The following is a 72089-nucleotide window of genomic DNA, read 5'->3' as shown; positions in this document are numbered from 1 at the left end:
TCTTTATCAATAGTTACCTTAATGTCAATGGATTGAATACTCCAATCAAAAGACATGGAGTGACAGATTGGATGAAAAACAAGAGCCTACAATATGCTATCTATGAGAGACTTGCCGTATGGCAAAGACACATAAAATTGAAAGTGAGGGGATGGAAAAAGCTATTTCATGTCAATGGACAAGACAGGAAATCAGGAGTTGCAATACGCATATCAGACGAAACAGACTTTAAAAGGAAGGATAGGGAGTTCCCGTCGTGGCGCAGTGGTTTACGAATCCAACTAGGAACCATGAGGTTGCAGGTTCGGTCCCTGCCCTTGCTCAGTGGGTTAACGATCCGGTGTTGCTGTGAGCTGTGGTGTAGGTTGCAGACACGGCTCGTATCCCGTATCCCGCGTTGCTGTGGCTCTGGCGTAGGCCAGTGGCTACACCTCCGATTCAACCCCTAGCCTGGGAACCTCCATATGCCAAGGGAGCGGCCCAAAGAAATAGCAAAAAGACAAAAAAAGAAAAAAAAAAAAAAAAAAGGAAGGACATAAAAACAAAGAAGTATACTGATGATAAAAGGTTCCATTAAAGAAGATAATATTATAATTATCAATATATATGACCCTAATATAGGAGGACTTAGATACATACAACAAATACTAACAGACATAAAAGGAGAAATTAATGGAAATACAATAATGGTAGGAGACTTTAACACCCACTCACATCAATGGACAGATCCTTTAGACAGCAAATCAATCAGGCAGCAGAGATCTTCAATGACACAATAGAAAAGACTAAATTGACATTTTTATGGCATTATATCCAAAAAAATCAGAATATACATTCTTTTCAGTGCACATGGAACATTCTCAAGGATTGATCATATACTGGGGCACAAAACTAACCTCAACAAATTTAAGAGAACAGAAATTATTTCAGGCATCTTCTCTGACCATAATAGCATTAAACTAGAAAGCAACCACAGGAAAAGAAATGAGAAAAAAACTGACTACATGGAGACTAAACAACATGCTACTAAAAAACCAATGGGTCAGTGAGGAAATCAAAAGGGAAATTAAAAAATGTAGAATGTTGCCTTCGGGATGGATTAGCAATGGGATTCTGCTGTGTAGCACTGGGAAGTCTGTCTAGTCACTTATGATGGAACACATAATGTGAGAGAAAAGAATGTATACATGTAGGTGTAACTGGGTCACCATGCTGTACAGTAGAAAAAATACATATATATAAATGATTTTTAAAAAATAAAAAAATACCTTGAGACAAATGATAATGAAAACACAAGATTTCAAAATCTATGGTATGCCACAAAAGCAATTCTTAGAGGGAAGTTCATAGTGATTCAGGCCTTCCTCAGAAAGAAAAACCTCAAATCAACAATTTAACTTACCACCTAAAAGAATTAGAAAAAGACGAACAGGAGTTCCCATAGTGGCTCAGTGGATGAACCCAACTAGCATCCATGAGGATGTGGGTTCAATCCCTGGCCTTGCTCAGTGCGTTAAGGATCCAGCGTTGCCATGAGCTGTACTGTAGGTCACAGACTCGGCTCGGATCCTGCATTGCTATGCCTGTGGCATAAGCCTGCAGCCCAAGCTCTGATCTGACCCCTAGCCTGGTAAATTCCATATGCCACAGGTGCAGCCCTAAAAAGACAAAAAAATATTAAAAGAAAAAAAAAGAACAAAATCTAAAGTCAGCAGAAGGAAAGAAATCATAAAGATCAGAGAGGAAATCAAAGAAATAGAGATTCAAAAAGCACTAGAAAAAAATCAATAAAGAGCTGGTTCTTTGAAGGGGTAAACAAAATTGACAAACCTCTGGCCAGACTCACTAATAATAATAAACAAAACAAGAAATGGAAAAGGAGAAATCATAACAGATACTCCAAAAATTAAAAAAAAAAAACCATAAGAGACTACTTTAAACAATTACATGTTAACAAATTTGACAACCTAGAAGAAATGGACAACTTTCTAGGGGCATACAGCCCACCAAAACCAAATCAAGAATAAATAGTTCAATTGAACAGTTAGATCAGTAGAAATGAAATTGAATATGTAATAAAAACACTCTCTACAAATAAAAGTCCAGGACTGGATGGCTTCACAGGTGAATTCTACCAAACATACAAAGAAGAACTTATACCCATCCTCCTTAAACTTTTCCAAAAGTTTGAAGAAGGAATAATCCCAAAGACATTCTATGAAGCCCCCATTACCCTAATACCAAAACCAAACAAAGATACTACCAAAAAAAAGAAAATTAAAGGCCAATATCTTTGATGAATATAGATGCAAAAATTCTCAACAAAATTCCAGCCAACAGAATCCAATAACATATAAAAAAGATCATATGCCATGACCAAGTATTCATCCCAAGTTCACAAGGATAGTTCAACATACGAAAATCAATTGTCATACATCACATTAATAAAAGAAGTCAAAAACCACATGATCGTCTCAATAGGTCCAGAAAAGGCATTTGACAAAATCCAACATCCATTCATGATAAAAACTCTTATCAAAGTAGATATAGAGGGAACATTCCTTAACATAATAAAAGCCATTTATGACAAGCCCACAGCCAATATGATACTCAACAGAGAAAAGCTGAAAGCCTTCCTGCTAAAATCTGGAACAAGACAAGGATGCCCACTCTCACCACTTTGATTCAACATAGTATTGGAAGTCCTAGTCATAGCAATCAGACAAACAAAAGAAAGACAAGGTATCCAAACTGGAAGAAAAGTGGTAAAATTGTAACTTTATGCAGATAACGTGATACCATATATAGAAAACCCTAAGGACTCCACATAAAAACAACTGGAAGTGGAGTTCCCATCGTGGCGCAGTGGTTAACGAATCTGACTAGGAACCATGAGGTTGCGGGTTCGATCCCTGCCCTTGCTCAGTGGGTTAACGATCCAGCGTTGCCGTGAGCTGTGGTGTAGGTTGCAGACGCGGCTCAGATCCCGCGTTGCTGTGGCTCTGGCGTAGGCCGGTGGCTACAGCTCCGATTCAACCCCTAGCCTGGGAACCTCCATATGCCACGGGAGCGGCCCAAGAAATAGCAACAATAACAACAACAACAACAAAAAAGACAAAAGACAAAAAAAAAAATCTACTGGAAGTGATCAATGAATTCAGCAAAATAGCAGAACACAAGATTAACACTCAGAAATTGATTACATTTCTGAATACTAACAATGAAATATTACAAAAAGAATGTAAAAATACAATACAATTTTTAGGGCCATGCCCACTACATATGGAGTTTCCCAGGCTAGGAGTCCAATCAGAGCTATAGCTACTGGCCCACACCACAGCTACAGCAAAGCAGGATCCAAACCACATCTGCAACCTACACCACAGCTCAAAGCAACACTGAATCCTTCACCCACTGAGAGAGGCCAGGGATTGAACCTGCAACCTCATGGTTCCTAGTCAGTTTCATTTCTGCTGCGCCATGACAGAAACTCCTACGACAGCTTTTAAAATCACATCCCAGCGAGTTTCCATTGTGGTGCAGCAGAAATGAATCCAACTAATATCCATGAGGATGCAGGTTCAATTCCTGACCTCGCTCAGTGGGTTAAGGATCCAGTATTGCTGTGGCTGTGACGTAGGCCTGCAGCTGCAGCTCTGATTCGACCCCTAGCCTGGGAACTTCCATATGCCATGGGTGAAGCCCTAAAAAGCAAAAAAATAAGATAAAATAAAATAGCGCCCAAGAAAATTAAATACCTAGGAATAAACCTGACCAAGGAGGTAAAAGACTTATATGCTGAGAACTATGAAATGTTAATCAGGGAAATTAAAGAGGATTCAAAAAAACAGAAAGATACCCCTGCTCCTGGATTGGAAGAATTGATATTATTAAAATGGCCATACTACCCGAAGCAATCTACAGATTGAATGAGATCGCTATCAAAATACCCATGACATTTTTCACAGAACTAAAACAAACAATCCAAAAATTTATATGGAACCTTAAAAGACCCAGAATTGCCAAAGCAATCCTGAAGAACAAAAACTGAGCATAATTTTCCCAGACCTCAAGACAGTATTTCAAAGCTACAGTAATCAAGACAGTGTGGAACTGGTACAGAAACAGACAGAGCAATGGAACAGAGTAGAGGACCCAGAAATAAACCCAGACCTATGGTCAATTAATCTTTGACAAAGAAGGCAAGAATATAAAATGGGAAAATAGCAGTCTTTTCAGCAAGTGGTGCTGGGAAAACTGGACAGCTGTATGGCAATCGATGAAACTAGAACACGCCCTCACATCATGCACAAAAATAAACTCAAAATGGCTTAATGACTTAAACGTAAGACAAGGCACCATCAAACTCCTAGAAGAGAACATAGGCAAAACATTCTCTGACATCAACCGTACAAATGTTTTCTTAGGTCACTCTCCCAAGGCAATAGAAATAAAAACAAAAATAAACCAGTGGGACCTAATCAAACTTAACAAGCTTTTGCACAGCAAGGGAACCATAAAAAAAACGAAAAGACCACCTATGGGAGAAAATAGTTGCAAATGATGTAACCGACAAGGGCTTAATCTCCAAAATATACAAACAACTCATACAGTTCAACAGCAAAAAATACAAACAACCAACTGAAAAATGGGCAGAAGATCTGAATAGACATTCCTCCAAAGACATACAGATGGGCAAAAGGCACATGAAAAAATGCTCAACATCACTAATTATTAGAGAAATGCAAATCAAAACTACAATGAGCAACCTTTCAGAATGGCCATAATTAGCAAATCTACAAACAACAAATGCTGGAGAGGGCGTGAAGAAAAGAGAACCCTCCTACACTGTTGGTGGGAATGTAAATTGGTACAGCCACTATGGAAAACAGTATGGAGGTACATCAGGAAACAAAATATAGAGCTACCATATGACTCAGAAATCCCACTCCTAGGCATATATCCAGACAAAACTTTCATTCAAAAAGACATATGCATCCTTATGTTCACTGCAGCCCTATACACAATAGTCAAGACAAGGAAACAACCTTAATGTCCATTGACAGATGAATGGAGTAGGAAGATGTGGCACATACAGAATGAAATGTTACTCAGCCATAAAAAAGAATAAAATAACGCCATTTGCAGCAACATGGATACAATTAGAGATGATCATACAAAGTGAAGTCAGAAAGAGAAAGACAAACACCATACGATATCACTTATATCTGGAATCTACTATATGACATGAATGAACCTATCTACAGAAAAGAAACAAACACATGGACATGGAAAACAGATTTGTGGTTGCCATGAAGGAGGGAGGAGTGGGATGGACTGAGAATTTGGGGTTAGTAGATACAGACTATTTTATCTGAAGTGGATAAGCAGTGAGATCTTGCTGTATAGCACCAGGAACCATATCTAATCACTTGTGATGAAACATGATGGAGCATAATGTGAGAAAAAGAATGTATATTATGTATGACTGGGTTACTTTGCTGTACAGCAGAAACTGGCAGAACATTGTAAATCAACTATAATAAAAAAATTAAAAAAGAATCTGACTGTAGTGGCTCAGATCACTGCATAGGCACAGGTTAGATCTCTGGCCCAGTGCAGTGGGTTAAAGGATTCAGCCTTGCCACAGCTGCAGCATAGGACAACAGCTGTGGCTCAGATTCAACCTCTGATCTGAAACTTGCATATGTCACAAGTGTGGCCATAAAAAAAAAAATAGTCTACAAATAACAAATGTTGACAAGTATATAGAGAAACAGGAATCCTTATGCACTGTTGGGAATTTTAATTGGTGCAGTCAATATGGAAGACTGTATGGAGGTTCCTCAAAAAACAAAAAATAGAATTATCATATGACCTGGCAGTTCCACTACTTGGTATTATCTGGAAAAAATGAAAACGCTAATTCAAAAAGATACATGCACCCCAATATTCATAGCAGCATTATTTCCAGTAGCCGAGGTATGGAAGCAAGCTACATGTCCATCAAGAGACAAATAGAAAGAAAACACACCCACACACATGCACAATGGACTATTACTCAGCTATAAGAAAAAAAAATGAAATACTGCCATTTTATAGAGAGAATATAGTGCTTACTGAAACAAATCAGACAGAAAGACAAATACTGTTATGATGTCATTTATTTGTGGAATCTAAAAAATAAAACTAATGAATGTGTATAGCAAAGCAGAAACACAGATATAGAGAACAAACTAGTTATGAGCAGGGAGAGGGAAGGGGGAGAAGGAAGTTAGGAGTATGGGATTAAGATAGATAAAATACTATGTATAAAATAGATAAGCAACAAGGACATACTGTACAGCACAGGAAATTATAATCATTATCTCACAATAATTTTTAGTGGTGTGTATATCTACAAAAATACTTATTCGCTATGCTGTACACCTGAAATTAATGTAGTATTGTAAGTCTACTATACTTCAAAAAAAAAAAAGGCAGCAAGAGAAAAACAACTTCTTGCATACAAAGGAACCCTCCATAATACTATCAGCAATATTTTCAGAGAAAATTTGCTGACCAGTAGGGAGTAACACAGTATATTCAAAGTGCTGAAAGAAAACTGACCAACCAATAATACTCTACCTGGCAAAGTTATTATTCAGAATTGAAAAGGAGATAAAGCGTTTTCCAGACAAACAAAAGCTAATGGAGTTCATCACCGCTAAACTGGACTTACAAGAAATATTAAAAGGACTATTTTAAGCTGAAAAGGAGGGAGCTAATTAGTAAGAAGCAAACATATGAAAGTATAATTCTCACTAATGAAGGTAAATATGTAGTAAAAATAGTGGATTAATCATTTACAAAGCTAGTATGAAGGTTAAAAGACAAAAGAAGTAAAAAATAATAATAATATTAAGGAATACACAAGATGTAAAATTACTTCAATGACATAAAAATGTTTGGAAGGGGTCAAGTTAAAAGGTAGAGCTTTAGAATGTGTTCGAACTTAAGTTACCAACTTCAGCCAGACTGTTATAAATATAGATTGTCAGATGTAAGCCTCATGGTAACCACAAAGCAAAAACTTACAGTAGATTATGAGAAAGGAATCTAAGAACACCATTAAAGAAAATCACCAAAGAACAAGAGAAGAAAGAAACAGGAATTACAAAACAGCCAGAAAACAGTTAACAAAATAGTAATAAATGCATACCTATCACTAATTACTTTAAATTTAAATGGATTGAACTTTCCAATCAAAAGGCAGAGTGGCTGATGGATTTAAAAAACAAGACCCATCTATATGCTGTCTATACTTCAGATGTAAAAACACACACAGTCGGAAAGTGAAGGGATGGAAAAAGGTGTTCCATACAATGGAAACCAAAAGATATATCAAAGTTGACTTTAAAATAAAGTCTGTAATAAGAGACGAAAAGGGCATTACATCATGATAAAGGGGTCTATAAGAATATATGACAATTATAAATATGCACCCAACATTGGAGCTCCTTAATATATAAAGAAAATATTAACAGACCTACTATAATTGTATGCAAATAATTTTAACATATATTTATACAAACACACACAATACACATTCAATGGAATACTATTCATCCATAAAAAAGAATAAAATCTTGCCATTTGTGACAACATGGATGGAACTTGAGGGCATTATGCCAAGTGAAGTAAGTCAAAGACAAAGACTGTCTCATTCATGTATGGGTCACTAGGTTTAAGCACTTTTTTCAACAGATAGTTCTGTTAGATGACACGCCGCTTGTATTTTTAAAGAACTAAATAAATACACATCAATATTATAAAATTAGTAAATCAGACAAAGCAAGGAGTCTCATCTCATCTCACACCAGGTGCAGCAATGGCTTCACTGCCCTTCCCCCAGGACACGTGCATAAACTAAAACCCAATGAGTGTAGTAGTATTGGTGCACCCATGTCCACGGAAGCTTTGTTCATAGCAGCTAAAGCATGGAACCCTAGTGTCCATTGAAGGATGAATGGGTAAGCAAAAAATGGAAACACATGCAATGGAATATTATTCATCTTTTAAGAGGAAGGACAGTCTGACACAGGCAAAAACATAGGATGTACCTGGAAGACATTATGCCCAGTGAGATAAGCCATTCACAAAAGGACAAACACTGTATGATCCCACGTGGTTGCTAGAGTCAGCAAAATCATAGACAGAAGTAGATGGTGGGAGTCAGAGGATGGGGGAGGGGAAATTTGTGAGTTAGTTTTGAACAGGGACAGTTTCAGTTTGGGAATATAAAAAATTCTGCAGATGGAAAGTGGTGATGGTTGCACAACTATATGAATGTATTTAATGCCACTGAACTGTCCACTTGAAAATGGTTAAGATGGTAAAATTTGTTACGTGTATTCTAACACAATTTTTTCAACTGAGGAAAAGAGGAAATGAGTACAAACTTCTGTTCATAAGCAGTTTAGAAAAACACTTGGAATTCTCAGCTGATTTGTTCATCCAGGCTCCTCTCTCCCTTCACAGGATTCCTGTGTACAGACTTCCTTTGGCACACACCCTGCCCTGTTTACCTGTGGAATATTACATAACACTTCAGGACCAAATATGTGGAGAAATGAATCATTTTGGGGTCCGTATTTGAAAAAACTTTAAAGGCCACATGACATGTTCACAGATTACATTAATTTCTCAACCATGAATCAGGATCACAATGGTCCCTAGTTTGAAGAACAAAAAGGGGTAGTGATTTAACCATGATTTGGAGTACTCCAGTGGGAAAGCTGAGGGCTTTTAGTCTGGGACAAGTAAAAACTTGACTGTGATGTTTTCTAACTGAATGCAGAACTCAGGACACAAAGGAAAAGCACAAAATGAAACCGTGGACCCTTGCAACAGACAGGACTCATGTGCCTCTTATGGCCTAAGGGTTTAAAAGAACAAAAGCTTTTATGCAGTGCTTGGCACAAGCCTAGTTGGCACAGCGCTTAGGGAAGTACCATCACCCACCTTGGAAGAGCAGCCACAGTGTCATGGAAAAGGTGCTCCATCCGCAGAGAGGGGGTCTTTACTTGCCACGAGCTGTGTGAGGCATGGAAGCTCCAGAGGCCTCAGCTGAGAGGGTGGTGCTAACATTGTAGAGTTTTAGCAGAGCCAGAGCTTGAATCTCTCTGAACCCAGAAATGAGGTAAGGCTGAGCTGTGTGGGCAGGCAGTCTCCAGCTGTGGACCCACAGAGTCGCTCACACCCTCTCAGACTTATTCTGACCTTTGCAAGCAGCAGACCCCTTCCCTCACTAAGTCCTGGACTGTCCACAGGGCAGCATTCAGCCCTGCCGAAGGATGCAGGGAGGTTTGCTGGCGTCTGGATCACCGGCAGGGCTTCTGCGGTCATATTGGCAATGCTTTTAGCAGCTTGGGATTCACATGGGTTTTAGGAGTATCTAGCTTTGAGACGCTCTCTTTCTCATTCTCCTTTACCTTCTCTGGAGGGTATTCTGCCCTTTCCAGGTTGAAAAACATCGTTGGAAAATCTGAGAGCCAAATACAAGTCATGTCTGTTTCCCTACATCTGTCGACATGGCGAGCGTTTCAAGAGCAGGTGTGATGGGTTCCTGCAGGAGCACTGTGAGCAGGTGCTGCTTCTGGCGCTTCCTGGTGTTGCTGCCTCTCCCCTCTCTGGCTGGGGGCCAGTGAGCAACCTCGGCTGCACTTGCACTTGCCCATTTCTCTCTCATTGGGGTTGTTATCACATGGTTAAAACGTTTTTAAACACTCGTCTTCATGATGAAGTAGCATATGCTAGGAAATAAGTTAGCAACTCCAATATAGATCTGGTTCTGCCAACCACTGTATCATACGGACAAACAAAAGTCATTTACCTTCTGAGCCAGTTTGCTTGTCCACAAGAAAAGCATGGTCTCTCTCTCTCTCAGGATTGACAAGAGGCTCAGGTGAGCAGACTGCAGGTACTATGCAAACATGAAATACTCTCGGGAACCAGTTTCTACTGAAACATCAAAAAAAAAAAAAATCACACCTATTTCTTATTGGCATTCTCGAAACTTCCCTTTAAAGAAAACCTCACTTATTATCAGACAACTTAAATTCACAAAGTATGAACCCTTGTTAAGGAAGCAGCACCAGAAGGCACATTTCTTAGTCAACAGGAGGCAGGTGCCAAGCTCAAGCTCAGGTTACACTACAGTCATGGTGAGTTGAGCCTGCACCTTCTGGCATCATTACTTAAGCTCTTGGGAACAATAGTGATGAATGAGGTACGTGGGTGATGCTTGTGACCGTATACGCCACACTAATTGCCATCTGCAGCTCATCTATAGCCTGGCACCATTGCATGTGATAAAAAGGTTTTTGATTATGTGTAGTTTAAAATGAATACAAGTCAGAAAGCACCTCAGCCCCTAGTGCACTATTCCTGTCAGGTTTTACTAATTGAATTAATGGTTACTTCTATTAAGCAACACTATCAACTTAAAAACATAAGCATTCCATGTGAAAACAGTTTGGCAAGTCAAATTATCAAGTTAACCAATTCTATTTTTTTGCACAAACCTTTTAAAATATTTTTATTCACAAATTAAATGCACAGATTTAGTTACTCCTAAGCTAATGTTTCCTTGTTATAGGACAAAGCTTCAGACAGGCGTCTTGAAGAACTTTTTTTTGTTTTGTCTTTTTGTCTTTTTCAGGGCCGTACCTGTGGCATGTGGAGGTTCCCAGGCTAGGGGTCTAATCAGAACTGTAGCCGCCAGCCTACACCACAGCTCATGGCAACGCCGGATCCTTAACCCACTGATCCAGGCCAGGCTCAAACCCGAAACCCCATGGTTCCTAGTTGGATTCGTTTCTGCTGTGCCACGACGGGACCTCCAAGAACTTCTTTTTTTTTTTTTTTGTCTTTTTGCTATTTCTTTGGGCTGCTCCCACGGCATATGGAGGTTCCCAGGCTAGGGGTCAAATCGAAGCTGTAGCCACTGGCCTACGCCAGAGCCACAGCAACGCAGGATCCGAGCCGTGTCTGCAACCTACACCACAGCTCACAGCAACACCGGATCGTTAACCCACTGAGCAAGGGCAGGGACCGAACCCACAACCTCATGGTTCCTTGTCGGATTCGTAAACCACTGCGCCATGACAGGAACTCCCTCCAAGAATTTCTAATGAGAGTTGAGTTTGTGGACATCCTGGATTTGGTGTGTTTGGTTTATATCTCAAACATTGCTGTGATTTTAAACAATAAGATATAGTCATATATTTAAATTACCAAGATATTTGGAATTTTAACTAATATCCAAATATTCAGATGCCAGACCCATTTGTAACAGGAAAAAAAAAAAGCTATTTGCTCTATTTACTTTTTTTTCAGCTTATGATTTTGTAACTAGCACCTAGCAAGGAATCAATGTTAGGATTTAAATCTCTTGGGTGGTTCATGCTTTCAATCTGTGGCAACAACATAACACCAACTCTCAAGTAGGTGGAAGTGAAAATGTTAGAACTGGGGGGAAGGGCCTGAAGAAATGTAAACACAGACCCAAGTCACACCTATATGCATAAACTCCAGGACCCTCCAATGACAAGGGACTCATTGAAATCAAAAAGTCCAATATTAATGGCAGATTTTGATAAATTTTAGAAACCTATAATATGTAATACAGTAATGAAGACCACATTAATCCAAAATTAAGCATCAGAGTAACTTGTTCTAGCCTGACCCTTTATTTTTAGGTTTTAGATCTGCAGTGACTCAGCACACCTTGTACATGAAAGTGCATCTCACACTTACCCTAAAGCCACCGAAACAGGGCAGATACAGGCCTCCGGACACTTGAGGTGTGTAATACACACACTCTGAAAGATTCAAAAGAGCTCAGGTTGATACAAATAAGTTCAACAGTTGAACTGTTTTATTGAGACTCAAGTTGCCTTTGCATTTTTATTAGCATCTTTCTACTACTGGATAAGTCATCTTAACCAATGAAAGCTTTGCTAGGCAGACAAATGTATTTGGCATATACCCAGCAAAACTTAGTCCAAAGATACTTTATTGTCTTAGGAAAAAAGGTCTGCAATCATATCCCTATAGTGAAATATTTATAAAATAATGTTGCTAACAATCTTAAAAGTATGAACACAAATAGTGTTTTAGTAGGAGGAACCACTATTGGAAGATTATGTTACCAAATGTAGACAGAAGCTTAATTTTTTTTAAATAAATGAGTATTAAATTTTAAATCAAAGAAAATTAATCATTATGTCACTGTCTTCCTGTACATCACTTATCCTCATGGACAGGACATGACCATGAGGTATGTGTGGAGAAATGTAAGGATAGACAATCTCTTTTTTTTTTTTTTGGCTGCATCCACAGCATGCAGAAGTTCCTGGGTCAGGGATTGAACCCACGCCACAGCAGAACCTGAGCCACAGCAGGACAAAGCCAGACCCTTAACCCACTGAGCCACAGAGGAACACCAAGGAAAGACAATCTTAAGACTTTTATGCTAGTCTAAGTAGTTTGAGTTACACAACCAAATGATCTGCTCTGAGGTAGACCTAATATTGGAAAGCAAAAAGACTGCTGTGCTTACCCTTGAGAATATACTGTGTTCTGAACTCTTTGGATCTTTTCTTTTTTTTTTTTTTGTAGTATAGTTGATTAGCAATATTGTGTTAGTTTTAAGTGTACAGTGTAATGACCAGAATTTTTGCAGACTATATTCCATTATAAGTTATTACAAGATATTGCGTATCTAGTCTTTCTTTTTCTTTTTCAGCCACAACCCACAGTACAAGGAAGTTCCTGGGCCAGTGATTGAATCAGAGCTAACAGCTGCAAACTTATGCCACAGCTGTGGCAATGCTGGACCCTTAACCCACTGCATCACAGTGGGAACTTCTAGTCTTTTTTTTTTTTTTTTTTTTTTGGTGGCCACCTTGGCAATCCTGTAATAGAGCAAACATAGATGCCAACTAATCTATTCTTACACGGGTCACTGCAAGTACACAGCTTGCTAACTAACTGTTCAGAAAGTGGCAAAGACCCATTCTCTATTTTTAGTGTGTTGAAAATTAAACATGTAATTATATTGAGGCCATTTCTAATGAAATACAGAAGGAATCACCTCTCTCCACCTGCCATTATGTAAATGAAAGACATGCATAGTGAGGGGAGAACTTAGCCTAGGTTCTCAGATGACATAAAGTAAGTTAAAAAGTTCATAGCCAGAACTTCTTAAGTGTTGAAAAATTAGATTGGGGATCTCATTTAAATTATTCTGCAGCCCTCAGAGATTATAAGTATTGTGATCCTGGATTTAAGATATATTTCATTTGGATAACAGTCTCCAGTTCTAAACATATATTCAAAGATTTCTAAGTGGGACTCATAATGTTCTTTTTATGTTTCATGTTCCTTTAGATTTCATGTTCTTTTTCTTTTTTTTTTTTTCAGCCCCACCCACTGCATATGGAAGTTCCCAGGTCAGGGATCAAATCCGAGCCACAGCTATGACCTATGCCACAGCTGTGGCAATGCCAGATCCTGCCCCACAGAAGGAACTTCTATTCTTTTTCTTTCTTTTTTGCCTTTGGGATAGGCTTTTTTTTTTAATTAAAGTATAGTTGATTTATAATGCTGTGCCAATTTCTGCTGCACATATACATGCACACATTCTTTTATAAAGTGACTCATATACATATATACATTCTTTCTTTTACATTTCCATCATGTCTCTCCCAGGAGATTGGATATCGTTCCCAGTAGAAGCTTGTTGTTTATCCATTCTAAATGCAGTAATTTGTATCTACTAACCCCAAATTTCCAGCCCATCCCACTCCCTCCACCCTTCCCCTTGGCAACCATAAGTCTGTTCTCTGTGTCTGTTATGTAGATAGGTTCACTTGTGCCATATTTTAGATTCCACATTTAAGTGACATCATATATTTGTCTTTCTCTTTCAGACTTACTTCACTTAGTATGATCATCTCTAGTTGCATTCACGTTGCTGTGAATGGCATTATTTTGTTCTTTTTAAGCCAAGTAGTATTCCATTGTGTGTAAGTACCACATCTTCTTAATCTATTCTTCTGTCGATGGACATTTAGGGTGTTTCCATGTTTTGACTATTGTGAACAGGGCTCCAATGAACATAAGGGTGCATGTATCTTTTTGAATGAAAGTTTTGTCTGGATATATGCCCAGGAGGGGGATTGTTAGAGCATGGGTAGTTCTGCTTAGTTTTATGTGGCATCTAAATAATGTTTTCTATAAATGGTTCTGCCAATTTACATTCCCAACAGTGTAGAAGGTCTCCCTTTTCGCCACATTCTCTCCAGCATTTGTTGTTTGTAGGCTTACTAATTATGGCAATTCTGACCAGTATAAGGTGGTACCTGTGTAGTTTTGACTTGCATTTCTCTAATGATTAGTGATACTGAGCATATTTTCACATGCCTACTGGCCATCCGTATGTCTTCTTTGGAGAAATATCTATTTAGTTTTCTGCCAGTTTTTTTATTGGGTTTGCTTTTTGTTGTTGAGTTGTATGTGCTGTTTGTATATTTTGGAGATTAAGCCCTTGTCAGTTGCAGCATTTGCCAACTATTTTCTGCCATTCCATAAGTTGTCTTTTTTTATGACTTTCTTTTCATTTTTTTTGTTTTGTTTTTTGCTTTCTTAGGGCTGCACCTGCAGCATATGGAAGTTCCCAGGCTACAGATTCAATTGGAGCTACAGCTGCCAGCCTACACCACAGCAATGCCATATCCAACCCACGTCTGTGACCTACACAGTGGCGCTGTCAATAGCTAGGACACTTTGGAAAATTCTGCAGTACTGGGTGTTGATATATGTGTATTCTGCTTACTTTTCATTGGTTAACTGATTGTACCAAGATGGTCACTACCACCGTCTGTGACTTAAAAAAGGTCAACACTGAGATACACATGACAAGGAAATAGGGCACCAAGAACAACTACGGTAGCAATGTGAATTCTGGTGCCAGTTTTTTTTTTTTTTTTGGTCTTTTTAGGGCTGAACCCATGGCACACGGTGGTTCCTAGGCTAGGAGTCGAATCGAAGCCGTAGCTGTTGGCCTACACCACAGCCACAGCAACAGCAGATCTGAGCCGAGTCTGCCACCTACACAGCTCACGGCAACACCAGATCCTTAACCGGCTGATCAAGGCTAGGGATCAAACCTGCATCCTCATGGATGCTAGTCAGATTCTTTTCCACTGAGCCACAACAGGAATGCCGGCAGACTAAGATTTGAAGGTCGAGTTCCATTCTAAAAGCAACTGCTGATGTGGGCAGTGCTTATCCTTATTGTTTTGTGGAAGAAAAGCTTTCCGGGGCCCTTTTGAATTAGTTTTTCATTTATTATTCACTCTTAACAAACGAAGGGATTTGGTCTCTGGTTATTAAAAATTCGCATATCCGTTATTTCTTGGTGGCACAGCAAGGATCTGGTGTTGTCACTGCAGCAGCTTGGGTTGCTGCTATGGCATGGGTTCCTGGCCCAGGAACTTCTGTATAACCTGGGTGTGGCCAAAAAACAAAGAAAGAAATGACATCCAAAAAGAAAAAATGAAAGTAATAGAATTCAGGAGTTCCCATCGTGGCTCAGTGGTTAACGAATCCGACTAGGAACTACGAGGTTGCGGGTTCGATCCGTGGCCTTGTTCAGTGGGTTAAGGATCTGGTGTTGCTGTGAGCTGTGGTGTAGGTTGCAGACGTGGCTTAGATCTGTGGCTCTGGCTTAGGCCGGCGGCTACAGCTCCAATTAGACCCCTAGTCTGGGAACCTCCATATGCCGCGGGAGCAGCCCTAGAAAAGGCAAAAAGAGAAAAAAAAAAAAAAAATAGAATTCAGATGCTAAAATAGAATGCTACATTTTGTCTTCTAATAAGTATTTATTTTTTAGCACTAGAAGGATTTATTACTTGCAGCGAAAGAATACCAGAGATCTTTCCCAAAGCAGTGTCTCCAAATACTCATAATATTTTAAAGTTCATGCTACATTAAGTATTCAACTTTTTGTAACCACCATAATAAAAGAATTATTGGGAGTTCCTGTCATGGCTCAGCAGTTACAAACCCAGTATCCACAAGGATGCAGGTTCCATCTCTGGCATTGATCAGTGGGTTAAGGATACAGCATTGCCGTAAGCTGTGGTGCAGGTTGCAAACGTGGCTCAGATTTGGCGTTGCTGTGGCTGTGGTGTAGGCCAGCAGCTGCAGTTCCAATTTGACCCCTAGCCTGGGAACTTCCATATGCCACAGGTGCAGCCCTGAGAACCAAAAAAAAAAAAAAAAAAAAAAAGTTTCCTTCTTTTCTCAATTTCTAATATTTTGAATGATACTTTAAAAAACTTCCACTGCTAAGCTATTAACTCGTGGTTTAGTTTTCCATTTTCAAATAATAAATTTACTAATTTTTTACATTTGCAAGAACTACCACATGCTTTTTGAAGCTCAGCTTATATCACATTTTGATCTATAAGCCTAAAACTATTTTTATAAGCCAAAAAATTGTTTAATGACCAGTAACTAACACAGTAAAAAAGACTTCATATCAAAAGTTGAACTAGAGGAGTTCCCTGGTGGCCTAGAGGTTAAGGATCAGGTGTGATCCCTGCTGTAGTGTGAGTCTGATAGCTGGCCTAGGAACTTCCACGTGCTGTGGGTGCAGCCAGAGGGGAAAAAAGCTGAACAACAGCTGAAATACGGTTAGAAATCAGAATCCCTTCATCAGAGTGGTTCTCCTCAGGGCTGATTCTGCCCCTCAGGGACACTTAGCAGGGACACATCTGGTTGCCAGCACCAGGGGACAGAGTGGAAGTGCTACTGACTTAGAGGGTAGAAGCCACGGTTCTGCTCCAGTCTTACAAGAGACAGGAAGGTCACCCCAGCAAAGAATGATTAGGCACCAAACACCAACAGAACCCCTAACATCCATGATTAAATAAGGAAGGATCCAAGCACGTGGACAGCTAGATGCGTGGTCAGCAGAGAGCACAGCCTGGAGAGAGGCCGGGTCCCAACCGCCAAGAGACATAACAAGGATCCCTGCCACATCCATTAAGCACTTTGGGGTTATGCTTATTTTCACAGTAACCAGTAATGTTTTTTAGAAAATAAATGTAGTATGCATTTTCACATTTAGATTGTTCCTGAGTCACTACGATGTTTTAACACTTAAAAGAATTAAACAGCTCTACTTGCAGTGGTGTAACAAGTTTTAATTCAAAATAGACACTCTGAAAACAATAAGTAAAAAAAAAAAAATAAACTCAAACAAGCTCTTTGAATTTACAACAGAGCACACCAACAATCACACACCAGTTTCACGATTGCCTCAAAAATGCACATTACAGCAATGACATGCAAATACTATATTTTAAAAACCCACATGGTAACATTCTGTTATTTCCCAGAGACTGTTGTATCTCCTGCATATGTTGCACAGGTGCCTCTGCTGTGTGTCACCAGCAACATGACATAAGGTCTAAACAGGCCAGTCTCTGTTACTGGTTCTGGTGCTTTATTTTATATCGTGTGACAAACCAAGGTTTAGCTGTCTAGAGGACAGTAATACACTTGAGTTGCTTATCAACACCCCGTCCCATTATCCTGGACAACTGAGGTATGGGAAAGCTCATGTCCCCACAATGAATATGTTTACCTCTAGGAAACTGTCAGAGATTTAATACACCAACCAGAAGACTAGCTCTGGTCTACTCATTTCGCCTTGTCCCCTGAACACCTGTGTTTAAATTTCAGTTAGTAGCCACACTCAGGGGTCAGTATCTTATTCCTGAGTAACACAGTCCTTCCCTTTCACTCGATTATGAAGAGGTTAGGAGGAGAGCTTGTGTGTGTTTTCAGTGTTTGTTCTAAAGGCACTAAAGATTTACTGTCTTATCTTTGAATGGAGAAAAGACTTATCACCCTATCAAAAAGAAGAGAAAAGTGTACACTGAGAAGTACTTCTGTACCTACTTTATTTGTAAAATAACTTTTGACTTGTGAGCTTAAATACCAGACCAGGTTCAGTGTATTTTTAACAAATGAAAACATTTGGTTTTCTGAGTTATAATCAAAAACAACTGTAGGGGAAACCTAAAAAAAATGTAAATCCAAATTATAATCTAATAAGCAAATACCCTGCAGAGAAGAAATCAGCATAAGTTAATGCAGTGCATCCTTAAGGAACCATACATGTCACAGGGGTGTTTACTCTTCTCTAAACATTACCATTTGCTGCTACGTGTGCTGCTAACTGAGGGAGATCAATGTCTAAATTCGCAGTTAATCAAGTGTTGTGAAACAAGCTGAAATTTCCTTAAATGAAGAACATACATAGATTTGTTTTTAATCATACGATACTGACACTACTGGAAAACAAGGCGTGCATGAAATATCAAAAGATTTAATTTACATGACAGAAGAAAAAATGAAAAATAATTGTTACAAAATCAAACTGCAGGAAACAATAAATCTGAAAGACCTATTCACTTCTTTATATAGAAGTCTTTCTGAGCACCTGAAATAAATCTAAAGAGCAGCATAAAGACCACTGAATTGATTATTTCAACGTACAGTGAAGAAAATAACATTTTTTTAAATCTCAATTGAAAAAACTAATTATCTAGTATTTTAAATTTCCTAATTTTTTTTACAAGTTTTGTGGTTCATATTCAAAGTTCAATCTATGTTTAACATTTTTAAGTTCAGACATATCAAAGCCTAAAAGTACAGACGGCTTGTGATTTTTTATTGCTTTCATGCAAATATATCTTCTTTTTCCAAAAAATGAAGCCACGTCAATCTTCCACACCCATAAGAGTGACGACAACAGCTCTATTTCCTTTTTACTGGGATACGGTCTCTTGTGGAAATAATCTCTAAGAAACTGCTTTTTTTCTTCGTAAGAACGATCTTCATATTTTTTAGGATTTAATGCTAAAATCTGAAGAGCATCATCATTAACAAGTGGTCCCTCCGTCCTGCTCTCATTCCTCTGTCTTTTAAAAGGCACAACACTTGTGACCTTTTCTGGTGTTGGGTCTGCGTCGGCATTTATGATGAGAGGTCGCTCCTCCCCATCCCTCTGGTCTTCGGCCCCAAAGTGGCCATCAGGCAGCTTTCTCTTTACAGAAAATCCCGAGTCATGGATCACCTCGCCATTGACTAAAAGCAGTTCACTGTTCTCAATAAAACTAGGCTGCACCTTAAGGTCTGAGCTGCTGTCCTTGGGAGCACTCCTGCAGCGCAGCAGATGGATGGCAATGGCTGCCAGGGTCATGTTGCCAGTGTAAACCCCACAGCAGTGGATGCACTTGAAGGCCGGAGATTTCAAAATCGTGTGGACTGTGGGTGTGATGTGGTGCCTCTCCTTCAGGTGCAGCTCATATGCCTCAGTCGTCACAAAGGTGCCAAAGCAAAAGGGGCAGGTCATCACCTGTTTGCCAGGCCTCCCAGATGCACCCTCAGTCTGGGGCCTCACTTTGATATACACGGGCACGAGCGACTTGGAGTGAATCCCAGCCAGGACAGCCAAGTAGACCTCCCGCTCCCCCAGCTCCTCCTTTGGCAAGATGGTGATGAAATCAAGGTGGGGAAACAGCAGGTTGCCGTTGGCATCGATATCCAACTGAAAACCTTTGTTACTATAATCCACAGGCAGCTTTTTCTTCCCCAGGTGCATAGTCCTACTATGCTCTGAAAGACCTTTAATATCGTGGAAAGTGCACGGGCAGAACAAGCACCCCAGGCCGTGCATCAATAAGTGGTGAATAAGCTCCTCCTCTGAGACAAAACACTTACAAGATAGACACCGAACTGTCTTCTCTCTCATCCACTTTAAAAACGGTGCACATGCTGCCAGCTTTTCTGGCTCCAGTTTTTCAGCAGATTTGGACTCACTGTGTTTATGTGCCACTTCCATGTGAACCTGGTAGACATTGGAAGGGAAGAGCTCATTGCAAACTGGACAGGTTTTCCATTGCTTCGCCTGCTTGAGCACCTGATTCGAATCTGCCACAGACGAAGAGGCCTGAACGAACATGTTCTGAGTAGCATTGACCACCACTGGCGTGGAAGGCATGTTGGCCATGGAACTGGCCATCTGTGCAGCTGTGGCTGACGGCAGGAGCTGTATGGGCATCTGGGGAGGGGCAACAGTTGCAACGCCTCCAGGTGGCACAGGCAAAGTGACGGACACCGGGGCAAGCGTGTATGTGGGAATCCCATTCACTTGCTTCCCCGTGGGTATCAGCTGTCTGAGAATAGAGCCTGATGTTAGGAAGGTGGTGTTTTGCGAAGCACCAGGTCTAACGGTCTGATTTGCAGGCAGAATGTTAGTATTCACAGACTGATTAAGCTGCAGGACCCCAGGCCTCACTGGCTGGCCTACAGGAAGAACTCCCGACACAACCGGCTGACTGAGCTGAAGAACACCAGAGTTAATACCCTGGTTGACGGGGAGAACACCTGATGAGACCGTCTGGTTGGGAGGAAGGAGCCCAGGTGGAACCACCTGGCCTGCAGGGAGGACCCTCAGCGGAACAGTCTGGCCAGGAGGGAGGCCCCGTGGTGGGACTGCCAGCCCAGTGGGGAGCACCCCTGATGGGGCAGTCTGGCCGATGGGGAGAACCCCTGACTGAACCATCTGGCCAGCAGGGAGAACCCCAGAAGTTGCTGTCTGCCCTGAAGGGATAACCCCAGCAGGGGTCATCTGTCCTGCAGGAAGGACGCCTGACGGGACTGTCCGACTCACAGAAATCACTCCCGGCGAGACTGCCTGAAGAACCCCGGGGGTGACCGAGGGGTTGACAGGAAGGATACCAGCCCCAACAGGCCTATTTACTGAAAGAACTCCAGGCCCAACTGGTCTGCTTATGGGTCCAACAGGCTGGTTGAGGGGCAAAACCCCTGGACGGATGCTCTGGTTTATGGGAAGGACACTGGTTCCAACAGACTTATTTATAGGTCCAACCGGCTGACTCAAAGGCAACACTGGAGGGTTTGCTGTCTGGTTAAGAGGGACTCCGTGAGAAAGAAAGACAGGCTGAGGTGTTGAGGGTGGCAGAGTGAGGTTGCTCTGGCCCACTGGCAGAGGACTGGAGACCAGAGTCACGTGGGACTGGGCGACAGCAGGTGGAGAGTGGGTGAGGCTTCCAGAAGCGCCTGAGGCCACTGTCCCCGGCGGGGCTGGGCCCTGAACTGGCTGCACTACAGTCTGGCTCTGACTGCTCTGTGGCAAGGCAAGATGGAAGCAGGGAGATGCGGCTGGCATCCCCGGTGCGCTGCTGTTCGGTGGTACGGCCACATGCGCAGCTGGCTTTGGAGCAATATGCATTTGCTTCAAGAGTCCAGTCTTCTTAATATGTTCTGAAATCACAGACCTAAGCTTATTCTCCAAATCCCTGTGTATATCTGATGTCAAAATATGATACATTAATGCATCCTGGCTGCTGGCATTGGCATTGCATTTTTTACAGTAATACCTGTCAGACGGGGGCATCTTCTCTGCAGAAAGGGTGTCATCAGCTTTTGATTGCTCACCCACTTCCTCAGTTCTCAAGCCAAAGTAGGAGTTAATTAAGTAGTGAAAATGAGCTACCAGCACATGCTTCTTCATGCTGTAGTACAGAGTGTTTGAAAAGTTGCATTTTAAACATGTAAAACTTATAACGTCACTCCTAGATGATTTGGTTTCACCCAAAATATTCACTGTGTAGTTCTGGACTTTCCGAACAGGTGCATGAAACATTCTGAAGTGCCTTCCCACAACTTTGGGCTGAGAGGAAAACACACAGTTTGGACAAGGGATCACCAGCTCTTGGTCAATTTCATCTTCATGATAACGATGTAAATGATTTTTGAATGACGTAATCACTTTTGTGGAGTATTTACAAAGGCTACAACAGTATGGTTTTGTTCGGTATCTCTGTTAAAAGAAAAGAAAGCCAAGCATAGTTTAATAAAACTATTAGATGCTATATCTTCCATAGTTCACAGTATATGATGATTCTTTTTCTTCTAACTTGCTAGGTCTAGTACTGTGTTGTAATGGAAAAGCACACACAAATAATGTCTAAATAATACTACAGACCCTAACCACACATCACAAAACAGTATTCTTTTCTCTTTCTCAAACATTTAGAAATGTAACAACTATTCTTAGTACGTAGGCAGTACAAAAACAAGCTGGCCTAAAAACCATAGTTTGGGAGTTCCCGTCATGGCCCAGTGGTTAACGAATCCGACTAGGAACCATGAGGTTGAGGGTTCGATCCCTGCCCTTGCTCAGTGGGTTAACGATCCGGCGTTGCCGTGAGCTGTGGTGTAGGTTGCAGACGCGGCTCGGATCCCTTGTTGCTATGGCTCTGGCATAGGCTGGCGGCTACAGCTATGATTAGACCCCTAGCCTGGGAAAACTCCATATGCCGTGGGAGCGGCCCAAGAAATAGCAAAAAGACAAAAAAAAAAAAAAAAAAAGAAAGAAATGGGATGAGAAAGGGAGAAAATAACTTTCTTGTGCAGAAGACTGAGTTCATTTTAATTGATAGTTAATTCCGAATATAGGACTAAGTAATGAGATTTGTAGTTTAATGGGTGGCTTGGAAACAGGATTCCAAGCAAACTATGTTTTTTTTTTCTTTTTTTTTTTTTGTTTTTTGTTTTTGGTCTTTTTGCTATTTCTTGGGCCGCTCCCGCGGCATATGGAGTTTTCCCAGGCTAGGGGTCTAATCATAGCTGTAGCCGCCAGCCTATGCCAGAGCCACAGCAACAAGGGATCCGAGCCGCGTCTGCAACCTACACCACAGCTTACGGCAACGCCGGATCGTTAACTCACTGAGCAAGGGCAGGGATCGAACCCTCAACCTCATGGTTCCTAGTCGGATTCGTTAACCACTGCGCCACGACGGGAACTCCTCATCCCATTTCTTAAGTTCCAATGTTGTTTTTACTCCATATTCCAAAACTTCAGCAATTTATCTACACAATCTGTTAAAGCCTTCATCACTGTCTTTCATTTCCCAGGTCTCTGGAGAAGGCAAGAACCAAATGGACAGTGATCACCACATGCAAGGACTCAATAAACATGTGACAAGCCTTGAAGGAAGAGGGACTGTGCCTAACTCATCGTTAACACTCCTAAGCTAAGTTTCAGGGCACAGACCATAACTCTAACAATACGGTATTTCTCTGTAAGGCAAATATGGGGAATTTGACAAGTGTGCAGCACAAGAAGAGAGATTAGGCCAACTGAGGAGCACAGGAAACCTTGCTGGTTTGTGATGACTTGAGAGCAGTAAAGTGGTGGTCTTATGATGGCCTCTGAATCCTAGAGCAGGTGCACCAGGAAACACTGGCCCTACTTTCACAAAGGAGGGAGGTATAGCATGGGCAGGTTAAACACTGGAGCAGAGGTCTTCCCACTCTGCAACACTGCCTTTAGTTATCACAGCAGCCACAGGCCACACCTATCCTACCCAGATCTGTGATCTCAAGATCACTATCTCATACACACACACACACACATATATATGTTCCCCTCCTGTGAGTCTGTCATGCAGTTTTCCTCTTAGGTCATAGGTCAGAGAAATCATCCAAACACATTCAACAACATGCTACTACTGAATCCTCAGCAACCAGAAATCCTAGGTTCTGAAACTTCAAGGAGGATCTATAATAAACTTAAGGCAACAGTCAAGCACAGATCTCAAATTTTTTTAAAAAAGTTACTATTTTTCCCCCATATTAATATCTCTGAAATCTGGGAATACCTTACAACTGACAGTTCAATGCTGCAACAGAGTTTAAGTGAAAAACTAATTTCATTAGTGGTTCATTTTTTAATGGTGCACCTTATACTCAATAAAATATTGTATTGAAAAACCAAATACTTAATGAAGATTACACTCAAAGAGTCAAGAGAACTTACTAACAAGTACATATTACTATCTGCTACTACTGAACAGATCTTTGGGTTAAGGAAAGAGTTCTTAAATATGATACCATAAATATGAACCGTAATAGGAAAAACTTGCAAACTGGACTTCATCAAAGTAAGAAATTTTCTTCTCTTTGAAAGATACTGTTTAAAAGATAAAAAAACAGCGTTCCTGTCATGGCACAGTGGAAACAAATCCGAGAGGTTTTGGGTTCCACCCCTGGCCTCGCTCAGTGGGTTAAGGATCTGGCACTGCTGTGAGCTGCGGTGTAGGTCACAGACGTGGCTCGGATCCTGTGTGGCTGTGGCTGTGGCTGGCAGCTGCAGCTCCGATTAGACCCCTAGCTTGGTAACCTCCATATGCCGAGGGTGCAGCCCTAAAAAGCAAAAAAAAAAAAAAAAAGATAAAAAGATAAGCCACAGGCAATATTTGCAAACTACATATCTAATAAAGGACATGTGTCCAGAATTCAGTGTGGACATGTTCAAGTCTCAGTAAGAAAACATATGGCCCAATTTTTAGAAAACAGGCAAAACATTTCAGTGTTGAGTACTTTAAAGTAAAGAAGGCATCCAGATGCCAAATAACACATGAAAAGATGCTCAACATGATTAATCACTGAGGAAATGCAAATTAAAACCAGAGAAGATACCACTTACACACTTATTAAAATGGAATATAAGCACAAAAATCAAATCTGGTGAGGACAGAGCAGCCAGGACTCACATCGATGGTGGGCACATACAGCCACTTTGGAAAATAGTCCAGCAGTTTGTTACAGAGATAAATATATACTTATTTACCACATATAATCCAGCAATCTCACGCCTAGGCATTTACCCAAGAGAAGTGAAGTAAATGTTCAGAAAAAACCTATATGAGAAAGTTCTAGAATAGTGATCAATGAGAAACAACCTGAGTGTGAGACTTTGGCTCACTGCAACAGAGAAAAAAAAAACAACCAAAAGAAAAGCAGAAATGAGGTGGAGTCAGGCGCTCTGGGTGCTGGTTGAAATCTCCGTCCCCATAACAGTCTGTAAGTTCCCCAATCAGCCTAAGGCTGTGCTCCTCGGATCCCACAATAGCTGGGCTCCATCACCTGATATATGTAACCTGAGCATCTCTGTCTCACACCCAAAAGTTCAACACATCTCAATTCTCTGCAGCATGAGCCACATACTCCAGCAGGATCACACAACATTTCTCCTACAGTGCCCCAAACTGTCTGTTCATAAATCCTGTTTCTCAGAGACAAATCAAGAAGGCTACCCATGGAATGAAGAGGAGTAGCAAACAACACATTCTCTACCATGCCAGTCAACAGTGGTTTCTTTTATTTCTGAATATCATATCTATTTAATAAATTCAATCTCTACTATTTCATATTGTTATTTAACATTTTATGCCAGGCTCTATTCACCGCAACAAAAACAATAGTTCTTTGTATAAAGCACTAAGAAAGTTCTACCTACTTTGTAGTGGAAATTCAACAAAATGGGGAGTTCTGTTGTGGTGCAGTAGAAACGAATCTGACTAGGAACCATGAGGTTGCGGGTTCGATCCCTGGCCTCACTCAGTGGGTTAAGGATCCGGCGTTGCTGTGACCTATGGTATATAGGTCGCAGACATAGCTCGGATCCTGTTTTGCTATGGCTGTGGCATAGGCCAGCAGGTGTAGTTCTGATTAGACCCCTAGCCTGGGAACCTCCATATGCCCTGAGTGCTGCCGTAAAAAGAAAAAAAAATGTTTCTGTATGAAAAGTATATAGTTCTATATTATATGGCATGTTACATTATAGGCTTTTTCAAGAATTCAAATGAGAAAAATTAGTGAGGCCCAAGAAAATATTCATGAAGTCAAGGTCTTCAGAACAAGGCATATTTGAAAAACCATGAGGTACTGCTACTGCGAGAGGTAATAACCAAATCAAAGCGGTTTCAAGAAATCTTCTGTCTGTTGGTAGAGAGGGGGGTGTTGGGTCCAGGAGGGCAAGAAACACAAAGGCAGAAAAGTGGGACTCCATAAGACAACCTGACAATAAGTATGTTTTTAAATAAAATTTTGACAGTAAAGGAGTTCCCATCGTGGCGCAGTGGTTAACGAATCCGACTAGAACCATGAGGTTGTGGGATTGGTTCCTGGCCTTGTTCAGTGGGTTAAGGATCCGGCATTGCCATGAGCTGTGGTGCAGGTCGCAGACATGGCTCAGATCCCCCGTTGCTGTGGCGTAGGCTGGTGGCTACAACTCCAATTGGACCCCTAGCCTGGGAACCTCTATATGCCGTGAGAGCGGCCCAAGAAATGGCAAAAAGACAAACAAACAAAAAAACAAACAAAAAACTGTTTTCCCTGCACTCCACAAGGCTCTTCAACCTCCTGGACCCCATTTATCAATGAAGAGCCAGATGCCCAGAAGGATGAGTGGCTTCCTGGGAGGTTAAACGAATAAGACAAAAAAAAAAAATTGACAGTAAAATAACTGACTAGTTACCACAATTTTTTTAAGCCCAAATTCCCAAGGCCAACAAGATTTGGACAAATGGGGGGAAGGTGGGGGCAGTGGCGAGGGGGAGACAGTTACGTCAAATCTGGGGCATGCTGAGTTTGATACTGATGAAGGTGCTAATTTAATGGAGGGTGGTAGGAATGGTTTTCCAGAAAACAGTTTAATAAGGAGACATTAGTGGTATGTCACATATTTTTGCTTGAATCTGCAAAGTGTGAGCTTTTGATTATCATATATTATTTTCCCTTATTCAAAGAACCATATTTTTACTTTAATTTCTGAAACCAGGATGCACCCTCATTGTATACACTTATATGTCACTACCATTTCTTTTTACTCAGAATAGTTATGTAAATCAGAAGCCCTTTGTACATCAGTGGCATCTAATAATCAAAGACAAACAGTTTCACTATATCACTTTATCAACTTCATATTCAGAAAACTCTCAAAGTAACAATAATCCTATATTATATTACAAACCATTTAACTTCGTTTTCCTTTTTACTCCCCTGAATATTTACACTACACCTCCCTCCTGTTCCCATCCATCCAGCTCCAACCCCAATACACATGATGTCCCTCAGAACTGACACCCATCTCCAAGTTCTAAGGAAACATGAAAATAAAAAGTAAAAATACATACCACTTTCTTTCCAGAAGGTTCCCAGAGAGAAATATCTCCCCATGATGTGTTATAAAAGTACTTCTCTCCTGGATCAAAGCTTTTAAGGTCCTTTCAAAAAGGGAGAAAAAGAGAGATCATTATGAAATTTCAGAAGATAAATATTTATTTAGAACCTGACGGCATTACTTGCCACCTAAGAAGAAATCTACCTAGGAAAAGTGAAATGAAAATGCAGCCCATGGCAAATTGTGACCAAGTTCCCATCAAGTTAGAAACCTGGGGAAAATACTGAAATAATTCAAGTTGATATTAAAGGTTTTTTTTGTTTGGTTGGTTGGTTTTTGTCTTTTTGCCTTTTCTAGGGCCGCTTCCTGTGGCATATGGAGGTTCCCAGGCTAGGGGTCAAATCAGAGCTATAGCCACCGGCCTACGCCAGAGCCATAGCAACATGGGATCCAAGCCTCATCTGCAACCTACACCACAGCTTACAGCAACGCCGGATGCTTAACCCACTGAATGGGGCTAGGGATTGAACCCGCAACCTCATAGTTCCTAGTCAGATTTGTTAACCACTGCGCCACAAAGGGAACTCCATAAAGTTTTATAAGAAATTTATAAGAAATAGTTTTATAAGAAATAAACAGACAAGATTTCCCACAAGTAATTTCTGAAAGAGAGACACTGCATGAGCAGACACTGTCTCCCATCAGTGGTGAACATGGTCAGAAGAATGCCAGGTGGATATGAAGCAGGGCTGCAGTGTGTGGCCAACAGGACTGGGAGAGAAGGAAGACAGAAAGGGACAAAACTGAGACCCTAACAAGATGCATGGGGTCCAGAATGAATTCTGGTTCCAACAAACTGAGTACGAAAAATATTTGGGGGAAACTGGAGAAATCTGAATATGGACTGGGTACAAGATGAACGATTAATGACACAGAAAGATGAAGGTAACTGAAAAAAGCAAGTAATAAACTATGATCAATACGAGCTCATTGTGGCAAACACTACACACGTGTGTATTTACATACAGAAAGAGAAGACTAAACAATAAAGCGTTAATAGTGGTAATCTCTGAATGGTAGAAACATGGCACTTAATATTTTCATTTTCTAAAGAAAAGACTACCTGTGTTTCCTACTCTCCCTTTTTTTTTGGCCACATTCGTGGCATGTGGAAGTTCCCAGGCTGAGGATCAAACCCACACCTCTGCAGCAACCAGAGACAGTGCAGTCAGACTCTTAACCCATTGCACAATGGCAGGAACTCCTCTAGGTATTTTTTTTGTTACAGATTTCTATTTATTTTTTTATTTTTTTTTATTTTTTTTTGTCTTTTTGCTATTTCTTGGGCCGCTCCTGCGGCACATGGAGGTTCCCAGGCTAGGGGTCGAATCGGAGCTGTAGCCACCGGCCTACACCAGAGCCACAGCAACGTGGGATCCGAGCTGCGTCTGCGACCTACACCACAGTTCACGGCAACGCTGGATCGTTAACCCACTGAGCAAGGGCAGGGACCGAACCCGCAACCTTTTGGTTCCTAGTCGGATTCGTTAACCACTGCGCCATGACGGGAACTCCCAGATTTCTATTTAATTTTGCTTTGGTCAGAGACGAAACGAGAAAACTCCGGATTACTTGTATTTTCTAACCTCCATAGTTTTTATTATTGTTTTTTAAAATAATTAAAGATTATTTCAATATAAAAAGAATCAGTTAAGCCAGAGAATGACAGTTAATATAACATTTGCCTTTGAATATGCTAATGCACTGCTACCAAGTCAATTCAGAACTAAAGTTCTAATTATCACAAGGATTTAAAACTGGAAAAATATGTATTTATTGTGAGATTTATAATATATATAGAAGTAAATATATGACAACAATAGTACAAAGGCTGGAAGGGGAAATGAAAGCATACTGTTTTCAGGTTCTATACTATGTGTGAAGTAGTATTATATTAGGAAGGTATCACAAATGTAGTAGGGATCCTGTTGTGCAGCACTGGGAACTATGTCTAGTCACTTATGATGGAGCATGATAATGTGAGAAATAGAATGTATACATGTATGTGTAACTAGGTCACCATGTTGTACAGTAGAAAAAAAAATGTATTGGAGAAATAACAATTAAAAAAAAATGTATGTAGGAGTTCCTGTCTTAGAGCAGCAGAAACGAATCTGACTAGTACCCATGAGGGAACAGGTTTGATCCCCAGCCTCGCTCAGTGGGTTGAGGATCCAGCATTGCTGTGGCTGTGGTATAGGCTGGCAGCTCCGATTCAATCCCTAGCCTGGGAACTTCCATATGCCGTGAATGCGGTCCTAAAAAGCAAAAAAAAAAAAACAAGAAAAGAAATACATGTATAGCTGGAATTCCCATTGTGGCTCAGCAGGTTAAGGACCCACATTTTCTCTGTGAAGATGCGGATTCTATTTCTGACCTCACTCAATGGGTTATGGATCCAGCACTGCCACAACCTATAGCGTAGGTCACAGAAGCGGCTCAGATCCAGTGTGGCCATGCCTGTGGCGTAGCCCCAGTTGCAGTTCCAAATAGACCCCCAGCCTAGAAACTTCTATATGCTACAGGTGTGGCCGTAAAAACGAACAACAAAAGAGTATATATAGCTAATAAACCAAAAACAGAGATAAAATGGAATCATAAGAAATATTAATCCAAACAAAAAAGAATTAAAAAGGAACAAAGAGCAGACGTGACAGGTAAAAACAAACAGCAAGATGGAGATTTAAACCCAAGTCAACAATCACATTAAATAACAACAGCTGATAAACTTTTTCTGTAAAAAGTCAGATAACAAATATTTAAGGCTTTGCCAGCCATGTAATCTCTGATACAACTACTGAATCCCACCATTGTGTACAAAAGCAGCCACGGACTTTATCAAACATTAATAAGGACAGCTTCATTCCAAGAAAGTTTATTTACAGCAAGACAGATTTGTCCCACAAGCCATAGTTTGCTTACCTCTGGTCTAAATAATCAAATAAGAGATAGAGAATATCGGAGTTCCCATCATGGCGCAGCAGAAACGAATCCAACTAGGAACCATGAGGTTTCGGGTTCGATCCCTGGCCTCACTCAGTGGGTTAAGGATCTGGCGTTGCCGTGAGCTGTGGTATAGGTCGCAGATGCGGCTCGGAACTGGCGTTGCTGTGGCTCTGGCATAGGCCAGCAGCCATAGCTCTGATTAGACCCCTAGCCTGGGAACCTCCATATGCCGCTGGTGCAGCCTTGAAAAGACAAAAGACCAAAAAAAAAAATGAGAGAGAATATCAGATGGGGTGAAAAAAAAAAGATCCAATTACATGTTGTCTACAACACTTTAAATACAAAAACATGGTGAGTTCCCACTGTGGCATAGTGGGTTAAGAATCCAACTGCAGTAACTCATGTCTTTGTGGAGGTGTGGGTTCAATCCCCAGCCCAGCACAGTGGGTTAAAAGACTCAGCATTGCCACAGTTGTGGCTCAGGTCGCAGCTGCAGCTCAGATTGAATCTCTGACCCAGTAACTTCCATATGCTGTGAGTGTGGCCATAGGAAAATAAAAATACAAATAAAATTTTAAAAATAAAAAAATAAGGACAGGTTAAAGGTAAAAAGATGAAAAAGGATATGTCATGAGACCACTAATCAAAAGAAAGCTCAAGGAGCTATATTAATAAGAATAAAAGTAGATTTCAGGGTGGTAAGAATATTAACATGGATAGAATGTCATTTCATAATGACAATGGGGTCTATTCATCAACAGAACATAACAATCCTAAATGTGTTTGCACTGTACAGTGTTTCAAACATATGAAGCAAAAACTGACTGAACTAAGAAGAGAAATAATCAAATCCAAAATTACAGTTGAGGACTTCAACACTCATTTCTCAATAACTGATAGAACAACTCCACACAAATCAGGAAGGAGAGGGAAGACTGAATTGCAAACTGACCTGACATTTATGGAACTCGCTACCCAGCAAAAGACACACGAAACACTTCCCAAGAGATCTTAAGCGGAGTCACAAAATAAATGTTGATAAATTAAAAGGACTGAAGTAATTACAAAGTTCAGGCTCTGACCAAAGCAAAATTAAATAGAAATCTGTAACAAAATGATAACTAGAGGAGTTCCCTCATGCCTTAGTGTGTTGAGGATCTGGAGTCATCATTGCTGTGGCTCTGGTTATAACTGTGGCACAGGTTCAGTCCCTGGCATGGGAACTTCTACATGCCAAGGGCAGGGTTAAAAACAAACAAACATACAAACAAAAAATTCTAGAAAATCCCCAAATTTCTAGAAATTAAACACACTTCTTAATATCCATGAATCAAAGAAATCACAAGGGAGGAGTTCCCGTCGTGGCACAGTGGTTAACGAATCCGACTAGGAACCATGAGGTTGCGGGTTCGGTCCCTGCCCTTGCTCAGCGGGTTAAGGATCCGGCATTGCCGTGAGCTGTGGTGTAGGTCGTAGACGCAGCTCGGATCCCACGTTGCTGTGGCTCTGGTGTAGGCCGGCAGCTACAGTTCCGATTCGACCCCTAGCCTGGGAACATCCATATGCAGCGGGAGCTGCCCAAGAAATAGCAAAAAGACCAAAAAAAAAAAAGAAATCACAAGGGAAATTAGAAAATATTTTAAACTGAATGGAGACACAATATACCAAATTTGAAGAACACAGCTAAAGTAGTAGTTAACATAAAATTGATGGCATTAAATAATTAGAAAACAAAGAACTTTAAAAAAGCAGTGATCTAAACTGCCACCTTAAGAAGCCAAATAAACTAGAGTTCCCATCATGGCTCAGCAGTAACGAACCTGACTAGTATCCATGAGGACACGGGTTTGATACCTGGCCTCACTCAGTGGGTTAAGGATCCAGCATTGCTGTGGCTGTGGTGTAGACTGGCAGCTGCAGCTCCGATTTGACCCCTGGCCGGAGAACTTTCATATGCCGCACATGCGCACCTTAAAAAAAAAAAAAAAAAGAAAGAAAAAGAATGATGGGTAAAGATATAAATGTATGTGTGTTCATTTTGTAGAATTTAGGTGGTAAGTACAAAGGTATTCACTGTAAAACTTTCTGTAGGCTTCAATTTGTCATAAGAAAATACTGAAAAAGGAAGGAAAATAGTAATGCTCTAGCAAGGAGTGCCTTCCATTGTCAGACACAGCAAAAAAAAAGAGCTAGTAAGAAAAAAAACACAATTATTAAGAAATAAATGGAGTAACAATATTTCAATATATTTTTGCAGGTAAGATGTAGAAACATAGGCTAATACATTTTTAAAAATCTGTTTATATATATATATATTTATGTCTCAGAAGATTGTCACAGGGGACAGGGGAGTGCAGAGCACTCTTTTTTTAAAGCTTCCCTGACTCAGATGGAGCACCCCCAAATTTGTAAACATTGGTTTAAATGTCCCGATCTAATCTCTAACTTGATGCACAGAAGGGCATAAGTTGCCTCAGAAATGGCAGCTCTGAGCAGAACAGCATAGAAAGTGATATGGCCACAAGTGCAGCCATAAAAAGAAAGTGAGGTGGTGCAGTGCAGCGAAGAAGCAAGGAGGAGAGCAACCACACTTCTCCACCAAAGGCAGACTCTCCTGGTGGGTTTCTAAGGTGCGGGAAGAATGGTACTACCTCAAGGGAGTGTGTCAGAGTCACAAGGATGCAACAGAGGATAGATATGAAAAAAGGGTTACAAGGTAATAACCTTCAAGTCAACAGAAAGACAAAAATGACCATGGATCCAAGTTTCTACTAGATGGTGAACATTAACTCCTCCTATTTCATCTTTCCTCAATAAACCTGATAGATACTTTGAAACTCTAACCTAGGGAACTTCTTTATCTTTTTTCCTCGACTGTTTCTTTAACATCAAAGGTTTCTGGCCTTCATGTGACAGTATTTGTATTTCCGATAGCTATTAATTGAGAAAACACAGGATGACAAAAGCTGCTAGGAACAACAATACTTTTAAATAAATTTAGGTAGTATTATTTCAGTATCTATGAATATTTGATATATAACATTTGATACATAACATTTGATATACAATGGGAGAGACTACTTTCAGTTCTCAAACAATGTTTCATTTACCTGTGAATTTTCAGCCACCAGAGAAATAGTAATAATTCCCTAATAACTTCATGATTCCTCAAGGGTCCATGGCATATTGGAAGTCTCTACTCCAGGCGATACACACGTCATACACAGAAAGAACATCCAGCATCTCTTTCACTTCCCACTGAATACGTGTGTGTGTGTGTGTGTGTTTTAAATCAAGCAACCCAGGGGGTAGTTTCTTCTACATTTTAATAAGATTGAAGGGATAGGACTGCCTAACTAAGTTGATCAAGCAACAACAAAAAAATTGTCAGGACTGACCCCTGCTGTGTATATAGTACACTCAAGACATGCCAAACATTCTCCCAGCACTAGTTTTGAAAAGAAACTTCTTGTAAGATTTTACAGGGAGAAATCTGAGTAAAATAATGAAGGTAATCGAAAACATACTAAGGGCAATGCAGTAGAAAGTTTCCTATAACTATTTTACAGCATTAAAATATAATTCAAAGTAAGCTCATGTGATTTGGAGTTCCCATCGTGGCACAAACGCGGCTCGATGGCGTTGCTGTGGCATAGGCCAAGAGCTGTAGCTCCAACTAGACCCCTAGCCTGGGAACCTCCATATGCTTCGGGTGCGGCCCTAAAAAGCAAAACAACAACAACAACAACAAAATCAAATGAAGCTCCGAAGCTCATGTGATTTAACTCCCAGCTTCCTGGTGTTAGCAACTGAACAGACTGCACATCAAAATTAAATTGACCTGGGAACTACACAAAGATAAATAAAAGAGAATCAAAGAAACCAAAAGCTGTTTCTTTGAAAAGATCAACAAAATTTACCAAATGCTTAGCTAGACTGACAGAAAATAGAAGATAAAAGTAAGTAAATCAGGAGTTCCTGTTGTGGCTCAGCAGAAACAAACTCAACTTTATATCCATGAGGATACAAGTTCGATCCCTGGCCTTGCTCAGTGGGTGAGGGATCCAGTGCTGCCTGGAGCTGTGGTGTAGCTTTCAGATGTGGCTTGGATCCCAAGCTGCTGTCGCACAGGCTGGCAGCTGAAGATCCAGTTGGCTCCCGAGCCTGGGAACTACCAGATGCAGCAGATGCGGCCCTAAAAAGACCAAAAAAAAAAAGTAAAATCAGAAGTGAAAGTGGGCACATCACAACTGACTTTACAGAAATAAAAGAATCAGAAGAGAATACCATAACAGTTATATACAAACAAAATAGATAAACTCAATGAAATGGACAAACTGCTAGAAACACAGTAATTAACCAAGCTGATTCAAGAAATAAGAAAATTTCAACAGACTTATAACATGTACAGACTGAAATAGTAATCAAAACCATCAAAACAAAGAAAATTCCAGGACCAGATGACTTCACTGGCAAATTCTACCAAACGTATAGACAATTAACACCAGTTCTTCTCAAACTCTTCTCCTCAAAATCGAAGAGGAGGTAACACTCCTCCTCAAAATCGAAGAGGAGGTCATTTTATTTGACCAGCATTACCCTAATGCCGGAGCCAAATAAAGACATCACAAGAAAAAAATTTTTCAAAAATTCCTTATGAATAAAAATGAAAACTCCTTAACAGACTACTAGCAAACAAAACCCTACAGTATATTAAAGATTCTACACTATGACCAAATGGAATTTACACCAGGAATACTAGTGGCCTTCAGCATAAGAAAAACCAATGTACTATACCAACACTCAAAGAACAAAGGGGGAAAAAAAAAAGTCATCTCAACTGAGAGAAAGCATCTGACAAAATCCACACCTTTTTTTTTTTTTTTTGTCTTTTTAGGGCCACACCTGTGGAATACGGAGGTTCCCAGGCTAGGGGTCGAATTGGAGCTGTAGCCGCCAGCCTATGCCACAGCCGCAGCAATGCCAGATCCGAGCCGCATCTGCGACCTACACCACAGCTCGCAGCAATGCCTGATCCCTAACTCACTGAGCAAGGCCAGGGATCGAACCCGCAACCTCATGGTTCCTAGTCAGATTCGTTTCCATTGCACCACGATAACTCCAAAATCCACACATTTTCATTACTTACAAAACATTCAAAATACCAGAACATCTTCTTCAACATAAGCATTTATGAAAGGCATAATACCTAACAGTGAAAGACTAAAAGCTTTCCCCCTAAGATTGGGAAAACAAGACAAGGATGCCTGCTTTTACCACTGCCATTCGACATTGTACTGGAGTCTTAGCCAGAGTTATTAGGCAAGAAAAACAAATAAAAGGAATTCACATTAGAATGGAAGAAATATATATATATATTTAAATAATGCCTAAGAATCCACAGAAAGCTACCCCAGGTAATGAAAAATTGCGGGGTACACAAAACATGCAGATACTAGTTGTGTTTTTATACATGTGTAATGAAAAATCTGAAAAGGAAATAAAGAAAACAATTTCATTTAAATCCCTTCTAGGAGTTCTGCTGTGGTGCAGCAGGTTAAGGATCCAGCATTGTCTCTGCAGCAGCTGGAGTTCGATCCCTGGCCTGGGGCAGTGGGTTAAGGATCTAGCATTGCCACAGTTGTGGCATAGGTCACAGCTGTGGTTTGGATTTGATTCCTGGGGCTTCCATATGCTGCAAGTACAGCCATAAAAATAAACAGATAGATATATAAATATCATCTAAAATAATCAAATGCCTTGATATTAATTTAACCAAGCAGGTGAAGGTATTGTACACTGACATCTACAAAACATTACTGAAAGACATTAAAAGACCAAAACAAATAGAAAGTCATCCTATTGTTTATGGGTAAGAATACTGCTAAGATGTTAATAATATCCAAAATGACCTACAATACAATCCTCATCAAAATTCTAACAAACTCTTGCAAAAATGGAAACATCAATCCTTAAATTCACATGAAGAGCCAAAACAATACTGGAGGAAAGAAAAAAAAAGAACAAAGTTAGAAGGAGTTCCCTTCATGGCTCAGCGGTTAACAAGCCCAACTAGGATCCATGAGGACATGGGTTCGAGCCCTGGCCTCACTAAGTGGGTTAAGGATCCAGCATTGCCATGAGCTGTGGTGTAGGCTGCAGACGAGGCTCAGATCCCACATTGCTGTGGCTGTGGCGCAGGCTGGCACCTACAGCTCCAATTTGACCCCTAGCCTGGGAACTTCCATATGCCACGGGTGCAGCCCTAAAAAGAAAAAAAAAAAAAGAACAAAATCTTCCAATTTCAAAACCTACTATAAAACTATGATAATCAAAACAGTATAATACTAACATAAAGACAGACATACAGTTTAATGGAACAGAGAGTCCAGAAATAAATCCATGCATCTATGGCCAAATCATTTTCTACAAGGCTGCTGAGTCCATTCAATGTGGCCGGGGGAATGAGTCAATTAAATGGTGCTGGGACAACTGAAATTTCCACATGCAAAAGAATGAAACTTGGGCCGCTACATCCCACCATACACAAAATTAATTCAATATGGATCCACAACCTAAACAAAAAGAGTTTCAACCAAAAAATTCTTAGAAGAAAACATAGGAGAAAATCTTCTTGATTTTAATTTGGCAACAGATTCTTAGATATCATATAGAAAGCATTGCAGGAGTTCCCATCGTGGCTCAGTGGTTAACGAATCCGACTAGGAACCATGAGGTTGTGGGTTTGATCCCTGGCCTTGCTCAGTGGGTTAAGGATCCAGCATTGCTGTGAGCTGTGGTGTAGGTTGCAGACTCGGCTTGGCTCTGGTGTAGACCAGCAGCTACAGCTCCAATTCGACCCCTAGCCTGGGAACCTCCATATGCTGCGGGAATGGCCCAAGAAAATGGCAAAAAAGACAAAAAAAAAAAAAAAAAAAAAAAAAAAAGCATTGCAAACACAAAAATAAATAAAATGGACTTCACTGAAGTTTAGAACTTTTGTGCATCGCAAGAAAAAGAAACTTACCGTATGGGAGAAAATATCTACAATTAACCAGTATACATAAAAAAACCAAAAAGACAAACAATCCAATTTAAAAATGGGCAAAAGACCTGAATTCAAATCTCTAAAGATAAACAAAAGGCCAATAAGCACATGAAAAGATGCCATTAGTGGTCACAAAGGCAAGGGAGGGAGGGAGGGAGAAGGAGAGGAAAAGAAAAAGGGAGGGAAAGGGAGAGAAGAAAGAAAAGAACAAATGTTGCCAAGCTGTGGGTAAACTGGATCCCTCACGCCTGGCTGGTGGGAATTGAAAAAAAGGTGCAGCTACTGTGGAAACAGGTGGTTTCTCAAAGAGCTAAACAGACAATTATTATACAACCCAGCAATTCTCTGAGGTATATACCAAAAACTGAAAACAGGGACTCAAACGGATACTTGCAAGCCAAAGTATACTACAGCATTATTCACAATAGCCAAAAGAGGGAATCAACCCAAGTCTATCAAAAGATGACCTGATAGGAGTTCCCGTTGTGGCACAGTGGTTACGACTAGGAACCATGAGGTTGCGGGTTTGATCCCTGGCCTCGCTCAGTGGGTTAAGGATCCAGCGTTGCCATGAGCTGTGGTGTAGGTTGCAGGTGTGGCTCGGACCCCGCGTTGCTGTGGCCCTAGCCTGGGAACCTCCATATGCTGCAGGAAGTGGCCCTAGAAAAGGCAAAAAGACCAAAAAAAAAAAAAGGTGAACGGATAAAATGTGGTATTTCTACCATAGATTACTTAGCCAGCAAAAGGAGTAATATTTTGCAGTTCTCTTGTGGCACAGTAGGTTGGTGTTGTCACTGGAAAGGCCCAGGTTTCAGCTGTGGCACAGGTTCAGTCCCTAGCCAAGGAACTTCCACATACCACAGGTCAAGCCCCCCTTCCCCCAAAGAATAACATTTTGATACATGCCACAACATAGATGAACCTTGAAAACCTTAAGTGAAATAAGCCAGTTATAAAAGGATCAATATTGCATGATTTTACTCACATGAAATATCTTTACCAGGCAAATCCACAGAGACTTAAAGTAGATTAGAGGTTATCAGGGGCTGGGGTGAGGACATGAGGAATTATTAATGGTTACAGAATTTGTGTGAGGTGATAAAAATATAGTCACAAATCAGTGTGAATATAATCAATGCTACTGAATTGTATATCTAAAAAATGGTTAAAACAGCAAATTTTATGTTATATATATACCTTACCTAGTTAAAAAAATTCTAAATACACTTGGAAAGTTTAAGAAAAAAAAAGAGGGCAAAATATTTCATTACTTATTTTACACAGATTACATACTGAAATAGTATTTTTAACATATGAGGTTAAATAAATTATTAAATTAAAAAAGAAAGGGAAGTTTTAATTTAATTATTAAATTAAAAAAGAAGAAAAATGTCACATCAATATGTTTTTGTTTTGTTTTTTTCAGTTTTATGAGTTAAGGATCTGGTGTTATCACTGCTGTAGCATGGGTTCAGTCCCTGGCCCGGAACTTTCACATGCAAAGCCAAAAAAAAAAAAAAAAACCACCAATAAAACAAACAAACTGGGTAGGTCTTAGAAAAGATCAGTGGGGCCTTGTGCTCAGAAAGGCCAAGGCTGGGGTTTCATCCTTATCACCATCTTCAAAATGTTTACAATTTTATTTTCAAATTTGTCTGATAAAGTGAAGTCTGATAGGATGATAAAGCATGTGTCAGGGCGTTCAGCTCATGCACAGCCCTATCTCCACTGTTTCGTGACAGATTCCATCCCTGCTGTGTGTCCCCACACCCCATGCCAGGCTTTTGACAAGAACCGTACAGCCTACTATTTGATGCCCCAACTCTAGGAATGAATGGAGTCACCTACGCTTTGGAAATCAGAGAAGGCAAAGTGAATTCTCACTGTGAAATCTGAAGTGCCTGGGTAAGGAAATGAAAAGGACCATGGACAGGTATTCCCAGGGCTAACTCTGTATGCCCCTACAGACTTCCAATAAATCCCCTCTGAACTCGGTCAGTGTTAATTTTCATTGCTTAAAACCAAGGAACTCTAAATACTACAATGGATTAAGAATAAAAATCAATTATATTTTAATTTTTAAAAAAGAAAGAAAATTTTTAAAAAAGAGAAGGACAAAGTGAACATCTTTATTTGGAGACAAAAACATTGTGTAAATCCCATGGGTTTTTTTAACAAATAATTTTTTTTTTTTTTTTTTTTTTGCTTTTTCGGGCCACACCCACAGCATATGGAGGTTCCCAGGCTAGGGATCAAATTGCAGCTACAGCTGCCAGCCTATGCCACAGCCATGCAGGATCCAATCCACGTCTGCAACCTACACCACAACTCATGGCAAAGCCAGATCCTTAACCCAACTCACTGAACGAGGCAAGGGCCTGAACCCACAACCTTGTGGTTCCTAGTCAGATTTGTTTCTGCTGCACCACAATAGGAACACCACAAATAATTTTTAGAAAGCTATTGCACCAAATAGAATTTAGAAAAATCCACAGTATCAATAAACAAAATCAAAGAATGAAAAAAAAAGAATAAATGCAGTTGACATGGAAAAAAATTCTTAATATAAGATTCAGGGAAAAGACATAACAAAGCTACTATGGTATCTTACATAGATCATGTCCTGTTTCTAAAAACCCAGAAAGATGTAACTGTTTACCATGGAGATCCTGGGGTAACCGTGTACACACAAATTATTTTCTTCTTTATGTTTCTGTGTATACTTTCTAATTTTTTCTATAATGCACTTTAACACTGCTTGAATTTTCAAAAATTTTACAAAATATAGGACCAACTACAAATAAAAACAAAAACTCCTCCCAAAGAATTAATAAAATTTAACCCAATAGTTAATCTAACTTAAGAGCTGTATGCCATTCAAATCTCCTAGTTTTCCCTTGTGAAATATGTACATTATCTGTGACATACAGTCTTAGAAAGAAAAAGCAAACTGTCTTGAACAAATTTAAATGAGTGAACACAATCTTAGGCTGACTAAGGAAGCTAGTGAGGAATGATCAGTTCTACCCCTTGTCAAAAACAAAGTAGAAAAAGTTTAGTTGTTACTAACATTTTACCTAAAAATATAACTAATTTTGAAACAGAATTCTGTTTAAAAACTACGTCACTAAAGAGACATGACAACCAAATGCAATACCTGGTCCTAGACTGGGTCCACCACTGACAGGGCAAAAAATGCTAAAAATGACTACACAAAAATGTCACATCAGTATGTTTTTGTTTTGTTTTTTTCCTTTTTACAGCCACGCCTATGGCATATGGAAATACCTAGACCAGGGGCTTAGGCCCCCACCACAGCCACGTCAACATCAGATCTGACCTGCATCTGTGACCTACGCCACTGGTTGAGACAATGCCAGATCCTTAACCCACTGAGCAAGGCCAAGGATAGAATCTGAATCCTCACACAGATATCAGGTCCTTAACCCATTGAGCCACAATGGGAACTCCCATACAATGTTAAACTCATCTAAGTTCATAAGCATCCTGAGGCAATGTAAGAGACAAATCTTATTCTTAAAAAATACACGCTTGGAGTATTTAGGTAATAATGTTCATGAGACATGCAACTTATTCTTAAGTGGCTCAAAGAAAAATACTATACACACCAGTAAGCAAATGTTAAAGCAAGTGGGAGAAAACGTTAACAAGTGGTAAATCTAGTAATGAGTGTTCTTTGTACTATTTTTATTCTTGTAACTTTCCTATAAGTTTGAATTATTATTTCCAAATAGAACAATTAAAAAAAAATGAATTCACAGCCTGCATTGATGGTGGTTAACCAATTGGACTGTGGTTCTAAATTTCGGGTTCCTGGAATACTCTTTCTAATTCCACTGGAGAATCCTAGCCTCTCTTAAAAACAAACAAAAAACAAATTCAAACCTCATCTCCATAAAGGCTACTCCAGCTTTGCCAGCTAGAAAGGATCTTTCTGCCTGTTTCTCACTATGATTGTTTCAGGTCTGTCTCAGCTCCTGACAGACCATCAATCCCCTAACAGGGGCAAGTATCCTGACTAACCCTTAAGGGTGAGGACACTGAGGCCCCAAGAGTAACCCAAGACTTGCCCAAGGTCACACAATTAGCTACAAGCCAGGATTAAAATAAGAGTCATGTCTTTCTTTACCCACTAATTAACTCAAGACAATTCCCAGTGTGTCTACTACAGAGCACTGCTGTACCTTCAGAGCACATTCTGTTGGCATCCACCACCTATCAGGCACCACTCCAAAAGCTTCCCATATGTTATCATCCAAAACTTTCTCAGTCTATACATATTGTGCTCTTAGCTTGTTATTTTATATTCTCTGGAAATATTAAACTCACAAAAACATATATATTACTAGTGGACTCTGTCTACTAGCTACCTTCTCAAATACATCTCCAAATAATTACCCTGCTTTCTTCCTTAAGTATAAAATATGACTTATAGACAGAGCTACAACACTGAGAGTCCTCTTACTTTTAAGACTGTTCTTGAGCAACAGCATCTAAGAGTTTTCCACTTCACTATCTCCACCATCCTTTTATTTCCAAATAAACGTTCAGGCAGTCAGTCTATTATTAAAAGTATTTCTCCACTTGGGCTTTACTTTCATTCATTCATTTTAAAAATATTTCTTAAAAAAAATACATATTTGTTAAGCATTTACAGGCAGTAGAGTGGATAACAAAACAGTGTAGTCCATGCCTACATATGTTCAAGTGAGGGATACAAATAAACAAATACCAGGTATTATCAGCACTTTGAAGAAAAACAGCAGATAAGATAGAGAATAAAGTGGAGGGCGCAACATTTTAGGGGACGATCTCTCCAAGGTGGTAATGTTTGAGCAGAGAACTATCTGAAATCTTTCAGAAATTTTACTTCAGAGCAAAAATTCAATTCTGACCATTAATGAGAATCCGGTGATTATTTATCTTTCAGTATCAGAACAGCATTTTATAAATAAAGTCAATCTGGTTCAAAATCTGAGATTTAAAAATTAAGAAGCTGAATTCTTCCCAAGGCCAATTAATATTTTGAATTGAATTCTTTATCTGAGTCTGAAAACTTCAGTGCAGACACAGTCCTTATTTCAATAATTATGAATTAAATATGCATAGTACTTTAAGTGGCTATAAAGCTACACAGCAAACCTTATTTATCAATTTTTACCATCGTGTCTCAGCAGAAACGAATCTGACTAGCACCCAGGAGGATGCAGTTTCGATCCCTGGCCTCATTCAGTAGGTTAAGGATCTGGCACTGCTGTGAGTGTGGTGTAGGTCACAGATGAGCCTCGGAGTCTGTGTTGCTATAGCTGTGGCATAGGCCAGCAGCAACAGCTCCAATTTGACCCCTAGCTTTGAAACCTCCATATGACGCAGGTATGGCCCTAAAAGACCAAAGAAAAACCAATTTGTATTTCCTCGCTATACATGCCAGCCATATATTCTCAAGTTATAAAAAACGATAAAACTACATGAGAACATAACTTACCAATAAAGTGTGACTATGACCTTAATTTTTAAACCTTTGTAAGACTGCATGTATTAAATGAAAAACTCAGAAAAAACAAAACAAACAAAAAAAACCTGGAGCTCCCATTGTGGCACAGCAGAAACCAATCCAACTAGTAACCATGAGGTTGCAGATTCAATCCCTGGCCTTGCTAGGTGGGTTAAAGATCCAGCATTGCACTGAGCTGTGGTGTATGTTGTAGATGGGGCTCAGATTGCTGTGGCTGTGCTGTAGGCTGGCAGCTGTAGCTCCGATTTGACCTCTAGCCTGGGAACCTCCATATGCCGCAGGTGCGGCTCTAAAAAACAAAAGAAGAGAAAAAAAAAAACCCTATTATACCAAATATGCATCCTCATCTGCTGATTACTCTAACAATACTGGAAAATTAAGTTAGGGTCTTCTGATAATGAAATATAAATAATTCAACACATTCCCGTCAAAGGTCAAAAACAAGTGTATATTTCAGGAGTTCCTTGGTGGCCTATAAATTAAGGATTCGGCGTTGTAGCTGCTGTAGCTCAGGTTCGATCCTTGGCCCAGGAACCTCCACATGTTGTAGGCACAGCCAAAAAACCCAACCAAACAAAATAAAAAATACACAAATATATTTTGCAACTAATGACTATAACAAGTCCCTCTTAAAAGTAACTGTAAAAACTGGAACAGCTTTGGAAATAAACTCAGACACCTATGGTCAATTAATCTTTGACAAAGGAGGCAAGCACATAAAAAGGGAAAATGACAGTCTTTTCAGCAAATGGTGCTGGGAAACCTAGACAGCTGCATGTAAATCAATGAAACTGGAACACATCCTCACACCATGCACAAAAATAAACTTAAAATGGCTTAAAGACTTAAATGTAAGACAAGACACCATCAAACTCCTAGAGGAGAACATAGACAAAACATTCTCTGACAACAACCTTACAAATGTTTTCTCAGGTCAGTCTCCAAAGCCAATAGCAAAATAATAAGATAAAATAAAATAAAATAAAATATAAACCAATGGGACCTAATCAAACTGACAAGCTTTTGCACAGAAAAGGAAACCGTTAAAAAAGCAAAAAGACAACCTACAGAATGGGAGAAAATAGTTTCAAACGATGCAACTGACAAGGGCGTAATCTCTAAAATAGACAAACAACTTACACAACCCAACAGCAAAAAAGCCAACAACCCAGTGGAAAAATAGGCAAAAGACCTGAGTAGACATTTCTCCAAAGAAGATATACAGATGGCCAACAAGCACATGACAAAATGCTCAACATCACTGATTATTACAGAAATGCAAATCAAAACTACAATGAGGTACCACCTCACACCAGTCAGAATGGCCATCATCAATAAGTCCGCACATAGCAAATGCTGGAGACGATGTGGAGAAGAGGGAACCCTCGGGCACTGTTGGTGGGAATGTAAACTGGCACAACCACTATGGAAAACACTATGGAGGTACCTTGGAAAATGATACAGAGAACTACCCTATGACCTAGCAATCCCACTCTTGGGCATGTATCTGGACAAAACGTTCCTTGAAAAAGACATATGCACCCGCCTGTTCTTTGCAGCACTATTCACAATAGCCAAGATACGGAAACAACCTAAATGTCCATGGACAGATGAATGCATTAAGAAGATGTGGTACATACACACACACACACACACACACACACACACACACACACACACACACACAATGGAATACTACTCAGCCATTAAAAAAGAACAAAATAATGCCATTTGCAGCAACATGGATGGAACTAGAGACTCTCATACTAAGCGAAGTGAGTCAGAAAGAGAAAGACAAATACCATATGGTATCACTTATATCTGGAATCTAATATACGGCACAAATGAACCTTTCCACAGAAAAGAAACTCATGGACACGGAGAAGAGACTTATGGTTGCCAAGGGGGAGGGGGAGGGATTGGGATGGACTGGGAATTTGGGGTTAATAGATGCAAACTATTGCCTTTGGAATGGATAAGCAATGAGATCCTGCTGTATAGCATTGGGAACAAGATCTAGTCATTTATGACGGAGCATTATAATGTGAGAAAAAAAGAATGTATACATGTATGTGTGACTGGGTCACCTTGCTGGACAGTAGAAAACTGTAAACCAGCTATGATGGAAAAAATAAAAATCACTAAAAAAAAGTAATAACAAGAACTGAAACAGCTCTGGAATTCCCACTGTGGCTCAGTGGTTAATGAACCCAACTAGTATCTATGAGGACGTAGGTTTGATTCCTGGCCTTGCTCAGAGGGTTAAGGATCTGGCATTGCTATGAGCTGTGGTATAGGTCGCAGACTTGGCTCAGATCCCACATTGCTGTGGCTGTGGTGTAGCCTAGCAGCTACAGCTCTGATTTGACGCCTAGCATATGAACTTCCATATGCCACAGGTATGGCCCTAAAAGACAAAAAAAAAAAAAAAAAAAAAAAAATCCATAATCATACAGTCTACCTGCCTCTCTTATGAAGCCCTGCCTTGCCTCCCACTACTCAACAACAACAACAACAAAAACTGCAACAGCCTAAAGTAGCCCACTTTAAGTTAAAAAGACATGAAAAAGAACAAAAGCTGCTCTTATGCCTCATTTCAAGTCAGCAGTTTCCATCTTGAGGCATCTTACTCATTCTTCAAAAAAACTCCCAGTTTAAATCTCTCCAACTTCAGTATCTCCGATATTACTGTCTTCTCTTTACCTGGTACTTCTAGTCCTCTTACCTTCAGCAACTCCTTGCAGCTGTCAAGTCCAATATCCACAAGAATGCTTTTCACCTTTTTTCGTACCTTCCTGATGTTGTCGAGATTCTCCACAGGAATTTGAAACATTTTTGAAATTTTCCTTAAAAGGGAAGAAAATGAAACTTTAATCAGCGCATATATATACACATATATGTGTATGTATGTATGTACATAAATATAAATACATACATATATGTAATTTTTAAATAGGTTGGTAAAGCAGAGTAATTTTCAACAAATCATTCTGGGACAATTCACTATCCACATGTAAAAGAATGAAGATGGACTCTTTCCACACACAAAAATTAACTCAAAAATGGACCATACATTTCTGTGCACAAGTTTTTAAAAGCTCTCAGAAGAACAGAGAGGCATAAATCTTCATGACTTTGGATTTAGTAATGGATTTTGGCTATGACACAAAAAAAAAAAAAAAAAAAAAAAAAAAAAAAAAAACAACCAAACACAAGCAACAGAAGAAAAAATAGGAGTTCCCCAAGTGGCTCACCAGAAACAAATCTAACTAACATCCATGAGGACACAGGTTCAATCCCTGGCCTCGCTCAGTGGGTTAAGGATCCTGTGTTGCCATGAGCTGTGATGTAGTTCACAGATTCAACTTGGATCTGGCGTTCCCGTGGCCATGGTAAAGGCCTGTGGCTACAGTTCTGATTCAACCCCTAGCCTGGGAACCTCCATATGCCGCAGGCGTAGCCCTAAAAAGACAAAAAAAAAAAAAGAAAAGAAAGATAAGTTCGACTTTATCAAAATTTAAAATCTATGTGCTTCAAAGCAAACCACCAAAAAAGTGAAAAGAGAATCCACAGGGTGAAAATATGCGTAAATCTTATTTCTGAAATTTGAAGGAACTTATACAAAACATGAAAGGAACTCTCATAACTCAATACTTAAAAGACAAAAAAAAAAACCTTAAAAATGGACAAAGAATTTGGATATTTCTCCAAAGACAATATATACATGGCTATTAAGCACACAGATGCTAAACATTAGTTATGGGGAAATGCAAGTCAAAACCACCATAAGATACTACTTCACACCTACAGGGATGGTTGAGGAAAGAAAAGAAAAGAAGGAAGTGCTGGCAAGGATACTGAAAAACTGAATCTCCAATACATTGCTGGTGGTAATGTAAAATGATACAGCTGGTTTGGAAAAGTTTGGCAGGTTCTCAAAAGCATTCAACATATATGCACCATATGAACCAGCAATACCACCCAAGAGAAATTAAAACATGCATCCAAACAAAACCCTATACAAGTATGTTCATAACAACAGTACTCATAATAGAAAAAGTAGAAACAACCCAAATGTCCATCAACTGATAGGTACAGTGTGGTATACCCATACCATGGAATATTAGTTGGCCATTAAAAAAATGAAATACATGGCATGAAACACCAATGCATGTTACAATGTGATGACCCTTGGGGAACATTATTTGAAGTGAAAGAAGTCAGAAAAAGGATCACATATTATATGATTCAATTTATATGAAGTATCAAGAACAGACACACATAGAAAAAAGTAGAATACTGGTTGCTTAGGGCTGAAGAGGACTGGAAGGTGACAGCTAACTGGAAGAGCATTTCTTTCTGGAATAATGACAATATTCTAAAATTGACTGTGGTGATATACACACAACTGTGAATATACTAAAAGCCTCTGAACTGTACACTTTAAATGGGTGAAACGCATGATATGTAAATTACATCTCAATAAAGCTATTTTTAAAATAGCTGAAAAGGCATAAGGTTAAAATGAATCCTGTGGTACTTGATCAGACAGGAGATACAGCTGTGACCTTATTATTTTTAATATATACATAGATGTAAAATAGTGTGTGTGTGTATTTGTTAATGTGTGTGTATATATCATATAGCTCTGTCCACTGCAAAAGCCTGGTAGCAGTTATACACCCTTTGAGCAGTGAGCAAATCTTCAGACCCAAATCTTACTTTCTAAATACCATTTTCTATTAAAAGGAACTAGGGCTCCTTAAAAATGGCTGATTCTAGGGCTGGAGCATGGAAAAGACAAGATGGGCCTAGAATGTCTTATGCCAAAAAGCAAGGAAGTTGTTCAAAAAATGATGAGACAGGAGTTCCCGTCGTGGCGCAGTGGTTAACGAATGTGACCATGAGGTTGCAGGTTCAGTCCCTGCCCTTGCTCAGTGGGTTAACGATCCGGCGTTGCCATGAGCTGTGGTGTAGGTTGCAGACGCGGCTCACATCCTGCATTGCTGTGGCTCTGGCGTAGGCTGGTGGCTACGGCTCCGATTCGACCCCTAGCCTAGGAACCTCCATATGCCACAGGAGCGGCCCAAGAAATAGCAAAAAAAGACAAAAAAAAAAAAAAAAAAAAAAAAAATGATGAGACATGTCAAAAGGACTCAAAAGAAGTCAGCTTGAGGAAGTTCCCACAAGCCAAATACGGGACATGTGGGCATCAAACAATGACAGTATCAGATTATAACCTGTGGCACTGAATTTCTACTCCCAGCCCACATGCTCTCCTTAAAACATGTCCTTCACTCCTTTCAAAAAATAGGAGTATCCATGCTCCCACCCTTTGAATCTGAACAGAACTTTGTGGTTACCTAAACCAATAAAGTATGGGAGCAATAATGCCATGTGAATTCCAGGCTAGACCATAACAATACCGTACATTTTTCCTGTCCTCTGGTACCACTACTCTTGGATCCAGATACCATACTGTGAGAAGCTCAACTATATAAAAGTGTTCCACATCAACCACCAAGAAATGAGAGTGAAGATGCTCTAGAGCCTGGGAAAGCCCAGATGAAGCTCCAGAAATGGTAGAACATAAATGAGCCATCTCCCCAGCTCTCACCTCAACTCCTGACCCAAAATTAGAGCTTTTTTAATAGAATATTTTATCCTACAGTTTTGGGGTGGTTTGGTATTCATAAATAGTAACAAAATATAGCCCACTAGAATAGAAACTTAAATTCATGGTGATATAAAATAATTGAGTGTTTAGTGAGAAATTAGATAATCTGAATGGTTTCCAAGCACCTCCCCACAAAATACTCATTAATAACCAAGGAGAAAAGAGTAATTCACAAAAGTCTGGCAGACAAATTCAATTAAGACACAATGTACAAAATAACTAAATTACAATATTCAAAAGTGTCCAGATGATACAAAGAAGCACTACTCATAACGGCCAAAATGTGGAAATAATCCAAATGGCCATAAAATGATGAATGGATTAAAAAAAGATGGCATATCCACACTACAAAATACTATCTGGCAATAAAAAGTAACTAAGTACTGATGCATGCTACAACAGAAATGAGTCTGAAAAACATGATGCTGCATGAAAGAAGCCAGGTGCAAAAGTTCTCAAGTGGTCTGATTCCATTTACATTCAGAAAAGACAAAGCTAGAGATAGAAGGTAAGTGAGGCATCGGCTGGGAGTGTAAACAGGTAGTAAATGTACATGGACACATTCAGGGGGAGTGTCCAGATGATCAAAGGAGCACTATTCACAATAGCCAAATGCTCTAATGTCAGCTTGTGTTAATGCCTATATAACTCCGTAAGTTTACTAAAAATCAATGTATTATACACTTTAAAAAAAGTCATGAAAAGAAAAACTACGGAACTGTTCCAGATTGAAAAAGATTAAAGATAACTAAATACAATATGCAACTTTAACAAGATTTTTACTATAAACGATGTTACTGGAACGAATGGCAAAACTTCAATGGGGTCTGAGGATTAGACAGTAATAATATATGGATTTCCTGATTTTGATGGTTGTGTTCTGAATAGAAAGTTCCTACAGTAGTAAACAGATGATATTTGGGGTAATGGTATCTTTTTTGGCAACTTACTTTTAAATGATTCAGAGGAAAAAGTTCTTTGTACTATACTTGCAACTTCTATAAATCTGCAACTATTTCATAAGAGGTTTTTTTTTCCAGAAGTGCCAGGACTAGGAGTCGAATCCAGATTCAGCTGCTGGCCTACACCACAGACACAGCACACCACAGACACAGCAACACCAGATCCGAGCCTCATCTGCAACCTACGCTGCAGCTTGTAGCAATGCTGGATCCTTAACACACTGAGTTAGGCCAGGGATCAAACCTACATCCTCACAGATACTATGTTCTTAACTTGCTGAGCCACAACGGGAACTCCCCAAAAAGTTTTTTAATGTGCAAGCTCTAAAAGCTAAAAACAAAATCAGTTAAATTCGAGTTAAAGAAACACCAGGCAAGATAATAAAAGTCAATTTTTTTTTTCGTCTTTTTAGGACTGCACACATAACATATGGAGGTTTCCAGCTAGGGGTTGAATGGGAGATGTAGCCACTGGCCTATGCCACAGCCACAGCAACGCCAGATCCGAGCCGCATCTGCGACCTACACCACAGTTCACGGCAATGCTGGACCCTTTACTCACTGAGCCAGGCCAGGAATCAAACTTGCGTCCTCCATGAATTTCTGCTGAGCCACAAGGGGAACTCCTGAAAAGCAATTTTTTTATGATCAAAACAGTAACTTTTAAAGATTGGTAATATCAACTGGTAATGAAGATAAGCAAAAAAACCCTGTAATTTCTACATGTTTAGAGAATAACTGGCAGTATCTCCCAAGATTTACTGATTTATTGATTTACTGATTTATTTATTTTGCTTTTTAGGACCGCACCCGCAGCATATGGAGGTTCCCAGGCTAGGGGTCTAATCACAGCTACAGCAGCTGACTTAAGCCACAGCCATGTCAACTCGAAATCTGAGCGACCTACACCTCAGTTCAAAGCCATGCTGGATCCTTAACCCACTGAGGGAAGCAGAGATCAAACCCTCATGGTTCCAGGTCAGATTCATTTCCACTGCGTCACAACGGGAACTCCTCCGCCAAGATTTTAAATAATAATTTCTATGAGTCAGAAATTCTACTTCTAAACCTTCTTGTAACCCTTCCTTCCTTGAGGATAATCTTGATGCCCCTCCTAGGAATCGCCCGAGTGGTCACTTTATATTTATTTCACTGCACTCTCCTCACTATGTTGTAATTATCTACTTACACACCTGTTTTCCCTACTGGACTGAACTTCTTCAGGGCAAGAATCATGCTTTCTTTGCATATCTGGGCCTATCACAGAAGTTCAAAATAGAATGGCTCCATGGAGGGCTGGAGAGTTAGAGTCCAAGACATTCCAAGTGAATAGATTAACATTAAAAAATGACTAAGGTAATGGAAGACAGTCCGAATATATTTGGCAAAAGCTAAGTAAAACAAAAAGGTGGTGGAGTTACTGCTGTGCGCAGCAAGTTAAGGATCGGCATTGTCTCTGTGATGGTACAGGTTCAATCCCCAGCCTAGCGCAGTGGGTTAAAGATTCAGCATTGCCACAGTTGTGGCCTAGGTTGCAGCTGTAGCTTGGATTCAATCCCTGGCCAGGGAACTTCCATATGCTGCGGGTGTGGCCATTCAAAAAAAAAAAAAGTGGACTGGAATAAAATGGGAAGTCAGGGCTGGTGGGGGGGGGTGGTAAGGAGGGTTAACAGCAGGAGAAATTTTTGGTGGGTAATAAGAAAACATGAAGTATTTGAGAAGGTGATTTGGAATGGGTACATTTTTCAGACAAGTTATCTACATGAAAAATATATCTCAGGCTCAGTAGAAGATCAGTTTGAAGGATCATTTCACAGGGAGATACAAAAATCACAGGAAATAAAGTAAAAAACACTAAAATTATCAACAATAAAATGCACTGAGTTGTTCTCATTGTGGCTCAGAAGGTAATGAACCAGACTAGTATCCCTGAGGATGGAGATTCAATCCCTGACCCCATTGATCTGGCATTGCCATTAGCTGTGCTATAGGGCGCAGATGCGGCTCTGATTCAATACCTAGCCCAGGAACTGCCAAATGCCACAGGAGCAGCCCTAAAAAGCAAAAAAAAAAAAAAAAAAAATTATGTTTTAAAAAAGCATTGAGGAGTTCCCGTCGTGGCGCAGTAGTTAACAAATCTGACTAGGAACCATGAGGTTGCAGGTTCCATCCCTGGCCTTACCCAGTGGGTTAAGGATCCAGCATTGCCATGAGCTGTGATGTAGGTTGCAGACGCGGCTCAGATCCCGAGTTGCTGCAGCTCTGGCGTAGGCCGGCGGCTACAGCTCCGATTGGACCCCTAGCCTGGGAACCTCCATATGCCACAGGAAGTGACCCTAGAAAAGGCAAAAAGACAAAAAAAAAAAAAAAAAAAAAGAAGGCATTGAATTGGGTTCTGGCCTTTAAAGCATAATTTCAAAGAGAAGCTGTTAAAAAACCTCATGGCATCACTAAAACTTTGGCACAAGGTCACTTTCAGTCCAGATTGGCTTCTTTGGCCAGAACAAGACTCACCAAAAATCTGATGCTTTCCACTCACTCTATCAGACTTGGTTATCATTTCCCCTGTATAGTTCCACTATCCTCTCTGCCCTTTGGGATTCTTCTTTCCCAAAAGTTGGCTGATAAATAGGACTGTCCAAGATTAAGACCATTATCCACATATATCTAAAACAAAGAAGCTAAACTCATTGCTTGGGAAGAAATCTGGACTTGCATAGCAAGTGCTGATCTTATCAGAGTTTTGAGATCAAGGAGTACAGGGACTGGTAGGCTCTCGGAAGCAGTGCAGGGATTGGCTGGTTTTCACAAGCTGGTCCCAAGGCTGCTACAGACTGGCTGACTTTCAGGAGGAAAAAACTCAAAGACTGGGCAAGTTTTAAAGGGCTCTCCAGTTACTTGTTCAAGGGCCAAGAAGTCTGTCTTTCTTGAAATTAGAGAATAGAGCTTTTTATTCTCAAAAGCCAGTGTCCCCATTCCCTCACCATTGTTACTGTGGTTCCCCCTCAAAAAAATAAGTACACATATCCATTGTTATTTCCTAAAAAAATTGTCCCCTTATTAGCAGTGTGCTGTTTTAAGGAAAGCAAGTAAAGACAACGAGAAATATAACACAGGTAATGGGAGTTCCCGTCGTGGCACAGCGGAAACAAATCCAACTAGGAACCATGAGGTTTCGGGTTCGATCCCTGGCCTCACTCAGTGGGTTGCCGTGAGCTGTGGTGTAAGTCAAAGATGCGACTCAGATCTGGCATTGCTGTGGCTGTGGTGTATGCTGGCAGCTGTAGCTCTGATTAGATCCCTAGCCTGGGAACCTCCATGTGCCCCAGGTGCAGTCCTAAAAACCAAAAATAAACAAAAGAAAAGAGAAGAAATAAAACATAGGTAGGGAGTTCCCGTTATGGCTCAGCGGAAAGGAATCCGATTAGGAACCATGAGGTTTCAGGTTCAATCCCTGGCCTTGCTCAGTAGGTTAAGGATCCGGCGCTGCTGTGAGCTGTGGTGTAGGTGGAATACGCGGCTCAGATCCTGCGCTGCTGTGGCACTGGTGTAAGCCGGAGGCTGTACCTCCGATTCGACCCCTAGCCTGGGAACCTCCATATGCCACAGGTACGGCCCTAAAAAGACAAAGGACAAAAAAAGAAAGAAAGAAAGAAAGAAAACATAGGTAAATCTCACAAGTTTCATTACATTAAATCAATTCCTCCAAGATCCTCAGTCTACTGTTGCTAATCACTTTGGGGAAAAGAAGCTGACTTTCACCATTTTTCCATTCTAAGAGATGCAAGATTCCATACAAAAGACCTAGTACTTTAAGTAGGAAAGAAGCTGTTCAATATTTCCAAATTTACAGATCCTCTATTGATGCTGTACTTTATATGTTCTTAGGTATTGTTCTGTTTGTTTAGGGCCACACCCATGGCATATGGAAGTTCCCAGGCTAGGGGTCGAATTGGAGCTGAAGCTGGTGGCCTACACCACAGCCACAACAAGGCCAGATCTGAGCCTCATCTGCACCCTACACGGCAGCTTACAGCAATGCCAGATCCTTAACCCACTGAGAGGGGTCAGGAATCAAACTCTCATCCTCATGGATACTAGTTGTGTTTGTTACCGCTGAGCCTCAAGGGGAACTCCTCTTTTCTTAGTTAAATCAGTATTTTCACCATTAGAAAACAGCTGACTAATGCAGCCACACTAATCTATCAACCTCAGTTCACAGTAAATTACCTTTAATTTCACAGTGTGTAGGAGACATGGAATTACCAAAAGTTCCACTGATGTGCCTAAGGAAAGTATTATTTCCCAAAGGAGTACTTAAGGGGCTTTTTTCTTTTTTTTTTTTTTTTTTTTTGCTTTTTAGTATCTTGATCATTTAAGAATATTCCATTATGGAAAAAATACACCACAAAAAGAAAGTCATTCAGGTAATAATACTTAAATAACATATTTTAAGCAACAGAACTTTCCTTCAAGTTCCTGTGAAATCTAAGTTCTAAAAAGATTTCACTTTAGAGGTGAAACCAAGCAGGGCCCTGTGGGGCTCCAGGACATACAAGCCTTTCTATGTCCCCCATTTCTTGTTTTTAAAGAATAACCTTCAGCCTCCAAGATTTTCCCTGAGTTCAAAGGGCAGGTTCAAACAGTTGCTAATCAGGGAAGGGCGGGGATGCAGAGACCACAGAGGAGCAGTCAAAAAACAATAGTGTAGCTTTGCGGCGGGGTCCGGGTCCCTCCTCAGGGAATATAGATAACAGTATTTTTGAGTTCTTCTGCAGAACTAAACCTCTCCCCAAAATGGAAGATATTAATGAAGCATTCTTTATTCGGGAAAGAAGAAGACCACCAGACCACTGAACACCAGCTTTGAGAACAATTCAAGCTTGCCTCTATCTTGATCCTTATCTGTGGCCCTATTTTTCAATCCCAAAACTATAAAACTACCTCCCAAGTTTTCCTAAGGGGACACAGTCTTTGAGGCATTAGCCTGCTGTGACCCTACTTTGCCTAGCAAAGTAATAAAGCTATTTTTTCTCCTTGGCCCAAAACTCTCTCCCCATTTCTATTCAGCACCAGTGAAGAGAGGCAGAGGCCGAGTTCCCGCAAGAGAAGCAACTCAGCACAATGATCTTAGGAGCAAGAATTCTGGAGCTGCACTGCCTGGGTTCAAATCAGCTCCACAGTTTACTGGCTGTGTGATCTCTGGAAGTTACTAAATTCCTGGGTCTCAGGTCCTTCCTGCGAAACAGGGAGAGCACAACCTACTCTGTGAAGTAGTTTTGAAATTCAATGGTTTAATACAAGAAAAGCACTTAGAACATTAGACTGTAAGTTTGCTATCATCTAACTCCAAAAATCTAAATGAAATGTCCCAACTATTAGAATACAGGATTTTGTTGGTTTTTTTAAGCAACTTAAAAAACATAATATTTATATAATATACAAAAGCACAATCCAAAGGTCTGGGTTCAAACACAAGAAGATCCCTTCCCAGACCTGAGGCCTTCAATAAGTCAGAACTTTCCAATCTTCTTACTTGTAACATACTAATAGGTGTGACACACTACCCTAACAGGTGTGAGACACACAGCTAACAAGTGTGTGACAGAGTAGAGCCACCGAGAAATGCTGGAGCGTGTCCCTCAAAGTGACTGCAACCATAAATTTATCAACAGTATATTACAAACCTGGGTTCAAATTAAAAAGGTGCTCCAAGATCTCTTCAACTAAAAACTTTGCCACAACTCCACCTTCATCTCCTATAACCAATTATCAATTCCTAACTCTAAATCCAGATCTCACATCCTTACCACTGCTCAGACGACTGAACGAGTCTCCTCTCCACTCCTGTCCATTGTCCAGACTAGTACCTTTCTACAGAGAGACACCTAAAGGCCAGTGGCTCAACCAAGTCCCAACTCCAACCAAAATATCAAGTTCCTTCATAATACTGCACACTCTCCAGTAATAACTCTAATTACACATAATTACTTGACTTGCAACCAAAGATGAACAAGCACTTTCTAAAATCCTCTCTCCCCAAAATGTCCCAAGCCCGACCCCCTAAGCCCTACTTACTCGGCAGCACCTGCCTGTGGTGCCGCCTGCGCCTTCCAGCACTTGTCAATCTGCATCCAAGCTCCGCTCCACAAGGATCCCTTTCGGGTCTAAAAAGGCTGCGATTACCCACTCTATTCAATTACAAAGAGTTCTAAGAGCATTCAGGCTAGCCTCCCATTCAAATTCGAAGAAAATACTTTCTACGGTTATCATTCTGTAACTGTGCACTATCTGAACCTGTGGTTACAATTTTTGACGTTCTAAAATCAAATGTTGAAATTCTGCTACTAACACGACACAGACTACGTCAACGCAGTAAGCGACAGCAAATGAAAAGTTAAAATATAATGTCAACATCTGCATGTCATCAATATTCGCCTGGGAAGCTCAAAAGTGTAGGAACTGGGGTTTGCAATAGATGTCCTCTCCTCCCGAGAAAAATCCGCCACAGGGCGGGCTCGGCATACGCGCACCTACACTGCCCGCGTTCGCAGTCGCTGCGGGCAGCTCCATCCCCATCCCCCCGCACAACAGCCCCCTTCTCTGACGGTGCCCCGCCCCCCCAGCCTCCTCTAACCCCGTCCGGTCCCCTGCCCCGCCCCCGAACCCCATCCCCGCCCCCACCCCACCCCCAGCCCCCACGTGACGAGAAGGGACGACCGGCGCCCTTCTGGCCGCGAACCCCGCGCTGGGAGAACGTCGCAGGATTCGTGCGGCTGCCGCGGGCCGCTGGCCACAGGCCGCGGACCGCTGGGTGTGGGCGGGGTGGGGTGGGGCGGGGCCGCCGCCCGGACTTCGCGGGCAGGGCCGGGGGCGTCGCCGCGGTCAGGCCGGGGTTACCTACCGCTAGGCGCCCGCAGCGCCGCCACGTCCCCCGCAGCTTTCGCAGCGCCCGCCGGGGCCCCGCGCCCGTCCTCCTCCGCCCCGCGCGGCGGGACCCCCGCTCGGCGCGCGCCCACCCCGCGCGACCCCGTCCCCTCCTCCCAGCTCCGCCAGAAAGAGAAAATGGCGCTCGATTGGCCTCCGGAAGTGACGCGTGCCCTCATTTGCATACCACTGCAGCCAGCCAATGGGGGGAGAGTGCATGGGACCCCCTAAGCACTGCCCCACAGGCCCCTAGGGGCCACTGCCTTAAGCTGAACTGGAGGCCCAGCAGTGGGAATGGGGGTCCGTACTGGAGCACCTTCCCTTGACACCCTCCTGCCACAGTAGACTGGCCTGTCAGCCTCTCACCAGCAACTGTACAAACTCTCGTGAGAGTGAGTGGGTAGTGACGTCATTAGAAGGGGTGGAGCTAGTGGGTCGTTCTTCACCACATGACCAATCACGTGGTTTCACCAGAGCCTTTACTTCATTTGCATGTGATGGGGTGGAGCTATTGGCAGCCCCAGGAATAGGTGACCCCGCCCACATCTCAGAACCAATGGGAAACCAGCTATGAGGAGAATTCTGCCCTGCCATTGGAGGATAGAACTTCTATCAGAACTTTGACAAGTATGCCCTTGATGGACACATCTTGGTGATTTGACTGGATAGGGTCTCCTGACTTAATGAATATTTTCTAAGAAAATTAATGTCACACCCTTTTTGAGAATTCTGATTTTTAGTTAGAGCTTCTTCGTGTTGTGTACATACATTTGCAAAAACTCTTAAATGGCATAAAAGTTCATCACTTGTCCCCAGATTTCTTAAAAATTGTGAAGCAATAACGTATTTCTCAAAATGACTGAGAGCTTTCAAAATGGCTTTGGGTCTTCATCCTTTGAGTCAAGTGCCCAGGAGGGAAGAGAAGGACCACATCGGCCTCAGGGAGCTTGCCCTTTAATTAGAGGCCTCATGCTGTGCGAACAACTTTAATTTATCAGGTACCTGTTCTATTTCCACTCCACAATGACCATTCCAGACCTTTCTCACTTCATTGAAGCTGCCAGGGCAATACCTGCTCCTCATCAGCTTCCTCTTCAGTAGAAGACCATGTCTCCTCCTTCACACCAAGACCATCAGTCCTGATCTCCTTAGACCTCCCCGCGCTACATACATACATTTTTCCTCAGCAACCATCCTGATCAGAGGATGCATTCCACTCGTGCTCACCAGCCAGTCCCCTCAACCTTAGGCCTTGTTTGCCCTGCACCACACCTCATTGTCAAGTTACCCCATTTCCATAATTTCAGCTTCTCTCTTTCTCCTGGTAACTTCTGCTCAGTTTAGCCCAGTGACTAAAAACATAACAGGTACTAAATAAATGTCTGAATTAATTTTAAAATTGTGTTAAATGCTGGGCTGATGTTTCTTAATCACAGTTTCCTTTTCTCCCTACAAGAATATGTCACAATTGAAGGAGAGTTTGCTCTTTATAATTATTTATGAATTATGACTTAATTTGATAATAAATCAGCAATAAATGAGTATGATGTCCCTATATAACTTTCTTCAAGAAATCATGAGTATGATGAAAAGTTAAAGCCTTCCATTCCCCCTTGATCCAGACAGAAGCGCTTAGTTCCACTTATCACCACTGTGATAAGCATCACATCACTTATCTCCACTTCTCACCACTGTGAGTTACCTCCTAACTATTGAACCCAAGAACAGATTTTAGTCCTCATCTTTTATTTGTAACCTCTTCCCTTTCCTGAAGCCCTTCCCTCCAAAATAACCTTTAATCTTCTTCACCTTCTCTGATTTGTCCTTAACCTTTAGCAATTTCCCTTTCTCAGCCCGTCCTTGAATGTTTGTCCCAGAATTCTACCCACTTCCGTTCTTATTTATCACCACATCCTATATGCCAGGCACTGTTCCAGTTATTGGAAACCCCATGCCTGTGTTTATTACTCTGCATACTCTTCCTTGTTAATCTCAACTACAGCTTCAAACTTCATCATTTCAATTCCAAATCAGTGTATCCACCTCTTTCCTAAGTTTCCAGTTTTAGTTTTCTGGCTGCCAACTGGCAGCTCCACTCAGGTGCCCCACAGGCTGAGCCCATCATCCCCTTGTCAACAGCCCTTCTAACAGTAAAGAGTATGCTCTTCTATCCTTTATTTTTCCAGCCTCCAGTTCTCTAATTGTACATCCTAATGCTCCTCAAATCTGTTCCCTCACCTGTAACCCTCCTACTACATGTGCATCTCCTGATGGGAATACAGGCACCCACCTGACCTCCAGCTTTGGCCTCTCAGGGATGCTCTCCAGTCTGCCATCTTAGAGATATAGCTAAAAGCAAATCTGACTGTGTCATTAACCTTACTTTCAGGCATTCCAACCCCTCCCAACAGGAGATCAGCACGGAACAGAAGCTCTCCAGAGTTGGCCCATCCCAGCCCATCTCCTGCTCCTGCAAACACTATGCAATGTTCATGGAATTCCTTCCCTCTCCACTACCTGAACTGATTTCTACCCCATTGCCATTTATGGTTGAGTTCTGCTGGCTTCTCTTCCAGGAAGATCCCCTTGCCCACCAGCACCACACATATAAACATGGCAAAATGGGAGGTTCTTCTTGATATTCCCAGAACTCACCATGCTGTTTTATCATCATCTGCTAATTTGTCTGTCTCTCGAGGATGCTGTACCAACAGGGACCATGTCTTCTGATCATCACTGTATCCCTGATGCCTAGGTCACTATAATAAACATAAATAATTACTTTAGTAAATATAATAGTTTTGTTAAATGTTGAATGAATTTTTTCTCCCAACATCTTATTATGAAATATTTTGAACATCCTAAAAAGTTGAAATAAATGTAGAGCAAGCACCATCACCTACATCTTACAATTAACAGTTTTGCTCTATTTGCTTTGTCACCCAGTTATCCAACTATTCATCTCTTGATCCATCTTTTCTTTTTGATGCATGCAAAGGAAAATGCAGACTTTGTCTATTGTGTCCCTAAACACTTCAGCATGGATATGTAACAAATGAAGTTTAAAACTACAATCAACAGCTTTGATGTTGAAAGGACTCCTCCTCCCCATGATAAAAGGAATGCACAATGTGACCCAGTGGGACTTAGTCATCAAATCATTCAAAATCAGAAGTTAGACCTGAGGATTTATATGTTAGTCATGTCACATCACTGTATGTTCTGCTTCTTCTCAACCTACTTGGTGTCAATATGAGTACAGATGCTTTGATTTTAGTTGTTCAGCTGCATCTAAAGATGCCTTGCTGGATTCTTCCTATTTTCTCATCCAATTTCTCTTATAATTAGCATCAGCTTTTGTAAATAATTGTCCATCATAAAGAGAGCAATCTGGGTGACCAGAGAATGGGGAAAAATCTTAAACTGGCCCCAGAGCCTGACATGTCAGCCCGCAGAGGAAGCCCTTTGGGTATGCACTGTCCTGAGGACCCCAGCTTCCAGATAAAAGTGGCTTAAATGTTAAAAAAGTGTCCCTTCCTCTAGGCAGACCCACATCAGGGTGCAAACCTCAACAAGCAGAATAGGCTGGATTTCCATGTCTCCTACACACCTTCTACAGCTGTATCTGGCAACCTTGCTTGGTCTACACACAAGGACACAGCTGTACACATGCTCATCTATAATAAATACATTGCTGAGGTTAATCCAAAACCACTGACATTTCTATAGAAAGGGGAGATGATATTCTTTGTGAACAGCTTACATATGATCTTGCCTTTTTCACTTTTGTTCTACATTTATTTGTGTGTATCTACTACATGCCAAGGAGACAGTGATGAGCAGAAAAGAAACTCAATCCCTGCTTTCATAGGACTTTTAAGGACTGAAAGATCTGGAAAACCTGGGGGTTATTTGCAATACTTCCCACCTGTTGTGTTGTGTTTACTGAAAAGTAACAGAATTTAATGTGGGAAGAGACACACTCGTATGGACCAGGAATTGCTTAGGTCGAACATCACGTGGAGTGATGTTAATGAGCTAATTCACCTTGAGTATTTAAGGGTGAGGTTCCCTTCCTTGGAGCACCTTCAGTGATCTGAATCGAGACTTTGTCTTGGTCTTTCTTTTGCAAGATGGGACAATCTGTATTTTAGTGTCCCTCAGTATACAGTATATACACACATCATGTCCTTGTCAATAGATGGTTGGTTGGAGAGTGAAGCAGCTAGTTGTTTGATCTGCAGGGTTACAGGTTTTATTCTGGATACTTTCTCATCATTTTTGTCCTAAAGCCAGGTGAAGGACTATTTCTCAGTCTATCTTTCTTTCTTTTTTTTCTTTTCTTAGGGCCACACCCTCAGTATAAGGAGGTTCCCAGGCTAGGGGTCGAATCAGAGCTGCAGTGGCTGCCCTACACCACAGCCACAGCAGCTCGGGATCTGAGCCAGATTTGGACCTATACCGCAGCTCAGGGCAATGCTGGATCCTCAACCCACTGAGCAAGGCCAGGGATCAAACCCGAATCCTTATGGATACTAGTCGGATTTGTTTCTGCTGTGCCACAACAGGAACTCCAAGATATTCCTCATTCTAATTTCTGTTTTTGAATTAGGCCTCCAATCTCAGGTTTAATCCCATTAATAGGATGAGATGAAAGGGCTGTTGTTATATCAGCACCTTCTTTAACTGCAGAATGCCATCAAATCTCCTATAGTTTCATCTTTCTTTGTTTCCAAGAAGAATTTAGTCCAATCAATTTTTACAGGAAATGGTTCATATAGGGCTTTTGGGAAACTCTAACCTATTTTCTTGCCTTTTTCGGACCCTCAGGTTTACTGTGGAAAGAGGATCCTATAGTTCTCTTTCCAGGTTAGTCCAGTCAGCTTTTGCTATCCAGGATTTGGAATGTGAGGTTCTTTTGATATAGGTCAGGAAATCTGGGTCATATTGACCCAAAATGATTTAAATCCTATGAATTGTTGCTGATTTTATCTAAGTTCAGGGAAATCCTTAATTATAGTTCTTGGGTCCCTAGTTTAAATTCCACACCAAAAACACATGAAAAGATGTTCAAAATTTCTAATTATTAGAGAAATGCAAATCAAAACTACTATGAGGTATCACCTCACACCAACCAGAATGGCCATCATCAAAAAGTGTACAAACAATGAATGCTGGAGAGGGTGCTGAGAAAGGGGAACCCTCCTACACTGTTGGTGGGAATGTAAATTAGTACAACCGCTATGGAAAACAGTATGGAGAATCCTCAAAAAACTAAAAATAGAACTATCATATGACCCAGCAATCCCACTCCTGGGCATCTATCTAGAAAAAACCATAATTTGAAAAGATACATGCAGAAGTTCTCATTGTGGTACAGCAGAAACAAATCCAACTAGTATCCATGAGTATGTGGGTTTGATCCCTGGCCTCGCTCAGTGGGCTAAAGGATCCAGCATTGCCAAGATGTAGGCTAGCAGCTGTAGCTCTGATTTGATCCCTAGCCTGGGAACTTCCATATGCCACAGGTGCAGCCCTAAAAAGCAAAAAAAAAAAGAAAGAAAGAAAGAAAGAAAGAAAGAAAGAAAAGAAAAATAAAGAAAGAAGAGATACATGTACCCCAATATTCATTGCTGCACTATTTATAATAGCCAGGACATGGAAGCAAACTAACTGTCCATTGACAGAGGAATAGATAAAGAAGATGTGGTACATATATACAATGGAATATTACTCAGCTACAAAAAATAATGAAATAGTGTCATTTGCAGCAACTTGGATGGACCTAGAAATCATCATAAGTGAATTTTAGTCAGACAGTGAAAGGCAAACATCATATATTACTTATAGGTGGAATCTAAAAAAAAGAATACAAGTCAAATTATTTGCAGAGTAGAAACAGACTCACAGGCTTTGAAAAATTTATGGTTACCAAAGGGGACAGGTGGTTGTGGGGGTACAGATTGGCATATGCACCCTGTGGTATATGGAATGAATGGCCAATGGGGACCTGCTGCATGGCACAGGGAACTCCACCCAACATTCTGTGATAATCTATGTGGGAAAAGAATGAATACATGTATATGTATAACTGAATCACTTTGTTGTTCAGCAGGAATTATCACAACTTTGCATATCAACTGTACTTCAATAAAACTTAAAAAAATTCTACAGTTCCCTGGATGTCTATTTTATGGAAGGGAAAAGAATCCTTAGAGGTAACTGTCATTTTGGGATTTGAGGAGAGTTGTTGGGAAAAGGTGGAGGTCTGGACAAGTGGAAGAGGCAGGAAGAACAGACGAGGCATGGAAGGAAACTGATTGGAGAGAATGTGGGAGAGGGACCTGGGTGCAGGTGGGGCCTTAGTTCTTGCAGAAGAACTCAAAGACATTATACGTATAACCCTGGAGGGGAACCAGGATCCTGCTTTAATCCCTATGTTGGTGCAGGTTCATGTGCCTGGTGCACAGTAAGGCCAAAACTACTATGCAGAGTTGGAGCAGAAAAGGTCAATTGCAGAGTCCTGCAAGGAGATAGGTGGCTCATGTCCCACCAACCAGCAATCACCATAGGGTTTCAGGAAAACATTTTTTTTTTAAGGGTCGCACCGGCGGCACATGGAAGTTCCCAGGCTAGGGGTCTAATTGGAGCTGTTGCTGCCAGCCTACGCCAGAGCCATAGCAGTACCAGATCCAACCTACACCATGTCTGCAACCTACACCATGGCCACGCCAGATCCTCAACCCACTGATCGAGGCCAAGGATCGAACCCACAACCTCATTGTTCCTAGTCGGACTCATTTCCACTGAGCCATGACGGGAACTCCTCAGCAAAACATTTTTAAAGGTCAGGTGAGGGAGGGGGTCACCACATATGTCAGAGAGTGCACAATTCTCTGATTGGCTGATGGTGAGGTGACAGGGTGGTGTCATAGGGGTTAACATTATCAATCCTTAGATGCCAGTAGGTTTGAGTACTACCTGCTCATAGTCAAGTAGTCAACATCTTCCATTTGGGGAGGTAGTTCATATCTGTAAAATAACTGAAGAATGTGCTACTGTTATCTAAGTTCTTCAGAGAAGAGCTGAAGCAGAGGATAAGGGGGAAGGGAGGGCCCCACAGGGTCCTGCTCAGTTACACCTGCTCTATTGTTTCTTGATTGCTCCTCCTTTGTCTCTGCATTCCCTTACCTTCTAGGTTCAGAAGTGCTTGAATCTGCCCTTTGATATTCAGGAAGGTCTAGGAGACTGAAGCCTTTCTCCTACAAATAAGAAACAGGTGACACAGAAAGGCTTTTGTATCCAGAAGGGCCCCTCAGGCTCCTGCTTGGTTTCAATCCCCCATTTCTTTGAGATTTCTCAATCTTGAGGAGAACGGGTTTGGGTATGAAAGGGAATAAGGTTTTGGATAGAGAGATTAATCATAAACTCTGCAGAGGACCTTGGCTTTAGGGGGACTTGGTTTTGACACGCTTTCCTTTCCACATTCCCCAAATCTTTCAGGGTACAGGGCAATAAATGCTCTGTTTACTTTCTGCTGAAATGGGGCATAGTCCTGCTTCAGTTTGGGAAATAGACACCAAATTTGAAATATTCCTGACTTCCAGGTCTCAGATCTGGGTCTTAAGATCTCAGTCCCTTAGCTGAATGTTTTGGTGCCACAGACCCAGTTAGAAGTAGGAGGAGTGACAACCTGAACATTAATAGGCAAAACAGATCTCATTCCCTGAGGAATTTAAGAGAATAAGCCTGAAACCCAGCCTGGGCCTGTCACCTTGGGGAGACTTGCAGTCAGGTAGCCAGTTGTCTACTTTTATTTAAGTAGGTTTTAACTTCCAATGTGGTATTAACACATATATAACAGGAGCTATTGGCCATTACACATATCTCCCTTTTTTTTTTTTTCACTAACATGTGATCTAAAGCAATTTTATTGTCTAACCACTTAATGGTTACAAAAGGAGACCTTGAAACCATAAGGTTGCAGCTACCAGCTGCCAGCAAGCACAGCTTTGAGAATGGCTGGTGGCATTCTGAGTCTGACATAATTCATAAAATTCAAGTTTTAGCAATACAGGAACGTGTCTGAAATCACATACATAATGGCTACATACTTTTACCTTGGATGGCTAAACCATAGCTACTCCATTTTGACTTTCAAATGCATTCCCTTCCTCTGTGGCCAAATCAGATGAACAACGAGTGTCTGAAAGGCCACAAAACAGGCCATTTTGTTCAGTAAAGTTTAAGTTAAAGCATGTATAAGCCAGAATGACTTCTTCATACCTCAATACAGCAGATTTCCCATCATTTCCCCTTTTGATTGCAAATCCTTCAATAAACCAAAACAAGTCCCTTGAAGTCAGGGTGGCTGGTGCCTGCCCTCTCTAAGTCTAGATCATGTCCCTCAGATCTAGGCCCCTAGTTACCCATGTTGGGGGACAACTAATCAGATACGCTGAACAAGCTCAGAGGTAGGTTAACAGGAAATATTTTATAGACTATACATTTTGTCACTTACACTGAATTGTTACACAGCATTGCACATGTGCTTTTAGCAGTAGACCTAAAGCAAGCAGTCGTGGTCATAAGTTATACTCTGACAATTTCACTAGATAGACTTCTATTTTTCTTTCCCTCTGAACATCAAGGCAAAGGTGTGACTAACAATAATTTTAATAAATACAGACCTCAATTAACAAAACTCAAATCTAACATCCACTGAAACAATATTTTTCTCTCTAAATTTACCCTCATCCCTACCAAACACAGCCAAAGACTACTTTGTTTGCAAAATAAATCTGGTCAATTGATTATACAGGCTCCTCCAAACTGGCTGGGGTGGAACTCCTTAGGAGTCTCAGACTAAATTCCCAAAGGCCTCCCAAAGACAGGAGATAGCCTTTCTTTTTCAACTAAGGCTACCTGGAATCCAAGAGTCTCTAACTTCTGAAGGGGCTAGGCAGAGAGAAAGGAAATATATTTCATCTACCCACAGATGTAATTTGATGTAGGTGATAAGAAGCTTCAAGGGAAAGGTTAACCTATATGTGGAAAACACCTATCAAAACCAGTAACATTCCAGACAAAAAACCATAAAAATTATAACCATATTCATCAGTTCACTCAGTAACCAATCCTTTTGTTAACTTTTTATGAAGCCATCAAATTTTCCATTACCCAGTTTAGCAGTATGATCTGAAATTTATTGGAAACATGTACTTGTCAAAAGGCCCTTCCTATGATCTTCTTGAAGATGAAACATTTTTGGCAAAACCATTAGGATACAACAATAACTGTCCATAAATGACAATAGACTTTAAAAAGCATCACTTTTGAAGAGACAGTTCTTTCTCACATTGAAGCGTCTCAGAATCCTTGTCAATGATATATTGCCCATAAATGTATGGGTTTATCACTGGACACTCTTCTACTCCATCAGTTCATGTGTCTATCCTTGGCTAGTACCAATACTGTGTGATTATTGAAGCTTTGTGATAAGATTTGAAACTGAAAGTGAGTCCTCCAAATTTGTATTTCTTTTTCTATATTGTTGTTGGTTATTTGAGAACCCTTGCAATTCTACTGAACTCTAAGGAATCTGAAATGGCTTTTCCATTTTTGCACACAAATGAAGAAACAAAACCATTGGCATTTTTATAGGGATTGCATTGAATATCTAGATTGCTTCTGGAGTGTTGCCATCTTAACAATGTTGCCTTCCAGTTCATGAATACAGCATATTTTTTCAATTATTTGTCTTCTTTAATTTCTTTCAACAATGTTTTGCAGTTTGCAATAAACAAGTCTTTTACCTCCTTGGTTAAATTAGTTCCTAAGTATTTGGGGGGTGGGTGCTATTGTTAATAGAATGGTTTCTTGATTTTATTCTTGGATGGTTCATTATTAATGCAGGGAAACACAACTGCATTTTGTACATTAATCTTCTGTCATACAACTTTGCTGACTTTATTAGCTCTACTGGTTTTTTGTTGTTGTTTTTTTTTTTCTTTTTAGGGCCAGATCCACAGCATATGGAAGTTCCCAGGCTAGGTGTTGAATCAGAGCTGCAGCCATCAGCCTACACCACAACCACAGCAACACAGGATCTGACCCATGTCTGCAACCTACACCACAGCTTAGAGCAATGCCAGCTCCTTAACCCTCTGAGCGGGGACAGGGATCGAACCCACATCCTCATGGATACTTGTGGGGTTTCGTTACTCTTGGCCACAATGGGAACTCCTTTATTGGTTTTTTTAAAATTATTACTCTTTGGGATTTTCTATATGTAGAATCATCTGCAAATAGAAATAGCTTTACTTATTCCCAATTTGGATGCCTTCTATTTATTTATTTATTTTTTATTTATTTTGCATAATTGCTCTGGCTAGGTCATACAGAACATGTTGAACAGTAAATAGTGGAAAGGAGTATCTTTGTTTTGTTTTTTATCCTTGGGGATAGCTTTCAGTCTTTTACCATTGAGTACGATTTGGATTTTTAGTAGCTGTAGATTTTCCTTTATCATATTAAGGAAGTCTTTTTCTACTTTTAGTTTGCTGAATGTTTTTATCATGAAAGAGTGTTGAATTTTTCAAGTATTTTCTCTGCATCTATTGAGATGATCATGTGGGTTTTTTCCTTCATTCTATTAATTAATTCTATTAATATGTTAGTATACATTGATTTTCTTAGGATGAGCCACCCTCACATGACTGTGATAAATCCCACTTGATCGCAGGGTATAATTCTTTAATGTGTTTTTGGACTCAATTTGCTAGTATTGTGTTGGAGATTTTTATGTTATGAATTGAATTCTGTCCCCCAAAAAGGTATATTGAAGTTCTAATCCCATGTACCTGTGAATGTGACTTTATTTGAAAATAAGCTCATTGCAGATGGAATTAGTTAAAATGAGGTCCTACTAGAGTTGAATGAACCTCTACTTCAATAGTCCTTGTGTCCTTATAAGAACATAGCCACAGGGAGTTTCTGTTGTGGCTCAGTGGGTTAAGAACCAACTAATTCCAACAACATAAAAAAGATCATATACCACAACCAAGCGGGATTCATCCCAGGTTCATAAGGATGGTTCAACATGCAAATCAATCAATGTCATATACCACATTATCAAAAGAAAAGTCAAAAAGCACATGATCATCTCAATAGATGCAGAAAAAGCTTTTGACAAAGTCCAACATCCATTCATGATAAAAATCTCTTACCAAAGTGGATATACTTTAACATAATTTAACATACTTTAACATAATAAAAGCCATTTACACCAAACCCACAACAAATATAATACTCAATGGAGAAAATCTGAAAGCCTTCCCACTAAAATCTGGAACAAGATGAGAAGGCCTACTCTCACCACTTTGATTCAACATAGTATTGGAAGTCCTAGCCACAGCAATCAGAAAAGCAAAAGAAATAAAAGGTATCCAAACTGGAAGGGAAGAAGTAAAATGTATGCAGATGACATGATACTATATACAGAAAACCCTAAGGACTCAACCCAAAAGCTAGTCAAACCGATCAACAAATTCAGCAAAGTAGCAGGATATAAGATTAACATTCAGAAATCAGTCACATTTCTGAATACTAATAATAAACTATCAGAAAAGGAATACAAAAATACAATACCTTTTAAAATTACACCCTAAAAAAATCAAATACCTAGGAATAAACCTGACCAAGGAGATGAAAGATTTATATGCTGAGAACTGTAAAACATTAATCAAGGAAATTAAAGAGGATTCAAAGAAATGGAAAGATATTCCATGCTCCTGCTTTGGAAGAATTAATATTGTAAAAGTGGCCATACTACACAAAGCAATCTACAGATTCAATGAGATCCCTATCAAATTACTAGAACAAACAATCCAAAAATTGATATGGAGCCACAAAAGACCCAGAATTGCCAAAGCATTTCTGAAGAACAAAAACCAAGCAGAAGGCATAACTCCCAGACTTCAGGCAATATTACAAAGCCACAGTAATCAAGACAGTGTGGTATTGGTACCAAAATAGACATACAAAACAGACAAACAAGACCAATGGAACAGAATAGAGAACCCATTAATAAACCCAGACACCTATGGTCAATTAATCTTTGACAAAAGGGGGCAAGAATAAAATGGGAAAATAACAGTCTTTTCAGCAAGTGATGCGTGTAAATCAATGAAATTGGAACACACCCTCACACTATGCGCAAAAATTAACTCCAAATGGCTTAAAGACTTAAACATGGAGTTCCCGTCGTGGAGCAGTGGTTAACGAATCTGACTAGGAACCATGAGGTTGCGGGTTCGATCCCTACCCTTGCTCAGTGGGTTAACGATCCGGCATTGCCGTGAGCTGTGGTGTAGGTTGCAGACACAGCTCGGATCCCGTGTTGCTGTGGCTCTGGCATAGGCTGGCGGCTACAGCTCCAATTCGACCCCTAGCCTGGGAAACTCCATATGCCGCAGGAGCGGCCCAAGAAATAGCAAAAAGACCAAAAAAAAAAAAAAAAAAAAAAAAAAGACTTAAACAAAAGACAAGACACCATCAAACTCCTAGAGGAGAACATAGACAAAACATTCTCTGACAACAACCTTACAAATGTTTTCTCAGGTCAGTCTCCAAAGCCAATAGCAAAATAATAAGATAAAATAAAATAAAATAAAATATAAACCAATGGGACCTAATCAAACTGACAAGCTTTTGCACAGAAAAGGAAACCGTTAAAAAAGCAAAAAGACAACCTACAGAATGGGAGAAAATAGTTTCAAACGATGCAACTGACAAGGGCGTAATCTCTAAAATAGACAAACAACTTACACAACCCAACAGCAAAAAAGCCAACAACCCAGTGGAAAAATAGGCAAAAGACCTGAGTAGACATTTCTCCAAAGAAGATATACAGATGGCCAACAAGCACATGACAAAATGCTCAACATCACTGATTATTACAGAAATGCAAATCAAAACTACAATGAGGTACCACCTCACACCAGTCAGAATGGCCATCATCAATAAGTCCGCACATAGCAAATGCTGGAGACGATGTGGAGAAGAGGGAACCCTCGGGCACTGTTGGTGGGAATGTAAACTGGCACAACCACTATGGAAAACACTATGGAGGTACCTTGGAAAATGATACAGAGAACTACCCTATGACCTAGCAATCCCACTCTTGGGCATGTATCTGGACAAAACGTTCCTTGAAAAAGACATATGCACCCGCCTGTTCTTTTTTGTGTGTGTGTGTCTTTTTGATATTTCTTGGGCCTTGGGCCGCTCCCGCGGCATATGGAGGGTCCCAGGCTAGGGGTCAAATCGGAGCTGCAGCCACCAGTCTACGCCAGAGCCACAGCAACACGGGATCCAAGCCGTGTCTGCAACCTACACCACAGCTCACAGCAACGCTGGATTGTTAACCCACTGAGCAAGGGTAGGGACCGAACCCAAACCCTCATGGTTCCTAGTCGGATTTGTTAACCACTGCGCCACAACAGGAACTCCACACCTGCCTGTTCTTTGCAGCACTATTCACAATAGCCAAGATACGGAAACAACCTAAATGTCCATGGACAGATGAATGCATTAAGAAGATGTGGTACATACACACACACACACACACACACACACAATGGAATACTACTCAGCCATTAAAAAAGAACAAAATAATGCCATTTGCAGCAACATGGATGGAACTAGAGACTCTCATACTAAGCGAAGTGAGTCAGAAAGAGAAAGACAAATACCATATGGTATCACTTATATCTGGAATCTAATATACGGCACAAATGAAACTTTCCACAGAAAAGAAACTCATGGACATGGAGAAGAGACTTATGGTTGCCAAGGGGGAGGGGGAGGGATTGGTATGGACTGGGAATTTGGGGTTAATAGATGCAAACTATTGCCTTTGGAATGGATAAGCAATGAGATCCTGCTGTATAGCATTGGGAACAAGATCTAGTCATTTATGACGGAGCATTATAATGTGAGAAAAAAAGAATGTATACATGTATGTGTGACTGGGTCACCTTGCTGGACAGTTGAAAACTGACAGAACACTCTAAACCAAGTATAACGTAAAAAAAATAAAAATCATTATATATATAAAAAAAGAACCCAACTAGTATCCATAAGGATTTGACCCCTGATCTTGCTTAGTTAAAGATCTGGCATTGCTGCAAGCTGTGGTATAGTTTGCAGATGTGGCTTGGATCTAACGTTGATGTGGCTGTGGTATACGTTGGCAACTGCAGCTCTAATTCAACTCCTAGCTTGGGAACGTCCATATACAGCAAGTGAGGCCCTAAAAAAAAAAAAAAAAAAAAAAAAAATAGCCGTGTGAAGACAAAGACGCACAGGGAGAATGCAGTGTGAAGACGAATGCAGAGACTGAAGTTATGCAGTGCAAACCACAGAGCACCAAAAACTTCACAAAGAGTTAGGAAGAGCAAGGAAGGATTCCCCTACAGGTTTTAGAGGGAGCATAGCCCTGCTGAAACTTTGACTTTGGACTTCTAGTTTCCCAAACTCTGAGACAATAATTTCTGTAGTATTAAGCAATTTCTTTTTGTGGCACTTTGTTATGGGAGCCCTAGGAAACTAGTATGCTATATTTATGAGGTATTTGTCTATAGTTTTCATATCTTGTGATATAGTCTTCTGGCTTTAGTATCAATGTAATAGTGGCCTCATAAAATGTGTTAGGGAATTTTGCTCTTGTTCTGTTTTTGGAAAAGTTTGAGTAGGATTGGTGTTTTTTTGGTTTCTTTTTGTTTGCTTTTTAGGGCTGCACCTGCAGCATATGAAAGTTCCCAGGCCAGGGGTCAAATCGGAGCTATAGCTGCCAGCCTATGCCACAACCATGACAATACCAGATCCCAGCCGTGTGTGAGACCTACACCATAGCTCTCGGCAATGCTTGATCCTTAATCCCCTGAGCAGGGCCAGGGATTGAACCCCCGTCCTCATGGATACTAGTTGGGTTAGTAACCCACTGAGCCACAAGGGGAACTCCAGGATTGGTGTTTAAGTCTTATTTAAATTTTGGTAGAATTCATCAGTGAAGCCATCTAGTTCTGGGCTTTTGTTTTTAGATTTATGATTATTGATTCAATCTTTGTTAAAGGTCTGTTGAAATATTCTGTTTTAGTATGAGTCAGTATTGGTAATTTGTCTGTTTTCAGGAGTTTGTCAGTTTCACTTAGATTATCTAATATGTTCAAATACAGTTATTATAGTATTCTTACCTAATCCTTTTTGTTTCTGAGAGTTAAGTAATAATGACCTCCCTTTATTTCTAATTTTAGTTATATGCATCTTCTCCATTCTTTCCTTTGTTGGTCTAACAAAGGTTTGTCAGTTTTGTTGATTTTCTCAAAGAACCAAATTTTGGTTTCATTGACTTCATCATTTTTTAATTCTCTATATCATTTATCTATGCTCTAATCTTTGTTTTCTTCATTCTGTTGGATTTTGGTTTAGTTTGCTCTTTTTTCCTAGTTCCTAAGGTGTAAAGTTAGGCTGTTGACATATTTCATTTTCTATAATTTAGGCATTTGTAGCTGTATATTTCCCTCTGAGCACTATTTTCACTGCAGACTGTAAGTTTGGGTATGTTGTGCTTTTGTTTACACTTAAATTATTTTCTAATTTGCTTAGTTATTTCTTCTTTGGTCCATTAGTTGTTTAGGAGTATTTTTAATTTTGACAGATTTGTAAATTTTCTAGTATTCCTGTGTTACTGATATCTAGCTTCATTCTCATACTAAGTAAAGTCAGTCAGAAGAAGAAAGACAATACCATAC

At 40.5% G+C, this 72089-nt stretch overlaps 1 protein-coding gene across 3 annotated transcripts; it reads right to left on the bottom strand.

Annotated features, from left to right (window-relative positions):
- Window positions 17244–59033, bottom strand: ADNP2 (ADNP homeobox 2). 3 transcript variants are annotated; one of them, XM_003122295.6, is made up of 4 exons: window positions 58930–59033; window positions 45434–45554; window positions 27132–27221; window positions 17244–21970 (listed from the first exon to the last, which is right to left on the bottom strand). In XM_003122295.6, exons 2-4 carry the CDS (start codon window positions 45539–45541, stop codon window positions 18695–18697), a joined length of 3474 nt encoding a protein of 1157 aa, XP_003122343.3. In that variant the 5' UTR covers window positions 45542–45554; window positions 58930–59033; the 3' UTR covers window positions 17244–18694. The 3 variants fall into 3 exon arrangements, with proteins under 3 accessions (XP_003122343.3, XP_005660616.1, XP_013849425.1); XM_005660559.3 differs by lacking the exon at window positions 58930–59033 and adding an exon at window positions 56252–56663; XM_013993971.2 differs by lacking the exon at window positions 58930–59033 and adding an exon at window positions 49910–50179.

Source organism: Sus scrofa, chromosome 6 (genome assembly GCF_000003025.6).
Source record: "Sus scrofa isolate TJ Tabasco breed Duroc chromosome 6, Sscrofa11.1, whole genome shotgun sequence".
In the NCBI taxonomy this organism is placed as follows: Eukaryota; Metazoa; Chordata; class Mammalia; order Artiodactyla; family Suidae; genus Sus; species Sus scrofa.
Note: the sequence above shows the minus strand (reverse complement) of the source record. Positions and strands in the feature narration are given on the sequence as shown.

Excerpts from the sequence above, each read along its gene's own strand:
- ADNP2 (XM_013993971.2), bottom strand. The coding sequence starts at position 49,944 with ATGGAGGACGCAAGTTTGATTCCTGGCCTGGCTCA. Across the intron at positions 27,222-45,433 it reads GCTGCAAGGAGTTGCTGAAG|GACCTTAAAAGCTTTGATCC; the intron begins GTAAGAGGACTA and ends CCTTTTTGAAAG. Across the intron at positions 21,971-27,131 it reads AACCTTCTGGAAAGAAAGTG|AGATACCGAACAAAACCATA; the intron begins GTATGTATTTTT and ends TTCTTTTAACAG.